Consider the following 69,371-nt stretch of genomic DNA (forward strand, 5'->3'; position numbering starts at 1 on the left):
AACAGACCTTTCCTGCTGACCTTTTAAATTGTCTTGGACTAGAAAATTGTTTCCCTTTGTCTTTTTGTGGGTTCTACTGCTCTAAATTTATTTAGAGCCATTTTTAAAAGTTATTTGGAGAGGTTTTGCACAAGTTCCTGCCTTTACTCTTCTATCTTTACTCCACCTATCTTAAAAAGCACAATAGTTTTCCATTACATTCATATGTTACAAGTTGTTCAGGTCTCTTCTCCCAATAATTTTTTGTTAGATCTACATGATAATTGTATTATTAGCATTTGTTGATTAAGAAAATATGGAATGACAGAAGATATTCTACACTTGTAATGCTTTTAAATGAATTCATATTTTATTAATCATAACATTATCTAAATACATTTGAATAATAGCAATATCCATTACAGCCAAAGATAAAAATTATAGTGCTTGGGATATATATTTGAGATATGTCTTTTTAGACCCTTTATAGTAACTCGTGTATTACATGGAGGGAAGGAGGATTGCATAGCCCTTCCTTTCCCCCTGCCCCAACCTGTGGTCTTCAGGAATCTGAACTCAACCAGCTGGGAATAACTGTTTAATGTCCTATGAGCTCATGCTTCAAGAACACTCCAATTTTAACATTCTTTGATTTTTAGGAATTATATTTTTAGAGCTCAGAGTTTTTACTCATTGCATGCCTTTTCCACCTCCAGGCCTTTGCCCACTGGCTATCCCTGTACTCCCCTCCATCTTGAGAATTTTGGGACTCCCTCTACATGGATATTCACCTTTCTACATTACCTTATTAATAAATTAGGCCTTTTTAGAGTCTTTTAAGTTTCATGTGCTCTCTGCTACATCTTCCTACCTCCCAGGGTTCTGTATATACAAGCAGTTGTTCCAAAGGAGAAAGGACTCACTGGGGTTTGGGGAGTTCAGAAACTTCATAAAGGAGGCAGTGTGAACTGGGACTTGAAGGATGAGTAAGATTTGGAGAGGCAGGAGATAGTGGGAGGAAAGAAGTCATGGGCACACATGGTACCTGCAGGATCCGTGAGGGGCCCATTGATATGAAAAGTTAGTGGTGAGCAGAAAGGAAAGATAAGGTTGGATTGTTGTTGTTTAGTCATTTTTCAATCATGTCATTTAGTTTTTTCTTGGCAAAGATAATAAAATAATAATAAAAATAAAAAGTTTGCCATTTCCTTCTTTAGCTCATTTTATAGATGAGGAAACTGAGGCATATAGGGTGAAGCAACTTGCCTAGGGTCACAGCAAATAAATGTGTGTCTTCAGATTTGAAGTTAGGTCTTGACTCCAGGCCAGTACTCTATCCAGTATATCACCTAGTTACCCATATGAGGTTGGATAGGTAGCGGCTAAAATCTCACCTTATATAAGAAGTCTTTCCCAACTCCCTGCAGTTTCATCACCTTTCCTCTGCTAATTTTCCCCAATTTATCCCATGAATAGGATTGTTTGCATGTTGACTCCTCCATTTGATTGTGAACTTCTTGAGAATATCAGTTCAGTTCTCTTCACACTGCCTAGCACATCATTAGTGTTTTAGTTTATCCTTTTTCCTGGAAGAGGACGAGGACATTAGGAAGGTGATATCAGGACATACAAATGGATTGGATTTAAGTGAGGAAGAACTATGCAAAGCCATCAGCCTCACTTTCTCCTCCAGAGCCATCTGGATTGGGTGGCTAGATATGGATCAAAAGAATTGAAGATGACCCTGGATTCAGTGGGAGACCTATGTCTTTTTGAACTAAGGTCTTTAATAGATCTCAGTTTGACTGAGGCAATGCCCATGCAGAGATTTAGGCTAGGTGAGAAATGAGGCAAACACTAGCCACTTTTACCTAGCCAAAAAACATTAAAACAAAACAAAGAGGGGTGGCTAGGTGGCATAGTGGATAAAGCACCCTCCCTGGAGTCAGGAGTACCTGGGTTCAAATTCTGTCTCAGACACTTAATAATTACCTTGCTGTGTGGCCTTGGGCAAGCCACTTAACCTCGTTTTGCCTTGCAAAAACCTAAAAAAAACCCAAAGCAAAACAAAATACTATTTGTTTGGGTCCTGATTGGTTCAGAATGAGTGTAAATAGCAATTATTTCTATTTTGGCCAGAAGCCTTGTGGATCTTCCCCTACCAAATTGATTGTTTTTACTAGAATAGTAGAAGCAGTTATATAATCAGTTATATACAGTTACAATCAGCTTATATAACAAAATAAATTAAATATAACTTCTATAAACTAGATATGTGGATATGTGTGTATAGTGAATTATGTTCTTTTTCCTATTTCCTCAGGAAAATACTACAGAGAAAGAGTAGCAGCTCCAGCATAAGTTTTTAGGAGATAGTCTTTGGTGCTTATTAAATGAATAACCCCAATATTGTATTAAGGAATTTAGATTTACCCTTGTAGACAAGAGAAGTCATTGAGGTTTCTAGATGAAGAAAAGAAGGTAAATTAAAGACTAGTAGAGGTGGGAGGAACATCAGAGATCATATATATAGTATAACTTCCTCATCTTACCAAGGAGAAAAAGGTTGTTACCAACTCAGCAGGTTGTTATTTGGTTAAGATACCTCAGCTAGCAAGTGTTTAGGCTGGGATCAGATATCAAATGAGTACAAAAACCAGTGACCTCTCTTTTCAAGAACCCCTAAGTTGTCAACCTCAGGAGGAACTCAATTTCCCCTAATGTTTCTGGTGATAATTCCTTTGTTCCCCAAAGTCTGCTTGGATTGCCCTCATCCCCCAGTCTTAGGCAACCAGGCTTCCAGGAATTCCTTTGGCTTTTCAGTTAATTTAGGCTTAAGTCAGGGTCAGCAGCACCACCAATATTCAAACTTTCCCTCCATGTTGATTTTGGATCTGGTTCTGCTTTTGAATTCTTGTCCAAAAAGTCATCTCTTTCTCCTTCAGTTTTATTCCCACCTTCTGTTCTAAGTCTAGCAGTAAGTACTTCTCTTCCTTTCCATAGAGTGGCCATTCCATCAGACCTTGGCTGTTGGGGTCCCTGAAGTGGAAGAGAACACCATCAAACATTAGGAAAGACCTTTTATGCTGGCCCCTAACCTTAAGGCTCACTTTGCACTCACCCTTTGCGGGCAAAATTGGCCCAGTATTTCATCATATTCCTGCTGAGTATTTTCTCTTCTTCTTTAACAAAACCTGAGGAAAGAGCCAAGAGAAGTGTTGAGAATGAGGGTTTGGTTGGAGGCAAGAGGAAGGAGCATGTCGCAGAGACGGTACTCTGAAGATGATGACCCAGTCAGATTCACAGGACACATATGTAGACAAAAGCAAGGCAGCTTGTAAAGTATAATTGAAAAGTATCTGCCAAGACATTTTCTCCTTCCATGAAATCTGCACACGCCCTCCTTCCTCCCACCCTCAAGTATGAAATCGTGCCTCTGGTTTAAAGCATTTGTCTCCAGAAAAGGTCCATGTTAATGGTCCATGAAAATGTGTTATGTGGGAGAGGAAATTGGTTAGAAGTAGAATTACAGACTCTCAGAATAGGGAGGGAGAGTTGGATCATAAATTTGGAGTTGGAAGAGACCTGGGAAGTCAAACTATACCCCCTCATTTTATAAATGGAGAAACTGAGGCATGGAGAGATAAAGGGACTTGCCCAGGGTTACATAGTTAGTAGCTGAGTCAGGATTTGTACCTAGATCTTACATGTTCACTTTATCCACTCTATTATGTTGTCTCTCTAGTCCAACTAACATTTGGAGCACATGAACCTGGGACTACAAGCTTGCCAGATGATTTTCTGGCCTCCTTTTAATGAAGCCCAGAGATGGGAAAATCTCTTACCTTTCTTTCTTTCTTTCTTTCTTTTTTTTTTGCAAAGGCAAACGGGGTTAAGTGGCTTGCCCAAGGCCACACAGCTAGGTAATTATTAAGTGTTTGAGATCAGATTTGAACCCAGGTACTCCTGACTCCAGGGCCAGTGCTTTATCCACTGCGCCACCTAGCCACCCCAATCTCCTATCCTTCAATAATAATATTTAGCATTTGAGGTTTGCAAAGTTCTTTACAAATATTACCTTAGTACTATTGCTTTAGTATCTGTATCAAGAAAAACTCAAATGGGGTTATGGAGATTTAGATAGGAATGAAAAGGACAACAAAGTTAAATATTATAACCCAATATTTTAATACAACCACCCAGAGTGGAAGGGGCTATTATTATTGTTTTACAGATGAGGAAACTGAGGCAGATAGCGGTTCATTGACTTTCCCAGGGTGACACAACTAAGTGTCTGAGGTTGGATTTGAGCTCAGGTCTCCTTCCCTCCAGGCCAGGGGCTCTATCCACTGAGCCAGTATTTGCAAGAAGCAGCTCATTTTGTTTTCTGCTAATTTTAATTGCTAGGTACAGAAATCTGTATCCCTCTGATTTTCATCCCTTCCACCTCTTGGTTCAAGCAGAAAAAATAAAACAAATTCCTTTCCCATCTGATTAAATCTTTTTATCTTTGAAGAAGTGACTGTGTCCTTCCCTAAATTATTTCTTCTCAAGACTAAACATTCCCAGTTGCTTAAACTGATTCTTGTGCAGTACATTCTCTAGACCTCTCTTTGGGCTGGAGGACTTTCCCACCCTCCCAATTCCCAATCCCCAGCTGTTAGTGCCTTCCTGCTGAGATCACCTCCCACTTCACATATATGTTAAAATACTGAACTTGGTTGTCTTTTTCAGTCCTGTCTGAATCTCCATGACCCCGATTAGGTTTTTCTTGGTACAGATACCAGAATAGTTTGCTATTTACTTCTCTAGCTCATTTTACAGGTGATGAAATTTAGACAAACCAGGTGAAATGACTTGCCCCCAGATCACACCACTAAGTGTCTGAGAGGCTGGATTTAAATTCCAGAAAATAAGTCTTCCTGACTCCCAGCCTGGTGCTCTATCCACTGTGCTACCCAGCTGTCCTCCCATTTGAATGTGATCTCCTTGAATGCAGGGACCTTGCTGTTTTGCCTTTGTATCCTTTGTAAATATTTGTTGACTGTCTGATGTTGACCATTATGATTACCTCCAGACTGTCCATATCCAACCTAAAATGTGACCCTCTGTCCTGGTGATAATGGTGTGACCAGGGCAGAGTTTAGTGAGATTGTCACTTCTCTTCCTCTGCTGCCTAAGATTATCTTGGCTTCACATTTCATTGATTCATTTCAGTACCCATTACTATTTTATCATGGAACAATTAATCCGACTGACTCTTCTTCTGAGGACTAGGGGGAGGAGAAGACAGATAGCCTGACCTTGAGGACTTTGGACCAGACTAGATAAAGGATGGATCTAGGACACAGGTGAGCCTGAGTGAGCAGACTAGGGATATGGTACCTTAAGCATCTGAGAGTGCAGTTATAAGGCAGAGTGGGTGAGAATATAAAAGAAAAACCTTGTCTAACTTGGGGAAGAAAGCACTGGACTTATAAGGAAACTGGAATTCCAGAGTAGCTATACCACTTAGAATTCTGTGAACTTGGGTCAGTCATTCACCTAGGATCATGGAACTGAGAATTAGAAGGATGACTTTAGAGATTACCTAGCCCACCTCATTTTACAGATTAAGGAAGTTAGAGGAGAAAGTCACACAGTTAATGACAGAGCTGGCTTTTCCGAATACCCTTCTCATCTCCTGCTTCCTGGTTTCCTTGACTTCCTTCATCTCCCAGTTCTGACTTTCTTTTATAAGAATTCTGTTCTGATCCCCTTTAGGACTACTTTCCTCTGAGATCACACCCAATTTAGCTTATAGCTCTATCTTAATTGGTATATAATAGTTCTCATGTTGTTTCCCCCATTAGATTATGAGCTGCAAGAGAATAGATTTCTGTCTTTTATCTTTCTTCTACCCCCAAGCACTTAGCACGATGTTTGGGACATAGTAAGCATTTAATAGATACTTACTGACTGTCCACTTAACTTCTCTATCTGGGCCTCAACTGCCTTATCTATTCAATGAAAGGGCTAAATTAAATAATTTCTAAGGCCCCTTCAAGGACAATCTATGTTCTAACATTCTCTCTAGCTCTGATTCTCTACTCTCAAGTTCCTCCCTCCTCTGACATTCTATACTCTATGATCCCTTCAGGGTTAACATTCAATGATTCAAGATGTCTGTTTTTGTTGGAGGATAAGTGGGAGAGCAAATTGCACCATGTACCTCCCTCCTTCCTTAGGATCATCTGGTAGGGCTACTTCCCTCTCTCTAACTTGGCTACCTCGCCAAACCACTTCCCAGCAGATAAGTCTATAGGGCCCTTGATTCATTGTCTTTTCTCTTGGGGGGCTTCATTTAAGTGTCTCCACTGACCTATGCCTTTCCTGACTTTACTGACACAGAAGCTATAACCCCGAAAGTAAGATGAAGCTCCCAGACCTTGGCATGGGGCACCCAACCTTCCTCTTCTTACCATGGTGCTTACTACTCAAATAAGCCCCCTTTGCTTCCACCCAAATGGCCAAAGGGCTTTATTACTTGAGGGATAACTCACGTTTTTCAAGTAGACTCCCAAAAATGAAGGGAATCTCATCACCATGGTCAGACACATCAGTTTTGGTTTTGATAATGATCCCAGAGGGAGCATGATGCTGGAACTCGTAAAAATAGACTGGAAGGCCAGCGTCTGTCAGGATATAAGACCAAATAAAAATCTCTTACCTCTTGTGACATTTTTAAAGCTTACAACATGTTTTCCCACAATGACCCTCTGAATAAGTACTAGTCTTTCCAGGAACTCAGGTCCAAAACCTCAAAATCATCCTTAAATCTCATTCACCTTTACCAACCACACGCAATCAGTTGCCAAGCATTGTTGATTATACCTGTAACTCATCGGACATACTTTCCTCCTTCTCTTCTCATGTAGCACCAGCCTTCAGCAGGATCCCCTCCCCATCCTCAACATTGATACTAAATTCATAACCCTCATACCCAGCTCTGATCATATCATTCTGCCCATCAAACATCAGAGACTCCTTAGTCCTTGTGAGCTAGCTCTCCAGTTTGGTACAAGTTCCTTATGATCTGGATCAAATCTATTTTTCAATTGGCTTCATTTTGCTTCCCCTCACACAGTCTATGTTCTGGTTAAAGTGGTCCAACATCCTGCTCCTCATTCATAAGATTCCATCTCCTGTCTCTGGGACTTTACATAGGTCTGGAATAGACTCCCTCCTTACCTCTGTAAGGGAGGTGTTGTTATTATTCCCAATTTACAGATGAGGAAACTGAGACAGACAGGTTAAATGACTTGCCCAAGGTCACACAGCTAGTAAGAGTCTGAGACTGGATTCCTGACTCCAGCCCAGTCAGCATGCTAACCAGTGAACCACCTCACTGCCTTTAGGGTCCTTAACTCCTTCAAAGTTTAGTCACCTTTTACAAGAGGCTTTTCCTGATCACCCCAGTTGTGGGTGCTCTCTCTGCCCATAGATTACTTTGTACATATTTTGTGGGCAAGGAGGTGGCATAGTGTATATAGTACGATGCCTGGAATTAGGAAGACCTGAATTCATATCCAGCCAATTACTAGTTATGTGACCCTTGAACAAGTCATTTTACTCTGTTTGCCTCAGTTTCCTTATTTGTAAAATAAGCAGGAGAAGGAAGGAGCAAGCTACTCCTGTATCTTTGTCAAGAAAACCCCAAGTGGGGGGGAGTCACAAAAAGTTGGACATGATGAAAAAAATGATTGAATAGCAACTATATATATATATATATATATATATATACAGATATATCTATATACATAAATATATATTATATTTACTTATCTATGTCCATATTATTTCTTCCCAGTAAAAGGTAAGCTCCTTAAGGATAGCTATTCTTTGATTTTTGTCTTTTAACACTTAGCAGAGTTCCTTGAAAATAGTAAGTATTTAATAAATATATATTGCATGAAGGAAGGAATATAAGTGGTATAAATATTATCCCCTTCTTAGAGAAGGAAACTTGAACTCACTAAGGTTAAGAGATGAAGCCACTTGATTTTCTAGGATCATATAGTGAATGCAGTTAGAATTAGGATTTGAACCATTTTCTGACTCCAAATAATCTAACACTCTCTTCACTATAATATAATGCCTCTTGAAGAAAGGGACTGTGGTATGGGCATATACCTACCTTATTGTAGGTTTTATGATCATTCCTAATCTGTGGTAACTATCATTCAAGACCCAGCTCAGGCACCTTTCTATGATTCTTACTATTTTGTCCTATAGTGATCTCTACTTACTTTTTTTTTTTGGTTTTTGCAAGGCAGGGGTAAGTGACTTTCCCAAGGTCACACAGTTAGGTAATTAGTAAGTGTCTGAGTCTGGATTTGAACTCAGGTACTCCTGACTCCAGGGCTGGTGCTCTATCCACTGTGCCATCTAGTTGCTCTCTACTTACATTTCTAATAAAACCTAACAAACCATTCATATGTAACATTGCATATTAAAGCTAAACCAGACCTTAAAATGCACAAAGTCAGAACATGGAAAACACATTGTTAGAATTGGAACAGATCTTTGATTATAGCATATTCTAGTGGGAGTGACTTTGAAATAAAGTTAGAGCTAGATATCCCTAGAATGTTAGAATTGGGAGGAACCTTAGCATAAACAGAGAGGGACCTTCAAACATAAAACCTTTAGTATGTAGAATGTTGGGAGAGATTGAGAATATAGACTATTAGAGCATAGATTATAAAATATAGAAGGGAATTTAAGACACAGAATGTTAGAGTTGGAGGTGACCCTATTTATAATCCAGTTCAATTGCCTCAGTTTATACTTCTTGAAATGGAGGCCTTGTCTTTTGCAATAGTATTTTGAATATGTCTTGTCTTCCTAGTTCCCTCTCTGAGAACAAGGACTCTTTCCATACGATTCTAACCCCCCCATCCTAACCAGTGCCAAAGACTGGGTATTGTATTCACTAAAGGTATCTGGTGACTAAATCTGAGCCTAATTTGAGTCAGGTCATTGTTTTGTTAAGGGGTCACCTCTGTGATGACGTGCTGCCTGAATAGATGATAGCACAAAAGTTCCATCTCCAGCCAGCTCCAGGACCTTGTTTCGAGTGAGAGTCAGTTGCCTCAAGTTTCCTTGTTGGAACATAAGGTCTCCTATATACTCTTTCATCACCAGAGGAATTTGGTCTCTGGTGATGTTCTGAAAGGGCAAATGAGAGGAACAAAGTTAAGACCACCTTGGACTAACTCCTTCTATCCCTCTTACAAGCCATGGTCTAAATGAATGCATAGTTAGAATCATCTCCCTCTGCATGGATGTTTATAACAGTGCTTTATTCAGACATAGTCACTGGCTCCCATTGCCAACTCAATAAAACTCAAACATCTTACCTGGCATTCAAGGCCCTCCAGAATGTGGCATTGCCCAACCTTTCCAGTAGGATCTAATAACATTCCTTTCTATATTATAGTGCAGTTGAACTGGATTACACTCTTTCCTCTAAATTTGCCCTGAATATCTCTACCTCCAATGCTTTCAAAATATTTTCTATATCTGCAATGCCTTCTTTCCCCCTCTTTATCCTCTGAATTTCTGGTTGGCTTTAAAAGTCCAACCAAAGGGTCACTTCTCCAGGAAGTTTCTCTCCATTTTTCTGATTGATAATGACATTTTCCTCATTCCATAGGACACCTCTTTAATCATGCATTCATCATATATTGCTGTTATCTCTCTCATGATGTAGAAGAGGAAGACTTAGACGAAGACTAGCATATTGGCTAAATTCTTTAAGAAAGATTTATTGAGGATCATGGACTGGGATTATACAATATGAGCAAGGAAAGAGGAGCTGAGATCTGTCTTTGAGGAGGGATTAACCACATTTATGAAATCATGGTTCCTCCAAACACTGATATCTATAGTTATCTGATGGGCACAGAAATCTGCAAAGCAGGGATTAATTTATCTAAATTTGTTATCTTCTCTAGCACTTTGTGCAGAACACAACACTAATAAACGTTCCCTGTGTCACAGATTTAGAGCCAGAAATGGTCAGCCATGGAGGTCATCCAGTCCAACCCCCTCATTTGACAGATGAGAAAATAGACTGAATGTCCTAGAGACTCAATGACCAAGGCCACAACAGATAGGAAGAAGATTTAAGGTCCAAACCAAGGCCCTCTTGACTCCAAATCCTGTGATTTTTCCTTTAGTTAGATCCTGATTGTTGCAAATAAGGAAGTGGTCACAAAATTCAAATTTGCATTTTTCTGTTAGACTGGCACCAATTTCCATATTTTACATAATTACAATTTTGAATACTGTGAATTCAAATATATGTAACCACTTCACAAACTAATACCTAGCTGTATATCATGCAGCATCTCCCATGGTTATTAATTTAGTTCTAATGACCAGAGGAGTAGCTTTACAGAAGTCAACAAACATTAATTAAGCATGTACAAGTACTGAATACTGAACTAAGCTGCTTTACAAATATCTCATTTGGTCCTAAAAAAGCAAAAGTGAAAGGAGAAGGGGCTGTCCCATTATGTTGGTACTGAAGTCATCTCTGCCCTTCTCCTCTTGCTCCATCACTTCCTTAGGCCAATGACTGCCTAAATCCAAATCTTCCTAATTAAGGAATTAGTAGCAACACTCAGCTTAAGTTCAGTCGTGACACAACCTAAGATTGGCTGGAAAGCCTGGGAGAAGACTCGTAACTCGAAAGAATATTAGACATCATCTAGTTCAATTTCCTTAATTTACAGGTGAGTAAACTGAGGTCTGGAGAGGAGAAGTGATTTGTCCAAAGCCCCTCAGTTCTCTGACTCCAAGGTTCCTTTCACTCTACCAAACAGAAGCAGGTGAACTTTTGTCAAATGAGGCCTCACTAGATAGAAGCACTCTGGACTCATCAAACTCAGTGCTCTAGAAGGAAAGTAATGTGACTCAAGTTTCCAGACAGTCTTATGTTCACAAGATTGTAGGTTGTGGAATGCTCATCACCAGGAGAAGTGACTCCCTGATTTCCTCCCCATTCCCCCCATCCCCATACCCCAATTTTGTCAGGATGTTCCCTGTCCCAGAACATCCCTTCTTACCAGGATCATGGTGAACTTCCCTAGTAGGTCAAAGATTTGGGGTGGCGTCATTATCTGAGGGTTGAGTGAAACATGCATGATCTGAGGATGAAATGAAATCTCTAAGATGACTGTTAAAAATAGTGCAAATGTAAGTGCATATAATGAGGGTGAAGACACATAAAGAGATTTAGGAGAGAGTCTGTTCTTTTTGAGAGGGACTAGATTCCACTTTTCTCGAACTGGAAGAGGTTTTGTAACCATAGGATAAGATCTGACTCTCTCATTTTACAGAAACAGAAAAGAAACCCAAGGGGGTAATGATTTACCTCTGGTCACATAAGTAGTGAGTAACACTGTCAATGTCCATCCCACTTCCATTACATAGACACAGAAAGCCCTAAGGACATACCTTGCCCTAAGAACAGAGGTGCTCTGGTGAACATTTAACAAGCACATCAAAAACATTTCAAAGTTTAAATTGTATTATTAACATTCTTCATTACTTTCATAAATCTAGACAATCAATGAAACGATAAATCAAGCACTAATTTGGAGCATTTGCCAATTGCAGAGATGCAACACCTCACACTGCAATTTTAACAATGAGCTTTGGTGCTGGCCTATCCTATTCCTTTCTAGAAGCACACATTCCAAGGGATTCCAAAGACAAAAACTAGAAACATCTGTCTTATAAAAGCTCACATTTCTTTCTTTCTTTTTTTTTAACAGGGTAATGGGGTTAAGTGACTTGCCCAAGGTCACATAACTAGGCAATTATTAAGTGTCTGAGGCCAGATTTGAGTCAGGTCCTCCTGACTGCAGGGTCAGAGCTCTATCCACTGATCCACCTAGCTGTCCCAAATGCTCACCTTTTGACACTTTTCCCTACCACAACTCTGAAAGGAATGCAGGGCAAAGATTTTACTGCCATTTTACAGATGACTTGGCCACATGTGACTAGAATTGAAGCCTCTGATTCTTTCTACTCTAATATGCTTTTAATCTATGGACTACTTTTGGAGAAGCATTGCAAGATTAACAGGAGGGAAATGGGCTTTGCTCTATTACCTGGAAGTAAAGGAAGGGGTTCCTGTAGATCCATATGATTTAAAAGAACTTCTCTTCATTGCTCATTGTTACCTAGAATTCTCCCTCTACATTTCACAGTAAGGGAGGATATTAGAAAAAGAGTTCCCTAAACACTAACAGAATGCCTTCTGTGGGGGGTGGGGGAAGGAGGAAAGAATGGGGGAAACCTTGTAAAAACACAAAATAAATAAAATCTTTCTAAAAAAAAAGAAAAAGAGTACTTGGAATACAGAGTATTGGCATGCCATCATCCTAAAATATAAATGGTAGGCAGTGGGAAGAATGCTAGACCAGGATCCAAGTCTTGGTTCTTTTAATCAGTTGTGTGACCTTGGATAAATCATTTCCTTTCTTTGAGGCTCTAGTTTTCTCATCTATAAAATGGACATAATAATGCATTATGTTAATGCTGCTGCATAGAGCCAAACAAATAATGTAAAGAGTTTTGCAAAAATCTACTATATTATGGAAGAGAAAACTGGGATTAATCAGGTTCTTCAGTCCTGAGAGGGGGAACAGAGATAGACCTTTCATTCTAGACGGGGAGTAAGACCCTGCCAACTTCACAATGCAGCCAGTAGCTGACCAGGTTGGATAGAACTAACATTAAGGAAAACTGCAGTCATGCTTTTTCCCCTCAGGAACTTCTGGTCCAGATTGTAGAATCTCAGGATATCAGAAATACGAGGGAGCTGACACAATTAGTAAACAGCCAACTAGAGAATTGAACTCAGACCTCCTGATGGTCAGTTTGCTTTCCACTGGACCATGGTACCTCCACCCATTTTCTTAATATTTCTTTTTATTTAATATCTCCTAATATACTTTATTTCTTTAGACTGTATAATTATTTTATATATTATTATATATACTACATACATATTTTTATAATATTTCTTAACATTTGTTTAATAATCCTCATTTATGTGTTATGAGGCATTGGGATTAAGCTTGGTTGTGCTGATTGAGGAACCTAGGAGTCCCCCTCCCTCTCTCCCTCTCTTTCCCCTCACACCTAACATCTCCTTCCCCCTTCATCCCTCTCTCCCTCCCCATCTCTTACATAAGGGAGAATCCAGTTGAATTCTATCCTGTTCACACCCAGGAGATAGGGGATCTGTTGGAGCTTCCCTTGAGCCAGAAGAGCTTCAGGGCTGTCAGTGAAAACGATGCCATCCACCACAGCAGGTACAAACCAGATGGGCTACAAGATAACTCAAGATTAGTCCTAAACTATGGCAGAGATGAGGTGCTACCTCAGTTTCCCCAAATCAACCTGGCCAAAGTGAGCAGTGGTCCGCAGACTGCCAGAGCCCTCTGGTGGCTTAGGCTACTCCAGCAGGTGGCTGGTGGAAGGACCCCTCCCCACAACCCTCCAGCATCCATTCTACCTCATCTGCTGAAAATGGCCAATATTGGACAGTGAGATCTAGAGCTTACGGTGCCTCATCTGGTCTGCCCTCCTCTCATTTTACAGAGGAAGAGATCCAGATCCAGAAAGGGCAGCACCGTAGAGCTGCCCTGTAGAGAGGTACAAGTTTGACCCACCCAAAGTCACACAGGGAGCCAGGGAGCAGGAGTAGACTGGTCTGCAAATGGGGGAGAAGTCCCTGAAGCATATGCCGATTTTCCCTTCCTAGTTTCAGCCCAGGCAACCATCTGGGAGCTTAGGGGCACACACAGTATCTGATTGAGACAGTGGGTTGTGGGTTGACAAAAAGTTATGGCACATTAGAAGAACTGATAAGGATTGTGGAGCCAGGACTAAATGGGCATAGAGAGGTGGGATGGTACCTGAGAAGTGGTTCTCTTTTTCTTGTGTCTCTATGGTAAGACTACTTCAATCTGCTCCTGAGAAGTCACTGAGGCCCAACAGCCTAATCTCCCATTGTGAGCACATTTCCCCCCTGTTCTCAAATAAGTGAATATTCTGCAAGGGAAGTTTCGAGGGGACCTTGTGAAGGTGGGACAGACAGGGGTTCCATCACTGGTTGAAACTGAATGAGATGGCAGTAGTGGCCACCAGAAGGCTTGAGATCAATGACAGTAAGCCTGACCATTGAGTCATCATGTCTTCCAACTATGCAGCCAATTAGAAAATGTTTTATCATTACACAGGAACAACTCCTCAGGAATGCATGGATAGAAAGGTCTTTTATGTAATCTCTTGGACTGAGACCAGGCAAGGAATGTCTGTGCTTCAAAGGCTAACCCTTCATAGGCCTGTTTACCATGCATACACACATGTGTGTATCATGTACGTCCAGATATGGATGCTAAGATGGGGCATCTATACACATAATATACATAAATGTGCATGAATAAGTGTATATCAAATATACAGGTATATATATATATGATTATGTTAACATGTAGATTTAGATATATATGTATGTATATTATACATGGTTATATATCCAAAATAAAGATATAGATGCATATATATATGCATGAACGTGTAAGCTTATGTGAATGTGTGTACTCCCACAAATGTGTCTCCCTAGAGAGGTAGAAAGAGGTAAATCTGCTGACCTCCAATTTTTCAACTCCAGTTGCCTCTCACATATCTTGACAGTATGTGTAGAAAGAGGTAGATATGCATGGATGTGTTTATATATGTGTGTAGAGCCATTTTATATGTGTGCACAGGGCAGCCAGGTAGAAGAGTAGATTGAGTGCCAGGCCTGGAATCAGGAATCAGGAATCAGGAAGACCTCAGCTCAAGTCTGCCCTTAGATATTGACTGGTTGTGTGACCCTGGGCAAATCATTTTACTCTGTCTCAGTTTAGTCATCTGTCCAGTGAGCTGGAGAAGGGAATGGCAAACCACAACCAGTATCTTGGTCAAGAAATTCCCAGATGAGGTTAAAAAAGAACTGGACAGCACTGAAAACAACCGAACAAAACACACACATACATGTATAATTATATATACACACACACATACACATATATATCTATCTATCTAGACATATAATCATACTCTAGTTAAGACAGCAGCCTTTTAATAGTAGAACCTCCCTGAACCACACCAAGGATCTGAATTGAACTTGCTCCCCCAGGCCTACCTAGGAATCTCTGTAAAGTGGTATTTTTGCATTTGTTCTCTGCCTCACCAGGAATCACTTTAAGGTTTGGAAATCACAGATAACGTACCTCCATGAGGTTATTTTTTAGGTTCGGTTTGAAGAATTTCTGTGGGTGAAGAGAAGACATGATTGAGGTGAGCATTGGGGACTAGCCTGAAATAAAGAAGCAGGAGAGTTTATCCTCTTTGGGAAGTCTAAGGGAGGAGGCTTGGGTTTTGGTTCATTCACTCTGGATGGGTTGTGTGCAATATGAATACTGGAGAATGGGTGGTTTATAGGAGTTGGGGATGTTTCTGAGCAATAAGAGATAAGAGAGGGGGAGGGAGAGGGAGAGAGAGAGAGAGAGAGAGAGAGAGAGAGAGAGAGAGAGAGAGAGAGAGAGAGAAGAAAGAAGAAAGAAGGAGGAAGAGATAGGTATAAAAAGTGGTAGATATGTAAACTGGAGAGGACACACACACACTAGGAGGCAGAGAGATAGACAAATAGGAAAGTGTACAGAGAGGTGAACAGACACACAAAAAATATGGAAAAAGGGATGCACGTTGAGGTAGACAGAGAGAGAGGGGCAGACTCAGAAAGACAAAGACCTTAGAGGTATCCTATAAATCTTAGATTCTAGGAAAACCAACAAAATTTAAAAGGAGGTAGGGAGAATAGTAGCAGAAAAGAAGGAAAAGGAAGGAGAAATTGATTGAAAATTCAACTCAAACACCAAATTACAAAGCCTCCTCCTGTGTTGAGGTCCCCCAGCCAAGGTTGGGGCTGGGATGAAATCAAAGTCAATCAGAAAGTGTTCTTTGATATTAGTAATCACAGCTATCCCCAGAAACCATTGGCCTTGCCTTCCTGTCCCTGAGATGAGGAACAGTGTGCCCTGTGGGAAGGAAACAGCAGGCAGAAACCATGTGCTACCAAGGGCAGGGACAGTGCTGCCTTTGGGAATTATATGGACAAGGGGATGAGTAACTTTGATGGGATTTGGAGTAGAAAGGGATTTTAAAGATCATCTAGTCCATTCCCCTCATAATAATGATGCTTCAAAGGTCAGGGATGGAAAGAGAATTACTATAGGCTACATAGCTTATATATAAACAGAATTGGAACACAGTCTAGGCCCTGGGGGAGAGGGATGATGCAGTTCCTCTCTGTAATGATGGGATCTGATCTCTAGGATACAAGGGGGTTTTGAGGAAGTTAGATTATGAGCCAACTTAGAATCACAGAATAGGGGTTGGAATAGAGTTTGGAGGACTTGATCAGATCCTCTCTATGCTTGCTACTTGAGTTATCTTGATCAAGTCATTTACCTTCACAGCCTCAGGATCCTGTAAAAATGAGGGATTTGATGTAAGTCATCTTTAGTAATCCTTTCTCAAAACAGGGAGTATCTCTTTGTACTCCCAGTATATGCAGCCTGTTGAATATTCAGTGTTTAATAAATAAATGCTCTAAATCTATGATCTAGGAAGGTCTTTGGTGGGAAAGGAATACAAAAACTATGTCCCTGAGAACCATGAGTTGTTGGTGATGACAGGAAACCTCTCACTGAATTGGCTAATCTGGGGGAATGGAGACAGGGTAAGGTTAATTAAGCCTTGGTGAGTTGCAGGACCAGAGCTGGGACGCCAGTTCAGAATCAGCCTTGCTTAACTAGAGAGATTATTTTTTTTCATGTTTCTGAGACCACCTACCATCTCTTCAGTCACCTTCAGAATCTCCTTCTCTGTCTTTGACCTGAGGCACTGCACCAGGACCTGGGTACTGTTAGTCTCACAATTGGCCTTTTTAGCAATTCTCTGTAGGTAGATGGAATAAAATGTCAGCAACATTTCCTTTTGGTTTTACCCACCTCCCCCTTGGGTCTATCTGGCACCAGTGGCTCTTTTTTTAGGGCAACTGGTTTGGCTATGTTCTTAATTTCTGTGGTCCTGGAAAGATCCCAGAGAAAGTTCTTTTCCTATAGAAGAGGTATCCCTGAATTTATGGAACAGTCTCATTCTCTTCATTCCCAACTACATCCCAATATTTTGGGATGGAAAACCTCAAATTTGATTGGTGGCAGGGTTGAGGTTCTGAGATCTTCCATCCTCCACTCCCTATCCCATACATGGAGCCAGGATGTCTTCTATGAAGCCAACAGTTTGCTCTCTAATGAATGGTTTAATGAAAAAGAATACTATGCAGTTAGGAGACCTGGATTAGAATCTTGCCTTAGATACAGTTATGTCTTGGGGTAGGTATCATTTCTTATGTAATCTTTATCTCTACCCAACTCCTGATCAAATAGCTAAATATTTACTATATTTCTATTAAAAACTTGTCACTTAAACTTTAGTCTGTTTCTTCATTTCTAAATAGGAATAGAAATACTAATAACACTTGCCTCACCAGATTTTAATGAACTGAACACTTAAAATGTGAGCTAATCATATAACTAATGAGGACATCTAGGTGGAAATGAATCCAGTAGCCCAAAGTAGGTCTGGGTTTGGCTTTTTAGGGAGCTCTCTGGAGTTAATCATCAAAATGTTGGGAGGAGTTTCCAATCTATTAGATTGTTGGGATTTAAACTAGTCTAGGGGCAGAAGCACCATCAACTATTCAATATGTACAAAATAGAACTAATCATCTTCCTTGTTAAACTTGCTACTCCCTATTCTCCCACCTCCTTCTCCTAATTATCCAGATTCCAAACTTCCTTGACTCAGTTAAAAATTCCATCCCATCCCAGGTACCACTTCCTCCATGAAACTTTCTTTGAGTTTGCAATTGAAACAATGTTCTCTTCCTCCTCATATTTTCCTAGGGTACTTTGTATCTCAATTTGTTCCTGTCACCATTCTACTTTGAATATTTATTTGTATATGTGTTGTATTCCTCCTATTACATTTTAATTAAGTTTTCTGAGAGTAGTAGTTTTCACTTTTCATCTTTGTAGCCCCAATGCTGAACCACAGAAACATCCATAGTGAGAGCCTCAATGGGGGTGGGACAAAACCCTGGATGCCCCATTTTAGTTAAGGATGGGTCAGATTTAGAAGGGTGCTCAAATTTAGTAAATGACCAACAGAAACATTCAAGTTTGTTCTTTCTTCCTCCAAGTGTGACCCTATTCACTTAATTTCATCCTCAGTGATGTTGATCTTAATTCTAGGGTGCATTTCCCCCTACCAGGATACCTCAGTTAGCTGAAAATAAGTCAGGGCTAATTTCCTTCCTTCTACTCCACACCTGTCCTATGACCACACCTTGGGAAGGTAAACTTCACCTCCTCTTCCTTCCCCCCGTCATTCCAGATGAAAAAAAATCTTAGTTATACTTATGAATATAGTTGTCACGTAAAAATATTTGCTGTAAATTTTTTTAACACGATCAAAATTTGGAAATTTGTTTTTCTTGATTATGCATATTTATTTTAAGGGCCTTCTTTTTCTTTTTCTTTTTCCCATGGGGAGAGATGGGAAGAAGAAAAAATGAATGCTTGAAAAATTAATTAAAAGTTTGTTGAATTGAATTAAAGAATCATATCTCAGCCAAGAAATCTAAGTTCTCCCAATTCTTCTTTGATACTGGGGGCCTGTCATCAAGTCTGTCTGTTGAGGATAACAATGGTGTTTTCCTTTAGGGGAAAGGATAATCTTTCTTGATCATTCTGGGGATTGAGGGTACTGACCTTGGCAATCTTCAGCGGATCATAAGACATGAAGATCTTTATGAGGGCTGTTCCACTCTCAGAGATGGCCCGGTGAAAGAGGCCCTTGGACAAGGGAGACAGAATCTATAGAAACCAAGAGGGAGAAGGCAATAGGTGAAGTGCAGGGGTGTGCATGGAGAGGAGGGTGTGTGCGGAAATTGCTGAATTTGGAGTCAGAGTCCTTGGGATTTATTCTGTTACTATGTGACCTCTGGTAACACTTCTCTGGTCTCTTCTTTATAAATTAGGGAGTTGGATTCTATGGTCCCTTCCAGCTGTACATCCTATGTAGGAGTTGGGAAATTGGAGCATGATAGAAGTGTGATTTCAGAAGGTTGACCATGCTATTTCTGCTGAAGCATTAGTGTGGAAATATAGTAGTATACATGAGTGTTCATATGAAGATATTCATGGTAGGGTATATCTGTGGAAAAGCTTGTTTCTCTGTGTTGATTTATTTCCTTGTACTGGTCTAATCCCATTTAGGCTGTTTTTATAAATACTTGTTCAGAAGGGCCTACCTGAATGAAGTCCATATGCACAACCATGTGTAAAACACAATCAGGAGGTCCCCTCCTGAACCCTTCCCTCAATTTGAAATCACAGGTTAGGTCTCTCTAGTTGGAGATGGGATTGCTAAATCAGATTCAGGGTGCTCTTTGGGTCTACACATTTACAATGATAACTCATGAGCCCCCATTGGTATGCTTACCTTTAATGGTCAGCCAAGAGACCCAATTATATACATCAAAGGAATTTACCCAGATATTTTGGTAAGAACAGTAGCTACAAAATATTCCCCCTTGATGCACACTCTACCACAAATACACACAGTATTAGTGGGAAGAGTGGGCACATATGTAGAGTAAAGGTAGAGAGTTATCCATTTAGGACATACATATGGGCCAAGGCAACTCGTGTCTCCAGTGCTACAGGTATTCCTTCTCAGAATGCCCACAAACTGATATCCCTGGGCATAGCTGTTTTGCTTGTTAGGTTGTGTCACTGGGCTTCTTGGGCCAGCTCCCTGCTGAATGGGATATCTCCTACTGGGGAAGGGGGAGAAGGAGAGAGAAATTCTCTTCCTCCTTCAGGAAAGGAATGATTCCTTCTCAGAAGCTGTATTCTTCTTATATACTTATATACTCCCAAAGCTCACTCTTTTCAGAACTCTTTCCTGCCTTTACTGTTTCTTGGAGTAGCTTTCTTTTGAAAAAATACCCACAGAGCTGAGGCCAATTCTTCGACCTGTCAATACTATCCTTCCTTCTAACTTGATTGGAGAACTTCACAATTTTTTTAAACAAAGCAATGGGGTTAAGTGATTTGCCCAAGGTCACACACAGCTAGGTTAATTATTAAGTGACTTAGACCAGATTTCAACTCAGATCCTCCTGACTCCAGGGCCAGTGCTCTATCCACTATGTCACCTAGCTACCTCAGAACTTCACAATTTAAAAAGAGTACAGATACATCTTTGTACTTTGCTGAAGACCTTAATACTTTATCACCTCTGTTATCTTCCCTTTATTTTTTATAATTTCATCAACTGGGCAAGGGATCTGGGGCATCTTGACCAACTTGCCCTTATTATAGATAATCAATTTACTTTTGAAAGGACCACAGAATTCTAGTCCAATTATTTCATTTTATAGATTCAGGAAAATGAGAACCATTGATTTTATGTGACTTGCCTAATGGCACACAGAGAAGAGGCATGGGAGTCAAGATTTGAAGTTGCTTTCCATTATTTCACTCTGGATTCAGGAGCTAGAAGAATGATTTAACTTCCTTATCCCCCTTTTGTGGCTTATTTCCCAGGACCCCACTCACCAGCCCTGAAATACTCATGGCTCCTGAGGACTGGCCAAACAGGGTCACAGAGCCGGGGTCCCCTCCAAAAACTGCGATATTCTCTTGAACCCAACGCAGAGCTGCTAACTGGTCCAGAAGTGCCCAGTTTCCTCGGGCATGGGTATCTCCAGTGCTAAGAGTCAAAATCCACTCAGAGTCTCAAGACCAGGCTCAGCTTCCAATACAACTTTACCACCATTCTCCAGCTCTGTTGGCCCTCAGGTCTTCACCCCTACTTGATCCCATCCTCACATGAAATGTGGCACCACCCATAATCCTAAACTGCCCATCTCCATTGGACCCGGCTCCACCCATCCCTTTTCCAAGTCCCTCTCAGGACCCCTCCCAACTCTTACCTGAGGAAGCCCAGGATGCCAAGTCGATTCTGGATAGCAATCACCACCACATCTTCATGAGCAGAGAGATGGGAGCCATCATAGGTAGAGGCTGCTCCCATAATGAAGGCACCACCAGGAAACCAGACCATCACCTACAGAGAGCCAAGCAGGCAATTGCCCCTACATACAAAATTGTTCTTTCACACAAACCATCTGGACTGACACCTATATCACCATATGATCTTTTTGACTGTCTAGTATAGATAAAAATGAAGGACTTTCCAGTTTTGTGTGTGTGTGTGTGTGTGTGTGTGTGTGTGTGTGTTATTTTACCCTATTTAATACTAAGTTCTCTGAGGGCAAGAACTTTCCTTATTTATATCCCCAGTGATTGGTGCAGTGCTTAGAACATAGTAGGCACTTAATAAATATTTGTTGAATTAAATTGAATTTTAAACTGAGGAAAGAGTACCAGTTCAAAAGTCAAGAGATATAGGTTGTAAACTAACTATGCTAATTTAATCCAACATTCACCTATTAAAGGTCAACCATGTGCAAAGCGCTGCTAGGTACTGGAAACACAAAGAAAAAATAGAAAATAGATTGTTCTCAGGGAGCTTATATTTTTTCTGAGTGTTTGCCTATTTCCTTCTCCTTTAAATTACATTTTCGTCCTGACAGAGTGAGTGCTTAAAATGCTTTGAAAATAATCTCACTGCATATAGAGATTGTTTCAATCTTCTTACTTCTAGCCATACCATCTATGTCTATTATGACATTCATCATTATCCCAACCAGCATTTATATAGATTTTTAAGGTTTGCAAAATATTTTACAAATTATTATCTCATTTAATCCACACAACAAATTGTGTCAGTATCATTCCTATTTTACAGATGAGGAAAACTGAGGCAAGTGGAGGATAAATGATTTTTACCAAGGTCACACGGTTAAACTGTTTTGGAGGGAAGATTTAACTCAGGTCTTCCTGACTCCCAGTCCAATGACAAATTCACTAATACTTTATTATTTATTTATTTGTTTTAGGATTTTGCAATGGGTTTAAGTGGCTTGCCCAAGGCCACACAGCTAGGTCATTATTAAGTGTCTGAGGTCTGATTTGAACTCAGGTCCTCCTGACTCCAGGGTCAGTACTCTATCCACTGTGCCACCTAGCTGCCCCTAAACACTTTATTTTTCCCAAATGCAATCAACAGCCATAGGCTATAGATTTAGAACTAGAAGAGTGATAGTTCTTCTGGAGTGACTCTTCAGGATATAGTCAGAGTGACTAGTTCTATGAGTTGTTCATTCAATTGCATTTTGTAATTTATTCAATTTGTCATCCATTTGGTTTTTCTTTTGTGGACTGCCAAACTTAACTCTTTTGAATAGGACTCATTTAGGAGTTTTTGCCAGTGCTCCAGGGCTTGCGACAACCAACAAAATGTCATCTATAGACATTTCTAGACCACTTCATCATCCCAAAATTGCATAGAAGTTAGCAAAAGATATCCAAGAAATGCAAAAAGTTAAAAGGAGGAGGGCTAATCAAACATAAAGCAAAAAAATAAAAAAAATAAACAGGTCATATGTCCCATTGGTATTCGCATAATGTCAAGAGATTAAGAGGAAATGCTCCCAGGCTTGTTATAGAGATCACCTTTGTGGAGTGTTTACAGGAAGACATGCATAAAAATGGAACAGGATGAGAAGACTTGACTGGGTTTCAATCTGCATTATTGGAGAGAGTACTTTCATCTATGAACTCCATTGAAGTATCAAAGCAATACAAGACAGTCAGCTAAGTGGCACAGTAGATAGACTTGGAGTCACGAAGATCTGAGTTCAAATCTAGCTTCAAACACTTACTAATTATACGTCCCCAAACAAGTCATTTAACTTGCATCTGTCTATTTCTTTAACTGTGAAATGGGAATGATAGGTTGTTGTCAGGATAAGGTAAGCTATTTGTAAAAAGCTTTGCAAACCACAAAGTATTATATAAATACAAGCATTTATTGTCATTATTATCATTATTATTACAATAAACTAGTGGAATTGTGATCGTATGAGGGAAGTCCACAATGTCCCCTGATTTTAGATCATAAACTATCCATGCCCTTTAAGTCTATGGTATTCTTGTTCATGTCCTTCATTGAGAAAAATAGCCAATTGACTGAAGGCTTTCCTAATTTCTTTCCATCTTTGGCAGAAAGGATCATTCCTTGCTTTTGTCATGTGACTGAACTATGTATTTTTCATATGTGCTCTTGAAAACACCTTTTCCATTACTTCTCATGCCCACATCATCACATGTAATCAGCTGTAGTCTTCTTATACCTAGTTGGCACTTTCCATTACCTGATCACCTGTCATCAGTTTTGATTCTTTGGAGATGATGATGTTCTATGATTGAAATCTATATAACATTCCTGGAAAGTATTGATGTTCAAAAAAATTGGGTCCCAGCTCATTGCCACTTGCAGTATCTACTCCTTAAAGATAGGATCTGTTCTTTTTTCCTTTATCCCCATCTTTTAGCACAATATCTTCATAGTAGATTCTTATTAAAGGTCGGTTGAATGCATGGAGTATGTGCACTGATGGATTAATTCAGTGGGTCACCCAGTCAGTCACGCAGTCCAGTATAGAATCTAGGCATTTTTGTGTCTTTTGGACTTCACAGCCTGTAGTGAGATGTTTTTGCTTATGATAGAGGCATCCATCAGCCCTCAATCAAAGTTCAATTCAACTCAAAAAACATTTACTTCAAGACGTGGGGAAAGTATCTGACCTTGGTTCCCAAGCAGGAACAGTAGACTGGAGAGCTGGAGGAAGATTTGAGAACAGAGAGCCTCAGTGGGGCAGTTAGGTGTTGCTGTGGCTAGACCACAGGCTCTGGAGTCAGGAGGACCTGAGTTCAAATGTGACACTTACTAGCTGTGTGACCATGGACAAGTCACTTAACCCCAATTGCCTCAGGAGAAAAAATTAGAAACTACAAGAAATCCTTGGAGATCTGAAATGATCTGGCACTGTGGTCCAGAGAGACCTAGAGAGGTTTGTGACCCCAGAACAATGAGAACCTGACTGAGATATGGAATTGTCCTGGGGAATCTCTTCTATTGCCTAATGAAACTGTACACCCTCACTTGGTTAGCTGGGGGTGGTAGCTTCTCTGTTTTTTAAATTGTTGTCTTTCATTTAGATTGCATTAACTTGCTGTAAAAATCCTATTGGCTTTAGACATGCATCAAAGGCCATCTTCAGTTGTCCTGATCCATATCTGTTCACTGGACCCAGGTGGTTCCAGAGAAGAAAATGAGGCTGGTGACTTTGCATAGTCACCCTCACTTAAATCCCTGATGTCATGGTCCTCTTCTAGAACACAGGATAAACAGCAACCTGTGTGAGTAGTTGGAGCTACAGTTGGCTGGCTGATCAATACATGCCTTTCTTTCTTTCTTTCTTTCTTTCTTTCTTTCTTTCTTTCTTTCTTTCTTTCTTTCTTTCTTTCTTTCTTTCTTCCTTTCTTCCTTCCTTCCTTCCTTCCTTCCTTCCTTCCTTTCCTTTCCTTTCTTTCTTTCTTTCTTTCTTTCTTTCTTTCTTTCTTTCTTTCTTTCTTTCTTTCTTTCCCTTCCTTTCTCTTTCTTTCTCTTTCTTTTCTTATTCTTTCTTTTCTTCCTTCCTTTCTTTCTTTTTTCTTCCTTCCCTCCCTCCCTCCTTCCTTCCGCCCTTCCTTCCTTCCTTCCTCCCTCCCTCCCTCCCTCCCTTCCTTCCTTCCTTCCTTCCTTCCTTCCTTCCTTCCTTCCTTCCTTCCTTCCTTCCTTCCTTCCTTCCTTCCTTCTTCCTCTTTTTTCTCTTTCTCCATTTCTTTTTTTCTCTTACTTCTGTTTGCTGAAACAAATACACAGAGAAGAGAAAGAGCATTGCTTATTCTAGAGACATGAAAGATTTGGTCAGCAGGAGACGATCTCAAGATATGGAGTTGCTAGGATAAAGCAGGAAAATGGTATTAGCCTGTACAAGACTGGCATGTGAATTCAGGATTTTGACATTCCTAGAGATAAATGAGGGCTAATTATCATTGGCTCACTTGCATTTTTCACTTTTGTCACCTACTGGATTGCCTCCTCTTTTCTAATAACAACAACAGACATTTCCTGAGTGACTATCAAGCAGTAGGCACATTTTACAGATGAGGAAACTGAGACTTAAGGAGATTAAGTGACTTCTTACTGGAGGTCTCTTTCCCTCTAGTTTGAACTAGAGTTTCTGACATCCTATGTTCCAAGGTCTCTTAAAGGTCGGAAGTTCTGTGTTCTAAGTCTTTTTCCTGCTTTAAAATACCATGTTCTAAGGTTCCTTACAGCTAAAACATTCTATGACCTGTGATTGATGAATGGCAGCTAAAACCTTATGGGAAGGCTACCTTATTTTCTTCCAGTATCCCTTTGTCCTCAAAGAAAAGTTAGCTAGGCAACTCAGTGGTGCAATGGATAGAGTTTGGGATATGGAATCAGAAAGATCTGAATTCAGGGCAGCTAGGTGGCGCACAGTGGATAAAACACTGGCCCAGGAGTCAGAAGGCAGAGGACCAGAGTTCAAATCCTACCTCAGATATGTCCTAGCTGTGTGACCCTGGGCAAGTCACTTAACCTCTTTGTATCTCATCTTCCCCATCTGCAAAATAAGGATAAAAATAATAACTACCTCAAAGAGTTGTAAAGTGACTTGTCCAGGGTCACACAGTTAGGAAGTATTTGAGGTAGGATTTGAACTCAGGTCTTCTTGACTCCAAGTCTAGGATACTTTCTGGGACATCAAGCTGTCTGCCTTGAAGGAGATGCCTGAACTGAAAGAGAGCTGGGGAAGTTTGGGAAGGGGTGAAGCATGACTTACGGGTAGCCGGCCTCCCTTCTGGGCATGGGCTGGTGTGTATATATTCAGATAAAGGCAATCCTCCTTGAATTTCAGCGATGGAGGGTATTTTTGGTTTGTAAAATACAGGTTTGCCAAATGGCCCATGTACTCTTGGAGGCACCTGAATGGTAGAAAGTGGACTCAAGTATTTGGTGGTCAAAGAATTCCTGTGTCCATATGACAGTTTGCAAAGTCCTATGCAAAGCAAAAATCACTTAGGATCCCCCGCCCCAATTTGATTTATTCTCAAGACTCAGTTCCTCCAAGAAAACCTTCTCTGATCACCCCAGCCCCCAGTATTATTTCTTGGCTCAGCACAGAGCCAGTGCAGAACTAGTATAGATAATTCAATCGCTAGGTCATCTGGGGAGGAGAGGTTTCAGGAAGGTTAATAGCCACTAGGAAAGGTCAGCGGGCCTCTGCCTTTGTCAGGCTTCCCTAATCAGCTCAAAGCCCAGGGGACTGGCAGCAGCTCGCCATGGAGGTGGGCACTTCCCCTGGTTTTTTCTCATTCCTCAACACCCCCCAAAAGCTAAAGATGAGAATCTCACGCAGGAGGGTAGGAGGTTGTTTCTCTTAGGTCATCCCAAGGCTCAGGAGGCTCTGGGGGAGCAAATCTCAGGTTACCCACAGGGGGCTTGGCAAAAGGGACCCCTAGGTAAATGTTGACAATTGTTTTTCCCACATGGGTCTGCATTCCACGGAGAACACCGTACTTTGTGACTGCCACAGGTCGACCTGAGTTACCTAGGGAGGCAAGGAGAAGAGTTTGGAGAGATAGATAAGTGCACTGTAGCAAATAGATCACTACTTAGAGTTGGGAGACCTGGGTTCAAATGCTACTTCAGACAATCACTAGTTGTTGGGTCATAGGCAAATTTTCTCTGAGCTTTAGTTTTCCCAGCTGTAAAATGAGAATAATACTACTATCGCATCTTCCTGAGTTCAAATCTGACCTCAGACATTTACCAGCCATGTTACCCTGGGCAAGTGATTCCATCCTACTTGCCTCAGTTTCCTCACCTGTAAAATGAGCTGGAACAGGAAATGGTAAACCATTCTAGTATCTCTGCCAAGAAAACCCCAAATGGAGTCATGGAGAGTTGGACACAACTGAAAAATGAAACCACCACATGTTTACTTTTGACGCTGTAATCCAGTGTTCTTTCAATGTAAAAGGCACACCCCCATTCAGATTAGCTCTCTGTCTCTCAGTCAAATTGAGAAATAGGTCAAGTGGACTTTCAATGGTTTCTACTCCTTCTCATGTTAGTATCTGGAATCAAAGACTTGGAATCTGAAAGATTCTTGGGTTCTGAGTCTACCTCTGGAATTTACCAGCAAAAGGATCATGGGCAAATCTCTTGACCTTTCTGAACCTCAGTTTCCCCTCCATAAAATGGGAATAGCAATACCTGTGTTATCTATCTCATAGGGTTGTTGTGAGATTCAAATGTAAACTGATTTTCAAATCTTAAAGTGCTTTATAAATCTCAGTGATGAGGACCATACCTGATCTATATCTAATGCATGCTTGTCCCTTTCATTCCATAGTCTTTGAATTATTCTTGGTTGCCCAAGGTGCAGCTGAAGCCCTGATGCTCTTCTCCCAGATGTACCCTTCTCAATAGTGACCCACATTTCTTTCTTTCTCTCCTTTGGATCAGAATTTACCTATACTTTAGGTATTGCTAGGCAACAGGGAGTTAAGCCCTGTTCAGGTGTTGTGGTGTCAAATGGGTTATATTCCCACTTGTAATAAGAACACACATTTCCCAAGTGGTCATCATTTGTGCAACCATGTCTCAGATACATTTTGAAAATGTAAAAACTGAGGTCCCAGGAAGCTATGTGACTTCTTCTCTGATGCCATATAGGGAGCAATAAACATCAGAGTTGGGATCTGAGTCCAGGTTCTCTGAGTCCATGGATGGCTTTTTCTAGCTCAAACTCCTACAAGTTCACTTTTGTCAACATCTTAAAATTAATTAACATATATGTGGGTGTTTAGAGTCTGCTAACTTCTTTACATTATCTCTTATAACAATCCTCTGAAGGAAATAAGAACCCAGGCATTATTATCCCCATTTTCCAAGGAAACATGAAAATAGCGGAAGCTCAAGCAGCAAGACCCAACACTCCCCAACTTGGCACCCCCACCACCCCCAGGCTTCTCTGCAATACCCTACCCCACCCACTGGCTAGAGCAATGGTGACTGTGAGTGTTCTGCCTCCCACAATCTCCGATGGCTTCCGAATTCTCACCACCTGTTACTCTCTCTCGGAGTTACTTCATTGCTCGCTGCCTAGGAGTAAATGACTCTCAACCTCCATTCTCTTAAGCCTTCCACCTCCCTGACCTTTCTCAACTCTGCCTATTCCCTTTACACTGGTCACTCTGGAATTACTCTTCTGTAAGGAAAACACTTCCCTTCATGACGGACCTCTTCTTCCCATAATCTTTCCATCTACTTGTAGTCACAGTGACCCGGCCTCCCTAGATGACTTTATCCCCATGGCCATCCTCCACAGCACTGGCTACACCTCCTTTCATAGTGCCTCTTCCCTCTGCCGCTTCATACTGGCCCTGGAGGGGAGATCAGAATACTCCTTGCTCCCTATTTCAACTCCTCCAGAACTTATGATTGGATTACTGCCATCATCTGCCTCCTCTTCTATTCATGCGGGAGGAAATCATACCAGTGAACTACCTGGGCACATTACAAATTTCTGTTATCTAATTTCAACTGGGCCCTTTCTGCAGCAAGACTATTCTTTCACTTCTCCACAATTCACCTATCGCATTTCCCATAGAAACTGTTCCAAACTTCAAGTTTCTCATACCTCTCCCTCCTTCAAGCCTTTCCATTGAAGACTTTATCTCTTTCTATACTGAAAGATGAAAGCTATTCCTCCCACTTTTCTTTTCTTCATCTCAAACCCCCTGACATCATCCTCTACTCTTTCCTTTCCTTTACTCTTTGACAAAGAGCTGGCCCTTCTCCAGGGATGTGCTGGTAAATGTTTAATAACTAGCTCTTGGGAGGAAAATGTTCCCCCAACACACTTTTAAGTTTCATCTACCTTTTTACCATTTTATCTATCTCTTTCTTAAGTCTCTGGACAATCAACAAAACAATATATTAAACCTTGATTTTTAGCATTTGCCAATTTCTGAGGTATTGAGTGCCTATACTGAACAGTTAACAATCAACTTTCATATACCCCCTCCTTTCTTCTTGCTAATTCCATAACTTCTATAGGTTACCTTGATCTCATCCCCTTCCATCTTCTTTGGCACATTGTCCCCTCAGTCATCATTCCTAGGTTTCAGTATTTATCTAATAATTCCTTCTTGACTATCTTCAAACATATTCATCTCCTACAGCCTAGCTAAAGGCAGCTAGGTGGTACAGTGAATAGAACACAGACTTTAGAGACAAGAGAAGAGGAGTTCGAATCCTGCTTCAGATGTTTGACACTTCTGTGTGACCTTGGGCAAGTCACTTAACTCTGATTGCCTCACATTCAGGGCCATCTCCAGTTGTCCTGATTCATAGCTGACCGCTGGACCCAGGTGGCTCCAGAGGAGAAAGCATTCACCCTCCCCCACCCAAATCCAATTCACCTACATGTCATGGCATCACTTCCCTGATGGCATGGTCTTCTTTAAGAACGAAGGGCAAACATCATCAAAAAACTGTCCATGAATCCTGCCATCCCTGCCATCCCCTATCTGTCTGCCATTTCTCAGTCAAACTCCCAGAACAACAAGAACAAAAAATGACTAACTCATTACCTCTGCTTCCTTTCCTTTTACCAACTCCTTTATCCTTTGCAGTCTGGCTTCGAACCTCTTCACTCAATGGAAACCGGTCTCTTCAAAGTTATCAATAATTTCAACTGACAAATTTCCTGTCCTTGGTTGTTCCACTTCTTGTCCTTCTCAACCTCTTTGGATGTTTCCTCTTTTCTTTGTTTTTATGAGACTACTCTGGTCCAGAAGCTAGAGATGCTCTAATGCTTACTAGCTGAATGAGACTAGGCAAGTCACTGAACATCTCTCAGTTTCCTTAACTGTAAGATGGGAAAATAATTATACTTGCTCCCAAGACTGTTATGATAAAGAAAACCCTTTGCAAAGCTTAAAGCACTATTATTATATTACTCTTTCCTGGTTCTTTTATCACTTGTCGGAACATTTTTGATTTATCCTCTATATCATATCCCCTAACTATGGGTGTCCCAAAGTTCTGTCCTAGGCCCCCTGGATTCTTTTCTCTCCAATGGAGTCAAACTGAAGTAGAAACCAATCCTTTTGGCCAGACATTTACTTAGAAAATCTCTGACAAATATTATCTATGTTGTAATGTGCTTTTATTTATGTTGTCAAACATTTCCCAAATTACATTCTAATCTTATTTGGTCCTCTGGAGTTTTGCTAACCATACAACTCCAGGGGACTGAAAATATGACAACTCGGTATGTTTTGTCTTGGTGATCTCATTCACTCCCATGGGTATAATTATCATCTGTAGGCAGATGACTCACAGATCTGTATACCCCAACCCCAGTCTCTCCCGAGCTTCAGATCTAATCAACGACAGCATGTTGTTCATTTCAAATAAAATGTTTTGTAGACAACTGAAACTCAACATGTCCAAAACAGAACTCATTATCTTTTGTCCAACCCCACCCCTGTGAAATTTCCCTCTACCCAACTTCCCAGTTACCATCCTTCTAGGTTCCCAGGGTCATAGCCTCTTTGGAATCCTTGAATATCCATTTTCCCTCATCCCATAAAGTTGATCAATTGTTAAATCTTGCCACTTCTACTACTACTACTACTACTGCTACTACTACTACTACTACTACTACTACTACTACTACTACTACTACATCTCTCACAATTGATTTCTTCTTTACTCATACAAGTAATGCCTTAGTTGATATGGTGGTTGGTTTTCTGAACTTCTCTTGGAATTCATTTTCACCTGATTTCCAATGGCAGGAGGAGAAATAACATCCTCATGGCAAAGAGGAAAGTTCTAGACTTGAATGCGGAGATGTGGCTTCTCATTTCTGCTTTGCTACTTCATGATAGGACATGACTTTGATAAGTCAGTGTCTCCCTCTGTGCCACAGTTTCTTTATCCATAAAAGGAAAGGGTTGGATCCTAGGATCTTTATTTGAATTCTGGTTTTCTATTGGCTATGTGACCCCAAGTAATTCCACTTCTCAATCTCAGTTTTCATTTGTAATATAGCAATAATTATACTTACACTACTTATCTCATAGGGTTGTCATAAGGAAAAGGATTTAGAAAGCTTAAAGTATTATACAAATTGGAGGACCTTATACATGGGAGAACTTTTAAGAAGCAGAGAGAATGGGAAGGATAAGAGCTATTATCAGGATGGTAGGGTAGCCAGAACAATGCTTGTACATCTAAATTACCCTTCTAGTTAAACAATTCAACATTCTGAGTTCTTTTTTTTTAGTTTTTTTTTTTTGCAAGACAATGGGGTTAAGTGGCTTGCCCAAGGCCACACAGTTAGGTAATTATTAAGTGTCTGAGGCTGGATTTGAACTCAGGTACTCCTGACTCCAGGGCTGGTGCTCTATCCACTGCACCACTTAGCCGCCCCCAACATTCTGAGTTTTATAGAAATATCAAATGCCAAAATCAAATAGAAACAGAGACCATTAAAGTATGTATAAGGATTCTTCAATCTGGTTTGGTCTGTCCTCAGGAATTTCTGGGCCTCATGAGCCCCTTGGGCCTTATGTTTGACATTTTTATTCTATAATCTATGATTCATAATTTTTTTTGTTTTTTTTGCAAGAGTATTAAGTGACTTGCCCAAGGTCACACAGGTAATTATTAAGTGTCTGAGACCAAATCTGAACTCAGGTTCTCCTGACTCCAGGACCTGTACTCTATCCACTTTGCCACCTAGCCACCCCTATGCTTCTTAATTTATATATTTCATTCTCTTTTCTTAGTTTTGTCCTCTTGTCTAATTGATAGAGGGAGATATGGAAGAATCTTACCCAAAGTTGGGAAGAAGATGACCAGGCTTATCCACACCAATTGCAACATTCTCCTATTGAGTGAAACAGGATTTGACCAAGCGTTGACGTTGGTAGAATACCAGGGAAGTGGATGATAGAGTCCGTCCAGGTAAAATCTGACTGGGGAGCTTGTCTTTTATCTGCCTTCTATTATTATTTTTAGATCTGGGAAGATCTCCTGAGTAAACTGAAAGACTCCACCCATAAGAATTTAAATCTCCTCCTCTTATGGTGATAGATGTTGACATATAGTTGTGATAACCAAAGACTTTTGAAAAGAAGCCACAGATGAAGTTGAACAGTCTTTTAATCATTATTGAGAAAACACTGCTTAATGGAGTATTTTTTTTTGTCTGAAAGTCATCTCCCCTTATTCCATTCCCTCAATATTCCAGTAATAACAGTTGAGACAATATGGGATTTTATGGTTTACATACATCACATCACCTGATCCTTCCAGCAACTCCATAAAACAATTACCAAGGGCATTATTCTAACCACTCTACAGAAGAGGAAATGAAGACTCAATTTGAGTAATTTGTCCATGGTCACACTCCTAATATCAGAGAAGGGATTAAACCCAGATTTCCATGGATTATAGATTTGTTTGTTTTTTTTTCTCACCATGTAGTCCCCAATCAGATTCTTAAGGTTGGAAGGGATCTTGCAAGGTCATCTAGGTTGGAAAGCCATCCATCCAAAATAAGAGCAGAATTTCTCTTGTTTTTAGTTAGACTTTCAAAGAAGGAAGACTGCAAGATCTCTTCTTGGTTTTCAGTTTGCTCTCTTAGTAAATCTTTCCTTAAGAATTCACCTAAGTATTTCATATTTGGGTATAACCCTACTTTCCTCTTGTCCTCAATAATAATAGCTCAAATTTATAAAATTTTATATGCAGATATATATCATGTTATTCAATCCTTATAATAACCCCATCAGATTGGTAACAATAATAATGGTAGCTAGTATGCAGATGATATTTAAGATTTACAAAGAACTTTACAAATATTATTGCATTTTATTCTCACAACAACCCAGAGAGGTAGGTATTATCTCCATTTTATAGATAAATAAACTGAGGCTGAGGAAGGTTAAGTGACTTATCAAGTTGTCTTACAACTAAGTGTATCTGAGGCAGAATTTGAACTCAAATTTTGCTAGTTCTGGATCTAACTGCTTCAAGATGGATAGATCCTGTTAGTGTCTCCATGTCACAAAAGATGAAACAAGTTCAGGGAGTTTGATTTGCCAAGAATTACAATAAGACTCTAGTCTTATTGACTTCAAGTCCAGTGCTCTTTCTCATCAGCCAACACATATTTATTAAGCATTATTGGTGTGCCAAATCTGCTCTATCACATGGTCTCAACAGAAATGGAAAACAAAGGGGACAGCTAGGTGGTGCAATGGATTAAAAAAAACCCAGCCCTGAAGTCAGGAGGACCTGAGTTCAAATCCGACCTGTGTGACCTAGGGCAAGTCACTTAACCCTAATGCCCCACAAACTCAAACAACAACAACAAAAATAAAAAGAATGTCCACTTCTTTCTTTGCCATAACCCTTCTTGGATAGAAGATGATGAGCTCAGCCTTCTGTTCTCCATCAGAAGTAATCCTGACCCTGTAGACAGGTTTAGAAGAAGATATTTTCCACTATATTTGGGAGTTTGTTAGCCAAGAGTTTATCATGTGTCTCTGGCCAGCCATGTCACCTCCACTCAGTTCTAAAATTCTATAAAACAAGTCAAAGATGCAAAGCCTTGAGATTACATAGGTAAGTGAACTGAGACCCAGAGAGGTTGAATATCTTGCATTGGTAAGTAGCAGGGCCACCTTTAGAACCAAAGTCTTTTGGGTGCCAAATTTCAGGTTCTTGTGGGGAGGGAAAGGAACATACAGGGAAATGGATCTCATATTTCACTCAATTTCCATCCTTGAGGTGGAGCCAAGATAGCAGAGTAAAAGCAGTGACTTTCCTGAGCTCTTGCCCAAATCCCTTCAAATCCCTTTAAATGACTCTAAACAAATTCTTGAGAGGCAGAACCCACACAAAGACAGAATAAGAAATATTCTCTACTGATGCAGACCACAGTCAGAGAGTTAGATCTGAAAGGGATCTTTAGAAGTCTTCAAGTCTAATTCCTTCAATTTATAGAAGAGGAACCTGAAGAATAGAGAAGTGAGGGTCTTGCTTAGGGGTTACATAGCCTGGAAGTATCAGAATCTCAATTTGAACTCAGGTCTTCCAGACTACAATGTAAGGCCAGTCTAGTCCCCTATCTTTTAGTCATCTCAGAATCTGCCCTGTAGATTCATAGAAGTTAATAAACTTGACTAGGGTCACTTACCCAGCATGTATCAGAATTTGAACCCAGGTCTTCTTGCCACAATACTCATTACCTTTCTTTTATTATTTCATGATTTACATTAAGAAGAGCACTGCAGGGGTGGCTAAGTGGCCTAGTGGATAAAGCACCAGCCCTGGAGTCAGTAGTACCTAGGTTCAAATCTGGTCTCAGACACTTCATAATTACTTAGCTGTGTGGCCTTGGGCAAGTCACTTAACCCCGTTTGCCCTACAAAAAAAACTAAAAAAAAAGAAGAGCACTGCATTTGCTTTTGATTTTGTAAGGGAAAAAGATGAAATCTATTTCTTTAATCCCTCAATCAATCAGGCTGGGGCTAAATTGGACTAAAAATAGAAACTAATGGAAGCATTTAAATATAAAAACAAATAGGTAGGACCAACTAGGTGGTACTGTGGATAGAGCATCAGCTCTGGGGTCAAGAGGACCTCAGTTCAAATCTAACCTTAGTCACTTACTAGTTGTGTGACCCCTGGGCAAGCCACTTAATCTCATTGCCTCAAAAAAACCCCAAACCAACACAAAAAAAACCCCACCACCAACAAAATACAATAACTTTATGAGGGAAGTACTAAGTAGGGAAGGAAAAAATAGGTTTTTGCAGGTTAAGGTTGGGCCCAATTGCATTCAGGGGTTATTTGCCTCTTCTAAAGAGAATACTGAGTTTAAAGTTGGAGGAGCAGTGATGATAGAATTGCACACATCTGTAATCCTTGCTATCAGGGGAGTCTAAGGCAGGTGGATTGCAGTCGTTCAGAAGTTCTGGGAGCAGAAGGGCTAAAAGTGGGCAAATAGGATATGGTTCTGGGGCTAGAAAGTTGTTAGGTCGCATAAGACAGTTTGCCTTAGTTCTGTTAGGTCTGTTTTCCAGGTAAACAGAGTAGGTAAAACTGAGCAGCTTTGGTCTTAAGCTCATGAATGGCTCCTACACATTTAATCTGGGAAAGATATTAGGGAGACCCACACACTCTCTCTCCTTCCCCCTCTTCCTCTCCCTCCGCCCTCCCTCTCTCTCTCCCTCTCTCCCTCTCCCTGTCCTTGTCCCTGTCCCCGTCCCTCATCCCTCTTCCTCTCCTTTTCCCTCTCCCTCTCTGTATCTGTCTCTCTCTCTCTCTCTCTCTCTCGCTCTCTCTCTCGCTCTCTCTCTCTCTCTCTCTGTCTCTCCCTCTCCCTGTCCCAGTCCCTCTCCTTCTCCTTCCTTCTCCTTCTTTTCCTTCTTCTCCTTCTTCTCCCCCTTCTCCCTCTCCCTCTCTTTTCCCCCTCTCCTTCTCTTGTCCTTTCTTTCTCTCCCTGTTCCTCTCTCTCTCTCTCTCTCTCTCTCTATCTATGTGTATATATATATATATGCATATATATATATATATATATATATATATATATGAAATAGATTTGAGTTCCACTTCATCTCTGTGATTTAACTTTCCAGGCCTTGGTTTCCTCATCTGCAAAATGAGAGTTGTTTCTATACTAGATGACATCTAAGATACCTTGGAATGCAAAATCCTAACTCTAAAGGAATCTGTTTTGAAAAGAAAAAGACTTTCTTTCACTAGAGTCCTTTTATAAAACCCCATCATGGCCCAGAGGTGATAGTGGGTTCTTGAAAATGATATCCATGAGTCATGAGTTTTGGGAGGTCCTGTCCAACTGCAGAAGTATGGAGTATGGCTAGAAACTGGCCATGTGTCTATTGGGATTCAATCTAGTTAAGTGGAGAGCTCCATCACTAAATGTAGCGGAGTATGGTCTAATTTGAGAATATAGAAACTCTGGCAGATCATCTACTAAATTGGAGATGGATTGCAGTCTGCAAGAGTGTTAAGAATATCCCCACCAACAAAGTATAATGTAATAAGAATCTTCTACTTGGGACTGAATTCTGGCTCTTAGAGTTAAGTTGACCCTAGTTCTAGTACTTCTTCAGCTAGAAATTTGCCAATAGGCAAGTCATTTTTCACTCTCTGAACCTCAGTTTCTTCCTCTCTCAAATGAGAGGGGTGGGGACCCCAGGCTTGCAACTTGAAGATTGGACTGTTTTGTATTTTTGAACAAAACATCTTGTCCCATAATATTCACTTCATACCCCATAGACTGACATGCAAGACCCTCCAAAATCTGGCCAAAGCCTGTGTTTGACCTCAATTCAACATATTGACTCTCTGTCCTGCCCCATTGTCTTCTCACCTGTCTATATCCCAACATACAGAGCTGGAGAAAACATCTCCTACCAGTTTAAAATTGTAATCTAGAAACTTCCTTCTCATCTATTTAAATCACTTAACCTATGCACACAGCTGGAAATCAGTAAAGAGTTATTGAATGCAGGGCTGAGTTATTACCAAATCTGATGGGGAAACTAAAAGTTCTGGTTTCCTGACTTCTCACTACATGACCCAGTTAGTTTCTAGAGAGAAGGAGAGGGAAAGGTGGCTTGTGACTATGATTTCTTGGTTATAATATTTCATGATGTTGCTATTTAAAATGTATCGACACCCATACTTTCAGTCAGGACGCCAAGGAGTACTGTAGATTAGTGCTTCATATTATCAGAGATTGTAGCGATTGTGGCAAGAATTCACTATTCAACAAAAACTGATGTGTCCAACAGAAACTAGGTATAGAACAACATCTCATACCATATACCAAGAGAAGTTGGAAACGGGTAAGAGATTTAAACGTAAAGGTTGATTATCATAACCAAATTGGGGAACCAGGAAGAAATTACCTATTAGACCAAAGATAAGGGAAAAGTTTACGACCAAATATGAAAAAGAGGATCACAGGAGATTAAAATGGACAATTTTAGCTGCATAAAATTGGAAAGTGTTTACATAAATTAAACCAATGCAACTAAAATGAGAAGAAACGGAAAACTTTGCAGCATATTTTTTCCTTTTCTTTTTTTGACAAGTTTCATTTCCCAGTTAGATAGGGAACTGATTCAAATGTATAGGAATAAGAATCATCCCCAATTGATAAATGGTCAGAGAGTATGAACAAGTAGTTTTCAGAGGAAGTTATCAATAGTTACATGAAAAATGCTCTAAATCACTAATAAGAACTCTGAAGTTCTACCTTACCTACCTTCAGATTAGTAAACTTGACAAAAAAGGGAAATGACAAATAGAGGAAGAATTATGAGAAAAACAGGTCCATAAATGCACTATTGGTGGAGCTATGAGATGGTTCAGCTATTCAGTTAAAGCAATTTGGAACAATGACTGAAAAGCTATTATTATAATTAATTATGTTCTTTGACCCAGTGATATTGCTACCAGCTCTATACTTCAAAGGGATCAAAGAAGGAAGTTATGTACAAAATACAAGCAAAAAATAATTTTCATAGCTCTTTTATGATGGCAAATATTTGAAAACTTATAGGGTGCCCATTATTTGAAGAACGGCTCAACAACTTATGATATGTAAAGGTTAGGGAATGCTATTGTTCAGTAAGAAATGATGAAGGGGATAGTTTCAGAGACACCTTGGAAGACTTGTACAAACTGAGCAGAATCAGAATGATTTATACAAAAACAATATTGTAAAGTCAAACAACTTTGAAAGAATTAGGAACTCAGATCAACACAATGACCAACCACAATTCCAGAGGATGATGAAACATACTATCCATCTAGGTGATGGACTCAGAGTACAAACTGAGTCATAGGTGCATGTGTAGATAAGGTAGAAAGATTGGCATGGCCACTGCAAGAATTTGTTTTGCTTGTTTGTATGTTTGTTTTCCTTGCTTTCTCAATGGGAGGAAGAGAGTAAGGAGATAATTCAGATCTGAAAATAAAAACAAATTTGAATTTTAAAAAGAGTGCCAGTGAGTGTGAATAAGAGTCTGCTCTCTTTCTTTAGAGGCTAGGCTCCTAGAGGAACAAACTCATATATGTTGGTTCAGAGTTAGGAGTTCCTTTAGAGGAAAACAGTGAGAGTACAGCTGCTCTGATGAATGGTTATTTTTGAAGATCAAATGGAATTATATTTATAAAAGAATTTGTAAAGGCCAGGCCTGTTGTGTGACCCTGGCTAAGTCACTTAACCTTGTTTCCCTCAGTTTCCTCATCTGTAAAATGAGTTGGAGAAGGAATAGTATTTTTGCCAAGAAAAATCCTAAATGGGATCACAAAGACTAAGCAACAACAGCTCTGTTTATCTTGAGAAAGTCACTTCATCTCACTCAATTCAGTTTTTTTCATTGGTACAAGGACAGTGTTAGTCTTAATGAAATGATAAATCTCAAAAGAGAGCCAAGATCTTTAGGAACAATTACTTGTCTCCCTCTGAGGAATACCGTGAGAGTCAGAAGTCTAGAAAACACTATTCAGAACATACCCTGGGAGGCAAATTCTGTTATCAATTCCCATTTTACAAATGACAAAACTGAGGCTGAGAGAGGTTAACCAACTTGCCTGGGGTTACACAGGATTCAAACCCACATCTCCCTGATTCTAAATCTGGCTCTCCATTTTATTATACAACATGTCTGGGAATGAGCTTAAGTTATTATTTATACCTCCGTAAATACTGTTGCTTTCCTTTCAAGCTGCTTACCATAAGTGCTCCTGAAGGAGTGGATTTTTTTTTTAGGTTTTTGCAAGGCAATAGGGTTAAGTGACTTGCCCAAGGCCACACAGCTAGGAAATTAAGTGTCTGAGGTCGAATTTGAACTCAGGTCCTCCTGACTCCAGGGCCAGTGCTCTATCCACTATGCCACCTAGCTGCCCCTTATTGAATTGTAACACTGCTAGGGTTCAATGCTAATCCAAGTGATATCACCCTATGTTTTCTTTCCTCTGCCCTTACATTTTATCAGTCAAATTAAAAGGAAATAAGAGGGCAAACTATGTTAGTGCAATATGTAAGGCTATCCTTTCTTGCTTTTTTTCCTTCTCTACTTTTTCCTTCTCTACTATTCAGGAAAGTAACTTGGAATTCTACCTCAAAATCACTAATCTATGCATATCCTTTGACCTAGTGATTCTCACAAACCCCAAAAAAGCTTAAAGTCATAGGGAAAGGGCATATATGCAAAAAATTATTTATAGAAGCTATTTTTTTGTGATAGCAAAGAATTAGAAATGAGGGAGGTACCTATTAATTGGAGAATGAATGAGTAAATTATGGTATTGTGTCTGACTCTGTTCAGTTGTGTCTGACTGTGACCCTATTTAGGGTTTTCTTGGTTAAGATAACTGGAGTTATTTGTCATTTCCTTCTCCAGTAGATTAAAGAAAACAGGGTAAAGTGACTTGCTTTCATATATATATATATATATATGTATGTATGTATGTATATAGTAAAAAGAGTTATATAACTATTGAATGTCTGAGGCTGAATTTGAATTAAGGTCTTCTCCCTCCAGACCTAACACTCTAGTTACTGTGTTATATGGCTACTTCTGTACATGAACATGATTTAGTATTATTGCAAAAAGAGATGAGGGGCAGCTAAGTGGCACAGAGCAGGAGGACATGAGTTCAAATCTGGCCTTGGACACTTAATGATTGCCTAGCTGTGTGACCTTGGGTAAGTCATTTAACCCCATTGCCTTAAATAAATAAAATTTAAAAAAAAGAAAAAGGAGGTCATAAAAGGGATATATATATATATATATATATATATATATATACATACATGCACACACATATATATTAGGAGAAAGCTAGGTAGACATATGAACTGATGCAGAATGAAGTGAAAACTAGAACAATGACTATAATAATATGGAAAACAATGTTAAAAAAACTCCGATTAACATAAATGATCAATGTGTGATCAGTGCATTCTGATCATGACCATAAAGTCATATTTCCTAACTCCCAGTCAGAGAGATGATGCTCTAGAGATGCAGAATGAGGCATAACATTTGCAGATATAGTGATTGTAAGAATTTGTTTTCCTTGATTATTCAGTTTTATTAAATTTTCAGGTCTGAATTTTTTTATTTCCTCTTCTTCCCATTAAGAAGGCTAGTAAAACAAAACCTGTTACAGCCAGGTATTGTAATTGTTAAAGGGGAGGGTTTTTATTTGGGGAAGGGTTTTTACAATAGTAAAAGAGGGATATGATAGTGATTTAAAAAAACACCAATAAAAGGATCAATGAATCAGATACACAGAAATGAGCAAAAAAAATTGAGAAGGGAACAAAGTAAAACAAGTCAGTGCTGGTACTATCTGTTAAATTTAATATATACGCTTAAAAAATAAGCTGCATGTAAAAGAGATTAATGATTTCATACACAAATCTCTTTCTCTGATTCTGTGGTTGTGCTGGTTGCTGCCCCTACCCCATAACCCTTAGAATCTTCCCTTCAGGATGCAGTCCAAGTACACCTCGAATATAAAACCTGATTCTCTCACTTTTTCTTGTTTTTCTTCCCTAATTATTATGTATTTCTTTCTTATTCTGTATATACAGTACTTGGTACAGAGTATTTAATAAAAACATTTCATCCATTTATTAATTCACATCAATCTTTATATGTACATGTTGTCTCCCCCAAAGCATGTGAACTTCTTCAGTCTTTTTTCATTTTCTCAGTGTTTAGTATTTTTGTTGTGTTCAATAATTTTAGTCAAGTCCAATTCTTTGTGACCCCATTTGAAGTTTTCTTGGCAAAGACACTGGAGTAGGTTTGCCATTTTCTTCTCCAACTCATTTCACAAATGAGGAAACTGAGGCAAACAAGGATAAATGACTTGTCCAGGGTCACCCAGCTAGCAATTTTTCTGAGGTTAGATTTGAACTCAGGTTATCCTAACTCTAGGCCCAGAGCTCTAACTACTTGTGCTACCTCATTACCCTTCCGATTAGCATGATGTCTGACAAATAATAGGCACTGGATCATCAAGTCTGACTTTTCATGACTGTTCCTGCCAGAACATGTCCACAGACAAAGTCTATGGACAGACATATAGACGGTGCTTAATAAATGTTTATTGATTGATTGATCAAATGCCTTAAGGTGATTCCAGTTCTGACTAGATGCAGCAGGTGTATGTCTATGGGGAAATACTTAGGACTGGGTAAGAGGTGGTGATTATTACAGATTAAAGCTGGGTCATTGACTAGCTTGCAGACTGAGAAGGAACAACGAGAATGTCATTGAGCATGATTTAAACCAGTTTACTACCAGAAGGGGAAAAAACAAAGTATACTTCAATTTATATTAGATGGTCCATAGGGTCCTTTCTGGCTCTGACAATCTGATTCTATATCACACTGACCTTCTCTATGGATAAATTTTTTCATCAGTAAAACAATGACAGTATTACCTGTTCTCCTGCCTCACAGGGTAGTTGTGAGGGAAGTGCTTTGTAAATCTTAAGCTATGATAGAAATGTGAACCAGTGTTATTAAGTTTATACCAATGTGTTTATACCAATGAGGCACGAATATTTTGCAAAAGAATATAGAATACAACTTTATCATTTGCATCACAGAACTTACTGTTCCTATTCAGATGATTTGTAAACAATGTATATACTGATCTGACAATTGTTCAGGGGTGGCATCCAGTTTCCCTTTAAAGTTCAACCAGTTCACAAAGCTTAAAACATTAACTTCGTTTGTAAGCTAACAGAAATAATCAAGACTCTTAACTGATTCTATAAAAGTATTAATACTCCAAAGTGGTCATCAGTCCTTATCTTAGACATCTATCAAGTCTTGATGATTTACATTTTTCTAGGTAGGGATGTACAGGGTTTGATTGCCCACATTGGTGTTCCCTTCCATGGTTCATCTGTGTTCTTCTTCCTAAAGCTATCAACTTTCAACTGCTAAGAGCAGCTTGCCATTGCTATCCTCTAGTGCTCTCCTCCCTGAAGCTCTCCTATGTTACCAGTCTAACTTTTAGGAACTACTGCTATGTCACCAAAGGAGTTGAGGGTACTCCCTATTTTGAATCCAGGTATTAATCAGGTTTGAACTGGACTCAAACCTGGGTAAACTTGCTCCTAATTAGAGGGATTAGGCTCCCTTTCCCCATACTTTTGTGGTCATTAGGTTCCCCCACCCTGGTGCCATTGGGATGATTTATTTATAGCTTAGATCATAGCTTACAAGTCTAGGGGATCCTCAAAAAAGGAGGAGTTTGGTGGTGCAGTGATAGAGCATTGGGCCTGGAGTCAGGAAGACCTGAGTTCAAATTCAGCCTCAGACACTTAGTAGCTGGGTGAACCTGGGTAAGTCTCATAAAACTGTTTGTCTCAGTTTCTTCATCTGTAAAATGAGCTAGAGAAGGACCTGACAAGTGCATTCGCCAAGAAAATCTACAAAAGGAGGTCACAAAGAATTGGTGATAACTGAAAAACTCCTAAACAACAATAAAAAGAGAAATCAAAAAGATTCAATTCAAAATATGAATCCAGTGGAAGACTGATAATTTATTCCTATTCCCAAAAGAACTGTTAAACATAAATGAAAGCCCACATTAACTAGACAACTTACAGATAGAATTTAGTCACTTATAACTATTGTTACAATCTTCTGGGAGGCTGATACCCAGAATTTATCAGAACATAAAGGAATTGGTAGGATTGTTGATGACACATTTTATATTTCAACTCAATTCTGTATCTACACTCTAAATCTAAACCTTCTCTGAACAATATGCTCAGCTGCTCCAATAGTTAATTGTTCCTGCATTTGCTGCAATCAAACCTTTCAGCATTTGTCACAACTATTCCCTTAGCTGTCACAACTTTCCAATGGACCTAGGACCTTCATATATGTCAACACATTCACCTTTATAGCTATATTCAGTCACCTACTCAGGAAAACACAAAGTAGAATAGGCAGCCAGGACCTCAGGTGCAAACTCATCTAATTGAGGCCATGCTTAACCAAGGGGAACAGGGGCAAGGTGGAGGGATGAGTACTGTTTATCTCTGATCAGACTCTAAAAGAATATATATACAAGTATACTACTTGCTACCCTGAAGGATCACAAAGGAGTTCTGTTCTCTCTCTCTCTCTCTCTGTCTGTCTGTCTCACACACACACACACACACACACACACACACACATACACACACACACAGAATGTGGGACTGGGTGGGCAGAGGACCAAGGTTTGTCTTGTCATACTAAGAACAGTTCTTTCGCTATTGGGCTACCACATGGCTGAAATTAACTGGGAAGTCTGTCATCCCTAAGGGCCCAAGCATTGAGTCTTCATGTCCTTGCTTGGAGGTCCTGGAAGCTTCTAGGATCTGTCTGGGTACATTCTCTTTGGAATGGCCCCTAATGCCAAGTCATTCTCTTTGACATAACTTGACTTTTACAATTCAGTCATTTCCTCCAGCATCCAGACAATGCACATGGTGCTTTCTGAGAGGAACAGAATCCAAAGCAGAGAATCCCATTCAGAAAGTAATTAAATTGGGAATCATAACTACTAAATCTTGACATAGATGTCCTGTTTACTTATACAACCAACTGGTCAAATAAGAAGTTACCCACTCAAATGCTAAGATTTCTGGTTGTATTTTTAGTTAGTCAAAGAAATCAAAAGTAGATTCCCTAAGGTTCTAGTAATCTATACTTCTTCATATCAGTCTCCTATCATTGCTACAATACTTTTGAAACATGCTCCATTCAGAATTTAAAGAGTTCTCATAATAGGTGGGGAATTTCCTTTAAAAAAATAGCTTTCCATATAGTTGTGGAAAAAGAGGTATATAAATTCCCTGTTAGTGAAGCTATGAACTGATCTAGCCATTCTGCAAAGCAAGTTCCTTCTTTCTTCCTTTGCTTTTTCATTCTTTCTATTTTTTTTGATATGGTTAATATGGGGATTGTTTTTCTTGACTATACACTTTTATAATTTTTTTTTGCCTTCTCAGTGAGTGGGGAGAGAGAGGTCAGAATTTAAAATAAAATAAAATTGAATTTTAAAACATCAAGAAAAGTAAAGATACATCCTTCTTTCAAGAAGTTCACACACAGTTCAATGGGGGAGATGACAAACAAACTATATTCAAATCATCCATATCCAGGATAAATTGAAAAGAATCAATAGAAGGAAGATACTAGTATTAAGGGAGATTGATAAAGGTTTCCTTAAGAAGATAAGATTTGAAGGAAGTCTGGGAAGTCGGGAGGAGGAGATGTGGATTGAGACCACTACAGGCCCTAGACACTCAAGGGCCACATATCTAATAAATGTTTAAGATGAGATTTGAACTCAGGATGCCACCCACTCACCACAAAACAGTTCTTACCCTCAGGGAATTTCTATGTTAATGGGGGAGAACAACACATATACAGGTGAGTAAACAAACGCAAGAAATATACATAATAAATGCAAAGTAATTTTTCTGAGTATGGGGTAATTTGTTGTTATTGAATTGTTTCCCCCTCTCTGTGGCCCCATTTTGGGATTTTCTTGGCAAAGCTACTGGAATGGGGGCAGCTAGGTGGTGTAGTGGATAGAGTACCAGCCTTGGAATCAGGAGGACCTGAGTTCAAATCTGCCTCAGATGCTTAATAATAATAACCTAGTTGTGTTGGGCAAGTCACTTAATCCCATTGCCTTGCCAAAATCCACCCCAAAAAAGATACTGGAATGGTTTGCCATTTCCTTCTCCAGCTCCTTTTACAAATGTAGAATTGAGGCAAACAGAATCACACACAGTTAGTAGATGTCTGAGTCAGGGTTTGAACTCATGAAGATGAGTCTTCCTGGTTCAAGGTCTGGTACTCCATGCACTGTGCCACCAAACGGTCCAAATGAGCAGTTGATGGCTGTCCTTCATTTTTGAAGAAGACCAACATGACATTACTATGTCAGTGTCATACAGTGTTTCTGACTGTGGCTGGCCAGACCTATATGGCTAGAAATGCTCTGCTATGGTTGGCCACAGCTGAACACCTGGGGTGGATTCTCTAAACTTCCCTCTCCAATTCTGCTTTGCTCATAGAGCAAAGTAACTTTTTTTAATGTGGGTTGACCAATGCTGAGTGGTCCTGTGCCAATGTCTCCCATGTCATACAATCAATTCCAAAGTTCTTAAGGGAGACCTTGAGAGTGACCTGTATTACTTTTTTTGACTGCCCTCTGGGCCCTTGCCCTGGGTGAGTTCTCCATAAAATGGTCTTTTTAGCAAGCATACATTTAGCATTCGAACAACATGGCCAACCCATCAGAATTGTGTTCTCTTTAGTAGAATTTGGATGCTTGGCAGTTTAGCTCAAGAAAAGACCTCAGTGTCTGGTATCTTCTCCTGCCAGGTGATCTTCAGAATCTTCCCAAGACAACTGAAATGGAAGTGATTCAGTTTCCTGGCATGGCACTGGTAGACTGTCCAGGTTTCACAGGCATATAGCAATGAGGTCAGCACAAAACCTCTGTAGACCTTCATTTTGGTAGTCTAATACCTCTTCTCTCCCACACTTTCCTTTGGAATCTGCCAAACATTGAGCTAACTCTGGCAATGTGGGTCAACCTCATTATCAGTGTATATATCTCTGGAATGTATACTGCTAAGGTAAATGAACTTATCCACAGTATTCTAACTTCTCCAATAGTTCCACATATGGATGATGTGGTGCTGACTGATGGAGCACATGTGTTTTCTTGGTGTTAATTGTTAGGCCAAAATTAACACAAGTAGCATGCTTTGTTCAAGGAAGACTAGTATCTCTGATGTGAGGGCTGCCGAACCCTTTTCAGGACTGCTTTTCACCATGGGTGTCAACTTAATTCACCTTATTCTCACCTGTGGCTCCAAGAAGCTGTAGAATGCACAGAGGCCATATCTTGGTAAACTCTTTTGGTAGATGGGTTAAACCAGGCTGAGGATAATTGAGGGGTCTAAAACTTATCTGTGAGTTAGGGAGAGCCTACTCCAAGCATGTGATGGGATGGGCGGATGAGAACGATTTGTTCCAATGGTCATGAAAACAGCTGAGGCAGGCTCTGTAGAGTGCTTAGAGATTGGTTAGACCCATATGTGGGGTAAGCATTATGGTAATAACTAAATATTATTAAAGGAGGTGGGGAGTAAGCAGAGCCTCAAAGAGAGTGAGATGTTCTGGGAAGCGGCAGAAGAAGCTAGCTGTGAGAGAATTTCTGGCACAGGAGTAGTCATACGAGGGCACAAAGGAAGCAAATAGGATGTTGTATTCAGGGAATAGCATGTGGACCAGTTGTCTGGAGGCTCAAGTAATAGCATGAGGACTGGTAATATGTATCCAGTCTGCAAAGACCCTGGTTACTGGTATATGTGTAGACACTAGATTGCTCATTGATGAGAGCTGTCACTGAACCATGAGCATGCCACTTGATTGTCTTCTAAGAACAGCATTATCCCCCAGCTCCCCAGCAAGCCTCTATTGATAGAGCACCAGCTCTGGAGCCAAGGAGAACCTGAGTTCAAATCTGGACTCAGACACTTAATTCTTACTTAGGCAGGTGACCTTGGGCAAGTCACTTAACCACATTGCCTTGCAAAAATTATTTTAAAAAACCCAATAGCGGGGTGGCTAGGTGGCGCAGTGGATAAAGCACCAGCCCTGGAGTCAGGAGTACCTGGGTTCAAATCCAGTCTCAAACACTTAATAATTACCTAGCTGTGTGGCCTTGGGCAAGCCACTTAACCCCATTTGCCTTGCAAAATAAAAAAAACCTAAAAAAACCCCCAATAGCTCTATTAACAGTTATGTCTGGGGAGGCTGGTATATACTGCTGTTTAATAAAAAACAGCAATCCAACAACTTATATCCTCCAGTATTTTCCTAATGCCTGTATCCTGTAAGTTCCACAAAGTAGCTAGGATGCTCACAATATTGAAAGACAGTGAGGTACTGAGAATTTTGCAATTGGAAGACCTTCTCTCCCTAAAGTCACTTAACATCCTCAGGGTCCTGGTTTGCTTATCTGTAAAATGAAGAAAGAGGCTGAACCAGATGACTACTGAGGTCCCTGCAGCTCTGAATCTTGGAGAATATGATTCTTTATCAACACTTTAGTTAATACATACTTTCCAAACTAACAGTCTTCAATGAAGGTCAAGTTCCATCATTGCTAATAACTGAATAATCACAGTGGCTATTCAGCCAAGTATTCAAATGTACAATGGACAATCATGATTTCACAAGGTCATGTTGAGAACAAATAACAGGACCTTTGACATGCAACAGTATAGTAATTATTTCAGCTGATTTGTTTGACCTTTTGAAGTTTCCAGTAGGAAATTTTACTGTCAAATTATACTAGATAGAAAGTAAAAAGAAAAAAAAAACTTTAAGGGATGCTTGCAATAGGCAAGTAACTCTAGATGGGCCCAGTACTCAAAATAGCCTCACTCAAAAATCCCCCCTTCCTAAAAATACATTCTGGCTAAGCTCCCACTACTGAAGCATTTCCTCTCTGGGGTACCCACAAGACTTTGAGATCTTTTGTTACTTTCCATATTCAGAGTGTAATTCTGAGTCAGCTTCTTTTCACATTCATAGCTCCAAGCCCCCACTCAGTGATATTTATCAGACCAAGACAGATGATATCAGAGCAAAAGACATTTAAATGTTCTTAGTATATTTGTGTCTTCTGGGAATTTTAGCCATATCCCCTAATTTACCATTTAAAAGACAATGGAAAGTGTGCAGTATTTAGAGGAGGCTACTTACTATCAGTATGATCTTGAGTAATCATTTGTAAAAAGGAAGGGCTGGTAATCTGTGATTCCCTAAATAATTTTATTTTCCAGCTTTTAATTTCTGCTCTGAAGAGTCATTCAGTCTCTCTGACAGAGTAGGAAAGAAAAACTTCAGTTTACTCATTGAAATGTATCATGAAAATTTGCCACAGACCTTGGGAGGCCTGAATTATTGGCAAGGGACTACTATAGGCTAGGGAGTGTTGGCTGATGTATACAAAGCTCTGGTTTCTCTCCTGCTCCTATATACCTCCTTTCTCTTTTTGGCTGCATCATAGTTCTTTAATCTCACCCCCTTAATATTCTTGTCCCGTTTGTTTTTATTTTTTTTTTGCAAGGCAGTGGGGGGGGGGGTTAAGTGACTTGCTCAAGATCACACAAGCTAGGTAATTATTAAATGTCTGAGGTCCGATTTGAACTCAGATCCTCTTGACTCCAGGGCTGGTGCCGTATCCACTGCATCCCCTAGCTGCCCTGTTCTTGTCCCTTTTAAAACTGCATGCACTAGAAAAATCAATCAAGTCAACAAACATTTATTAAGCAATCACTGTTTGCCAGGCCATCCCATCTGGGATACAAAGGAAGGCAAAAAATAATCCCCAACTTCTTTGAGTTCCCAGGCTAATGGGGAGACAATAGGCAAAAGAACAATGTACTATAAACAAGGATAAATAGGAAATAATCACCAGAGGGAAGGCATTAGAATTAGAAATGAAAGGCCTCTAGTCTAGAAGTTGAAATTTTATTGAGACCTGAAGAAAGCCAAAAATCAAGGGTAGGAGACTCTGCTAAGCAAAGCTGACATCTAGATTTCTGAAGGATCTAATTTTAAAGACAATATTGGGACCATGTTGGCATTGTCTCCTCCGTTTCATGTAGCTGTAAGCTTGCCAGAGAATGCAAGCTCTTTGAGATCAAGGATGGTTTGGTTGTTTGTCTCTTTATCTTCGATGACCAATGCAATGCTTTGCACAAAGCTAACCCCTAAAAAGTGGAGAAGCAAATTGACTTAAATGAGACACGGTTCTGCCCTTATGATGCTCACTGTCTGGTGAGCTGATCAGATAGAAATACAGATAATTATAAAACAAAATATTAAGTGATAAACCTATCACAAGCTTGTAAAGACAAACAGTTCTACAGAGAGAAGGAAATAATTAAAATCCAGGGTTGTGAAATCAGGAAACACATTTTGGAGGAAGTGCCTTTAGTCTTAACAGATGAAGAAAGAAAGGGGGTCATTTCAGGAGTTAGGGACAGCATGTGAAAAAGTGGAAAGGTACAGGTTGAAGGGGCATAGGTTGCCTAGTTTATTCAAAATATAGGTTGTACACAGGAGGGTTGATAGGAGATAAGGCTGGAGAAATAAGCTGGTGCTAGACTGGGAAGGTTATTGAATGTCAGGCAAAGGATCCAATGAGGCTTTAGAGCAGAGGAGTGAAAGTACCAGATTTATGTTTAACAAAGATCAATCTAGCTGATGGTTCAAGGATACAAAACAAAGGCAACAAAGATGGGTTCGGAGGTTATTGCAACTGAAACCCAGAGCCTCCCAGCCCGCCATGCTGTATAGATCAACCAACACTCCTTAGCCTATAGTAGTCCCTTGTCAATAATTCAGTGCTCCCAAGGTCTGTGGCAAGTTTTTATGATACATTTCTTTTTTTTCTTTTTTTTTTTGCTTTTAGGCAATGGAGTTAAGTGACTTGCCCAAGGTCACACAGCTAGACAATTATTAAGTATTTTTGGCTGGTTTTGAACTCAGGTCCTCCTGACTCCAGGGCCAGTGCTCTATCCACCGTGCCACCTAGCTACCCCATGATACATTTCAATGATGTTTTTCTTTCCCGTTGTGTCTGAGAGACTGAATGGCTCATCAGATCAGAAATTAAAAGCTGGAAGATAATTTAGGGATCATAGCTGGTAGTGATGGAATATATTAGCATAATTTAAATGAGGAGGAGGAGGAGGAGGAGGGAGAAGAGAGTGTGTTTACAAGAAATGTGGAGGAATTGGGGCTGCTGGGTGGTACAGTGGATAGAGCATTGACCCTGGAGTCAGGAGTACCTGAGTTCAAATCCAGCCTCAGACACTTAATAATTACCTAGCTGTGTGGCCTTGGGCAAGCCATTTAGCCCCATTGCCTTGCAAAAAAAAAAAAACCCTAAAAAGAAAAAAGAAATGTGGAGGCAGAACCAACAGGATTAGACATAGACAACTTTTTCATGAAATTTAATATGAAAAGGAGAAAGATGGAATGACTGATAGACAGGCTAGATGGGCTAGAAGCAGTGTAAGCTGGTAAATGTTTAACAACCGGTTCTCCAAAATGCATGAGTTTCTAGTTTAATATGCATCAGTATTTTCTCCATCACATTTTTAAGACTAGACAACTCAGAAAAATAAGAAATTGAGCCCTGATTTGTAATATTTACTGATTTCCAATGTGTAAATGCACTATAACTATTGACTTTTGGGAGCTGACTCCAGCATACCCCTGGTTAGAAGAATTCCAGGAAAATTTTTTAGGTTGAGAAGACCTGAGCATGTTGGTAGACAGATGATAGGAAGGAACTAGTAAAGAGAGAGAGAATGAAAAAGCATATATATGTTCTTAACATCATGGCTTGGGTTGGGCTGCCTTGGGAAGTGGTCCACATTGCTAAAACCATAGGAATTATATTTCTTTTCAGTGTGAGAAGATACAAAATTATTATGAAATTAGAATAGGAAGGAAAAATTTTCTATTACAGTGGCAATTTGAAAAAAAAAACCTCAGAAGACAATGGTAGCAGGAATAGCAAGCAGTATATGAACTCAAAAGACCTGTGGAACTTGGAGACTTTTTTGCTGTCTTGTTAATAGAATTCAGCAGGGAATGATTGAATTATGGCTATTCAGTAGAAACTTCGGGAATAATGGTGAATTTATTTCATTTTCTGTTTCTCCTGTTTTAATTGCTGTATACAATGGATGAAATGTTTCTATGTTGTTCTTAATTTTGTTGTTGTTCAGTCCTTATGCAAGCCTTTGTGACCCTATTTTGGGGTTTTCTTGGCAAAGATCCTAGGGTAGTTTGTCATTTCCTTCTCCAATTTTATTTTATAGATAAGGAAACTGAGGCAAACAGAGGCCCCATAGCAAGTAAATCTCTGAGACTGGATTTGAACTCAGGTCTTCCTGACTCCAGGCCAAGAGCTATAACCCACTGTGCCACCTCTCTGCCACTTGGAAAATAAAGTTATTTTAATTAAAATGTTATTTTAAACTGTAACGTATTGTTGAATATGTGTGATTATGCATTATTTTATTTAATTTGAAATGTTTTATTAATATATCAATAACAAATCATATTATATTAATGATATTAATATGGTAATATTACATGACAAATAGCACCAATACAGTAATATTATAATGATAATATTAAGTGAATAAACTAATATAAATTAACATCCATTTACATTTAAAATATGATAAATGGCACTATATAATCCACATAAGCAAAACTTCTTTGGGAGTCTCAGTAATTTTTAGAAAAAAAAAAGAAATCCTGATACCAAAAAAATTTGAGAACATTGAGCTAATCTCATCATTTCCAAAGAGACAAATCATTTATCACCTTGAACCATTGAGTTTTTCTTCAAGAAACCTCAGGAGAAGGTTGATCCCTGAGCCAGCCTCTAGTGAGTGGAGATAAACATGGTCAAGGAAAAGCAATTGTTCCTACTTTCCCTGAAGGGAATGAGTTGTGAGTGATCTGAGTTGGGCAACAACTAAAAAATTAGAGGTGATGATTGCTGGAGCTAGGTTAGGAAACCATGGGACCAAAAGTGTGGGTAATGGGAATTTCTCATTTTCTAGAACTACAGGGAAAGGGAAGACAATGGATGGCAAAACTGAAAAGATTTCGAGATGGAGGAAGGATTTCGAGAAAGATTACATCAGAAGACTCCTTTCTCTGTGGAATAAGAGGCTAGATTATTTGCTATAAGTGTGGGGTTTGGGGAAATTTGGGGAGAAGTTTGGATTGGATGGAAAGTGAACAAGATAAGGAGTGAACAAAATCAGAATAGGAGTGTCAAGAGTCCAGAAGAGTTTGTAAACTATACTTCATAAACCATAAATGTATATTTCTTTGAGTCTGGAAAAATCACTTAACTTCTCAGTTATTGGTTATCATAACACCTGTGAAGAAGGCAGGAAGATGCTATTATCCTTACTTTACATAGATCAATGAATTGACAAATCCAGTATCACACACACACACATATACAGTAAATTGAAGAGCTGGGATTTGGATCTAAATTTGACTCTAAATCCAATGTTCTTTTCTTGCATGTCCCCTTAATTGTTTTATTTTTTCTTTGTGAGGTCTCAATTTCATCCATTTCTACTAAGGATAGGCAAAGTCTGACTAGGGATAAAAGAAATCAAATGAAAAACTATCTTTGCCTTCAAGGAGTCTGTGTTTTCTTGGGGGTTTTCTTCCTTCTAAGACTATGGGCTCTGTGAGAGTAGAGAGGGATGTCTGAAGCAAATGTCACCTCTCTGATCCAAAGCTTAATTTCCTATTTTTCTCAATCACAACTGTTTGATTTGGAAGATTTCATTGCCCTCTAGTGGACAAATCAGATCCCAACCACAAGGTTGACCGTGAAGTTTGATCTGGGTATTGCTTACCAAGCTTTGCAGTTTAAGGACCCTATTGGGGGGTGGGGTGGGGTATGATCCATGTGCACTCAAAAAACTGTCATTTTGGCTTCAACAAATTGCTCAGTTTGAATATTGGCTTTGTGTCTGTGGTTTTATGTGACTGATATTTCATTTGTGCCCAAATGAAAATGCTCTTTTTTTTTTTTTTTTCTGAACTTACTTTTGGTCCTTCCTGGATATTTACTCTCTGGGTTTTTATGGGTTATTTAGTCACAGGTTTTGTGAGGGGTCAGATTTGCTTTCTCATTGATCAATTACAAATCCACTTTGTTGAACTCATAGAAACTTTTAGACTGTTTTGTGTTTTCTCTGTCAACAAATATTCTCTATCTCATGAATGATTTGGGAAATTTTTGTTGCTAAAAGGGATACTTGAAAAAGGTTATGAATCCTTGATCTAGGATCAGAGACCATAGGGCTGAAGGAAAATTCTTTTATTCAATCCCTTCACATTCCAGAGGAGAAAATTGAAGACATGGTTTCTTCTAGAAAGAAAAAAATAGTTTGCCCAAGATCACACAAAATCTAAGTGTAAGAAGTAAGACTAGAAATCAGGTCTTCTGACTCTAAATAGCATGATCTTTCCATAACAACCATACCAATTCCCCTGTTGAAAAGTCTCATCTTCAGAGGCAGGTAGGTGGCATCATGGATATAGTGCTAGGCTTGGAGTCTAGAAAATGGGAGTTCAAATCCAGTCTCAGGCTAGCTGTGTGACCCTGGGAAAATTATTTGTCCTTTAACTGCCTCAGTTGCTCAATTTTAAAATGGGGATGATAGTGCCTATGTCACAGAGTTGTTGTGAGAATCAAATGAGATAATATTTGTAAAATGCTTAGTACAGTGCCTAGCAAACAGGTGCTATATAATTGCTTATTCCCTTCCTATATCTGGGACTTAAGACTGGGAGCATTTAATAGAAATGTGGCAATAGACTGAAAGAAGAAGATAGTGCCACATGCTTTTGAGTCAGAGAATTTAGGTTCAAATTCTGGCACTACTTCTTATTTCCCTGCCTTGTGTAACCTTGGACTAGTCATTTCCTCTCTAGAAGCCTCATTTTTTTCCTTCTGTAAGATGAGAAGCTCAGGATTAAATGATTTTGGAAGCCTTCTCCAGCTCTAAGTGCCATTAATCAATGACCTTTGGAAGAGGTATGTAAGTTTAGTTTCTACCCTCAGCCTTCTGGAAGCTCTAACCCAAATAGATATGTACATTCTGGCAAGGGGTCAAGAAGTTAATGCAAAAGGTTGTTGATCAGGGACAAGGGTTCCTGTCAGGTAGAGGCTGTAGGGTAATCATTGAGGATGGCTAATTGTAGGGAGATAAACTGGAGAAACCATAATAGTTTGCTGTGGTGGACAAAGGTTAATTGACCAGAAGTTGACTGTTGTTGTTCAATTGTGTCTGACTCTTCATGACTCCATCTGAAATTTTCTTGTCAGGGATACAGGAGTGGTTTGCTGTTTCCTTCTCCAATGCATTTGACAGGTGAGGAAACTGAGGCAAATAGGGTTAAGTGATTTGTCCAGGGTCACATAGTTAATAAGTGTCTGAGGTCAGATTTGAACTCAGGAAGGCTCATCTTCCTGACTCCAAGCCTGGTACTCTATCCACTATGCTACGTAGCTGCCCTAGACCTTGACTCCTCCTTACAAATTGGGAATAGCTACTTCTCCCAAACCATGTATCTGCTTTCCCACTGGGAAAGCTCAGGGCAAAACATTTCATTTGGTCCCTCCCTCCTCTTCACTATGGAAGTTGCCTGCCCTTGTCTTCCCCCCACCCCCAACAAAAGTCATCTGGTAAACCATGAGCTCATGGTTTTAGTGAACTTGAGATCCAGGTGGATTCCTTCCCCTGCTATTTTAAAGAGTTTATTAATTCAGGTTATTAATAAGAATCATCACTAAAAGCACAGATAGCTATCTCCACCAGGTTTAAAATCTATGTATTCAAGCAAACTACTGGCGACCCCTCAATTTGTACTTATTATACATAATGAAAAGTCTGAGTAATTAAAGTAATTCAGAAGTAATCAAAGTAATTAAGATGCAATAAGTAATAAAATAATTAAGATGATCTTATCTTTATTTTGAGAAAGCTGTCTACAAAGCACCATTAAAAACAGCAAGGGAATAGCTTAAAAAAACAGAGCATTTATTATTTAAGTATCTATTCTTTCAGATGGGAAGGGAGGAGAAATAGAAAGAGGAAAAAGAGAAAGAAAAAAATCCTTAAACATTTTCATAGCTCTCTTCCATCCTTAAAGGATCACGTCCAACAAGTTCCCCAAACAGCAAATAAAGAAGTATCCTAGGTAAGAAGGGGAAATTATTCAAAGACTACCTTGAAAAGAGCAGTGAACTGAGAGTCAGAAAACTTGGGCTCAAAACTAGTTGAGTCGGAGTGGCTAGGTGGCGTAATGGATAGAACACCAGCCCTGGAGTCAGGAGGACCTAAGTTCAAATCCGGCCTCAGACACTTAATAATTACCTAGCTGTGTGGCCTTGGGCAAGCCACTTAACCCCATTTGCCTGGCAAAAACCTAAAAAAGAAAAAAGAGAGGGAGAGAAAAAACTAATTGAGTAACTTTGGGTAAGTACATAACCATTCTGGTCTCTAATCAGTCAGTCATTAAACATTTATTTTTGTTTTTTCAGTTGTGTCAGACTCTTTGTGACTCCATTCACAAATTGGAGTATTTGACATTTCCTTCTCCCATTTATTTTACAGATGAGGTTACTGAGGAAATAGGGCTAAGTGACATGCCCAAGGTCACACAGCTAGTCAGTATCTGAGGCCAAATTTGGACTCAGAAAGATGAATCTTCCTGATTTCAGACTTGGTGTTCTATCCACTGTGCCACTTAGCTGACTCTACATTTAATAAGCATCTATTAGGTCTCATCTTACATGTTGGAGATACAAAGAAAGGCAAAAGAGAATCCCTGCCCTCAAGGAGCTTGAGATCTAATGGAAAAGACAATAAGCAAACAAATAGGGATAATCTATATGCAATATAAATTAGAGATCATCCAAAGAGGGAAGAAAATAAAATTAAGAGGGATTGGGAAAAGCCTCCAGTAGAAGGTTTAGCTGGTGCTTAAAAGAAGTCCTGATACAGAGATGAGGAGGAAGAAAACTCCAACCATGGGGGAAATAGTCATTTCCTCCATTTCATCATCTGTAAAATGATGGGAGCCTCTTCCAGATCAAAATTCTAAGGTCTTATGATATGGAACTTGAGCATCTGGTATTCTATCTGTATATTGTATATGACTGTTGTCGTCCCCCCCCCCCCCCCCCCGCCGCCCTTTGTTTATATCCCAGGACTTAGCACAGAGCCTGGTACAGAGTAGTCACTTGATAAATGCTTATAGATTGATTGATACTCCTCAATGGGTGCAGCTCTCCACACACTAATAAGGGTCAAAACATGAACAGTTTTATTGACAGGTTTATAGGATCATAGATTTAGAGTTGGAAGATAATTCAGAAACCATCTATTCCAAATGTCTTATTTTACATCTGGGGAAACATGAGTCCCAAAGACTTTAAATGACTTGCCCAAACTCACTCTAGTAGAAAGGGACAGAGTCAAAATCTGCAATCAAGTCGTATGACCCCAAGTTCAGTGCTCTAAGTTCATTGTTTTGTTTCCCTACTGTTAATCGAAAATGCCCATAGAAAATGTCACTACTATACTGAGCATGACTTTTGATTTCATTAGGATTGGTAAGGGGAAGAGGGAGCTTTTTCCATTTTTCATTATGAGAGAGAGATAGGCAGACAGACAGACACAGACTCAGAGGGAGGGAGGGAGGGAGGGAGAGAGAGAGAGAGAGAGAGAGAGAGAGAGAGAGAGAGAGAGAGAGAGAGAGAGAGAGAGGACTAGAGAGGAGAAAAAGTGGACAGAGGAGGGAAGGAGAGAATGAGAATGACCTTCAAGGGAAATGAGCCTGATAGGGAGAGAGTTTTAATTCTCTGCTCAGGTAAAGAACTATTTTGGCTCCACCTCTTGCAAGTCAGGTCTCCAGAGCTGGGTTAGCTACATCTCCTCCTTAGGGTTTCCAATAATTCACAACTTCCTATCCAATATGTTCTTCCATTATCAATGAATAATGAAGTTAATCTCTTTTTGGTATCAATTAATCAGTGAATATCAATTAGTTTTTACAAAGGGATATTTACTAAGAAGATATAGCAAGAGCTCCTCTTAATAAATCAGGGATCAAGGATAATCCTGAGAGACCTGTTATGGAAAATGCCATCTGTATCCAGAGAAAAAACTTTGGAGGCTGAATGCAGAGCAAAGGACATTATGTTCATGTTTTTTTCTTTCTTTCCCTTTGTTTTTCTCCCTTAGTTCTAATTCTTCATTCACAACATGACTAATATGGAAATATGTTAAACACAACTGTACATGCACAACCTATATCAGATTGCTTATTGTCATTGGGAGGGGAAAAGAAAAGGTAGAGAAATAGAAGAATGTGGAACTTGTTGAAAACTATCCTTGCAGATAACTGGAAAAATAAATAAAAGAGAAAAGAAAGCTATAGCAAGACCCAAAGTGCAGACAGCGCATACTAATAGACTCTGCTAAGGCTTGAGTTTCTATGCTTCTTGCTGTTTTTCTAATATTTTGAAGTCTATAAGATCATAGCTTGGTCTGTTCTGTCCTTGATACTCAAGTAATCTAAGATCAGAAAAGAAGAAACACATCAGATACAGAAACAAGAGCCCCATTTATTCACAAATGCCTCTACAATGTCTTGGTTGGGAAGTTTAAAAGCAACCGCATAACTCTCTTTCCATCTAGAGGCTTATAATATTTCTCATTCCTTCTTCTCAAAAGCTGCTAGGGAAGAGAGAGGGGAAATTTTCATCTGCCTGAGCACTTTTTATATACTATCATTTCCAGTTCAATAGCCAATTAAAAAACTTTTCATTCTGCAAATTAAAACAAGCCTGAAGCTCTAACTGTCACCTATCAGATTGGCTAATATGATAAAAAGGGAAACAGATAAATTTTTTTTTTTAGGTTTTTGCAAGGCAATGGGGTTAAGTGACTTGCCCAAGTCCACACAGTTGGGTCATTATTAAGTGTCTGAGGCTGGATTTGAACTCAGGTCCTCCTGACTCCAGGGCCAGTGCTCTATTCACTGCACCACCTTGCCACCCCGAAAAAAGATAAATGTTGACAAGGATGTGGGAAAAATGGGACACTAAAGCATTATTGGTGGAATTGTGAACTGATTTGACCATTTGGGAGAACAATTTAGAACTGTGCCCAAAGTGCAACCAAACGAAAGTGTAACTTTTTTTGATCCAATAATACCTCTAATGAGGTCTAAAAACCCAAAGAAATCATTAAAATGAGAAAATGACCTATGTGTACAAAAATATTTGTAGTAGCTGTTTTTCTGGTGGCAAAATAATTAGAAATTGAGGGAATGCTCATCAATTGGGGAATGACTGAACAAGCTGTGGTATGTAATGGAACATAATAGATACTATTATGCATTGAGAAATTATGAGCAGGTAGAGTTCAGAAAACCTAGAAAAACTTGTCTGAACTGATACAAAATGAAATGAGCAGAATCAGGAAAACATTGTGCACAATGTCAGAACACTGTATGATGATCAACTATGAATGCTTAGCTCCTTTCAGTAATACAATAATGCTAGGTAAGTACCAAGGATTCATGATAGAAAATGCCAACCACATTCAGAGAAAGAACTGATAGATTCTCTTTTTTAAAGAAAGATTTTATTTATTTTGAGTTTTACAATTTCCCCCCCATTCTTGCTTCCCCCCCGCCCCCGCCACAGAAGGCACTCTGTTAGTGTTTACATTGGTTCCATGGTATACATTGATCTCAGTTGAATGTGATGACAGAGAAATAATATCCTTAAGGAAGAAAACTAAAGTATTAGTAAAATTACCTAATAATATAATGCTTCTTTTTTCTAATTTGACAGTCTTTGGTCTTTGTTCAAAGTCCATAATTCTTTCTCTGAATACAGCTGGTATTCTCCATTGCAGATAGCTCAAAATTGTCCCTGGTTGTTGCACTGAAGGGATGAGCAAGTCCATCAGGGTTGATCATCGCCCCCATGTTGCTGTTAGGGTGTACAATGTTTTTCTGGTTCTGCTCATCTCACTCAGCATCAGTTGATGTAAATCTTTCCAGGCTTCCTTGAATTCCCACCCCTCCTGGTTTCTAATAGAACAATAGTAGAACTGATAGAGTCTTAATGTAGAATGAAGAATACTTTTTTTTCACTTTATTTTTTGTTTTTTTTCCCTTTTGATCTTTCTTTTTTTGCAATTGTGACTAATATGAAAATAGGTTTTACATATTTGCACATATATAACCTATATCAAATTGCCTAACCTTCTAGAAAGAGGGAAGGGAGAGGGAAGGGGATGGAGAAAAGTATGGAACTCAAAATTTTGTAAAAATAAACTCTAAAAATTGTCTTGTAGGTAATTAGGGAAAAAAATAAAATGCTATTTTTAAAAAAGCTTTTCATAGGGGCGGCTAGATGGCACAGTGGATAGAGCACCAACCCTGGAGTCAGGAGTACCTGAGTTCGAATCCGGCCTCAGACACTTAATAATTACCTAGCTATGTGGCCTTGGGCAAGCCACTTAACCCATTGCCTTGAAAAATCTAAAAAAGAAAAAGCTTTTCATTCTCATAAAGTAACTGTATAGGACACAGTTAGAGGACACCCCATCATGTTCTGAATTGGGGAAAAGGGCATCTCCAGCATGCATTTATGGAAGCAGTTTCACCAAATCTCTATGCAGGTTGCTATCAGGCAAATCATATTGAACTTGCTCTAGAAGTGGACCCTCAATGAAGGTCCCTAATTACATGCCTATTTTTCCTTTTAATTTTATTCTCTGTATAAATATAGTCCAAATGCAATTCACTTTCCCATGCATAGAAATCCTAGGATTGCATAGCAACAGATATGTGGGGAAAACTCTGAAGGCTATATACATGATGAGGATGATGTTTATCTTTCCTTTTTCAAATTTTATTTATTTAAGGCAATAGGGTTAAGTGACTTGCCCAAGGTCACACAGCTAGGTAATTATTACATGTCTGAGGCCGGATCTGAGCTCAGGTCCTTCTGACTCTAGGGTTGATGCTCTACCCACTGTACCACCTAGCTGCCCCTTGATGTTTATCTTTCATTCTCAAAGAAGTCATCAGGAAGGTGATGCCATGGCTAATACTTGACTTGGATTTGAGTGAAGGGGGTGTTATGCTAAGTTACCAGGCTCATGTTTTCCTCTGGAGCCACCTGGGTCCAGTGGCCAGATATGAATCAGGATGACTGGAGATGGCCCTGGATGCGAGGCAATCAGGATTTAGTAATTTACCTAAGGTCACATAACTAGCTAGTCAGTGTTGAGTGTCTGATACTGAGATTTGAACTCAGATCCTCCTGATTCCAGGGCTGATGCTTGATCCATTGGACCACCTAGCTGCCCTATATGCACGATACATGACTGGGATTGGTATGGGAAGAATTCAAGGAAGAGAATAGGAGGGAAGCAGAATTCCATCTTGAAGAAGAGGATCGTATCTGTTGAAGAAATTGTTTCCTCCCCAGCACTTGCACTTAGAGGGACTATTTTGAGAATGTTGATGAAATTATGGATTGTATTCAGCTGAGTGAGATAACCCTCTTACAGGTACAATTCCTCCTCTTCCCCTCCATTGTCATTCTCAGAAGAAAGTAAAGTTGAATTGACCCTCTCCAGTATCTTATGCAATAAGCTTGTATTCCCTTCAGTCAGATAAATCCTTGGCAATCATGCTTTTATTGTACTGATCATCTCCTGTCTTCAATGAGTGTTTTGTTTACTCCTACATCCCCCTCCAATCTTTTATCAAACCAACAAGTTAACAAATATTTCTTTTTTCTTTTTGCAAGGCAGTGGGGTTAAGTGACTTGCCCAAGGTCACATAGCTAGGCAATTATTAAGTGTCTGAGGTCAAATTTGAACTCAGGTCCTCTGATTCCAGGGCTGGTGCTCTATCCACTCTACCACCTCATTGCCCCTCAACAGATATTTCTTAAGCACTTACTGTGATTTAGGCACAGTATTAGGGACACAAAGAAAGATAAAAACAGCACTTGCTCTCAAGGATCATGTTGTCAGGGAGACAACATGAAAAGAACTACAGGCAAACTTGATTTGATTCTAGATCATTGCAATAAAGCAAGTCATATGAACTTTTTGGTTTCCCAGCACATGATGATGTTGAAGTATATTCTTTATCCTTTTTTTAATTTTGAAGATTTTATTTATTTTGAGTTTTATAATTTTTACCCTAATCTTCCTTCCCTCCCCCACCCCCCTGAGAAGGCATTCTGTTAGTCTTTACATTGTATCCATGGTATACATTGATCTAAGTTGAATGTGATGAGAGAGAAATCATATCCTTAAGGAAGAAATATAAAGTATAAGAGATAGCAAAATTACATAATAAAACAACAGGTTTTTTTTTTCTAAATTAAAGGTAATAGTTTTTGGTCTTTGTTTAAACTCCACAATTCAGATGGTATTTTCCATTGCAGACAACCCAAAATTGTCCCCGATTGTTGCACTAATGGAATGAGCAAGTGCATCAAGGTTGATCATCACCCCCATGTTGCTGTTAGGGTGTAAAGTGTTTTTCTGGTTCTTCTCATCTCACTCAGCATCAGTTCATGCAAATCCCTTCAGGCTTCCCTGAATTCCCATCCCTCCTGGTTTCTAACAGAACAATAGTGTTCCATGATGTACATATACCAGTTTGTTAAGCCATTTCCCAACTGAAGGACATTTACTTAATTTCCAATTCTTTGCTACCACAAACAGGGCTGCTATGAATGTTTTTGTACAATATTTTGATATTTTTACCCTTTTTCATAATCTCTTCAGTGTATAGACCCAGTAGTGGTATTGCTGGATCAAAGGGTATGTACATTTTTGTTGCCCTTTGGGTGTAATTCCAAATTGCTCTCCAGAAAGGTTGGAGGAGTTCACAGCTCCACCAACCATGTATTAGTGTCCCAGATTTCCCACAATCCTTCCAATATTGATCATTATCCTTTCTGGTCATATTGGCCAGTCTGAGAGGTTTGAGGTGGTACCTCAGAAATGCTTTGATTTGCATTTCTCTAATAAGTAATGATTTAGAGCAATTTTTGATATGACTATGGATTGCTTTGATTTCCTCATCTGTAAATTGCCTTTGCAAATCCTTTAACCATTTGTCAATTGGGGAATGGCTTTTTTTTGAAAATTTCACTCAGGTCTCTGTATATTTTAGAAATGAATCTTTTGTCAGAAATAGCTGCTTTATCTGAGATAAGGATTACAACCCCTGCTTTTTTTACTTCAGCTGAAGCAAAATATATTTTGCTCCAAACTTTTACTTTTATTCTATATGCATCTCTCTGCTTCAAATGAGTTTCTTGTAAGCAGCATATTGTAGGATTTTGGTTTTTAATGCACTCCGCTATTTGCTTATGTTTTAAGGGAGAGTTCATCCCATTCACATTCAAAGTTATAATTACTAACTCTTTATTGCCCTCCATGCTATCTTCCCTCTGTTTTATATTTCCCCCCTTTTCCCCCCTTTGTCTATATCCCCCAGTATTTTGTTTGTGAATGCAACCATCCTCAGTGTGTTTGCCCTCCTATATCAACCCCCTCCCCTTTCTTTCCCCTTTTCCCTTTTCTCCTTCCTCCTTCCCTTCTGTTAGTTCCCCCTTTTCTCCCCCTTCCTGTCCCCCTTTCCTTTTTCCCTTTCCCCCTCTTCCCCTTTCAATACTTGAAAGGTAAGATAAGTTTCTTAACTGTGTGTAAATTAACTTTAAGCCAAGTCTGATGAGAAGAAGATCCAGGTGGTTCTAACCTCTTCCTTTCTTCCCCTCTATTGTAATAGGTCTTTTGTACCTCTTAATGTAATGTGATTTACCCCCATTCAAGCTCCTCCATCCTGTCCCCCTTTTTAAGGAGGTATTGCTTTTAAATCATTCAATCTGAATCACAGAAAAATCATGAGTGTCCATCACTTCCAGATAAGTATATTTTCTCTAATAGAGTTACAATTTTCAAGAGTTATGAGAATCTTTCTCCCAAGTGGGGATATTGCCAGTTTCACTTTATTGGATAGCAGTTCTTTTTTTCTTTACCCCGCCTTTTTTTTACCTTTTCATATGTCTCTTGAACCTCCTGTTTGATGTCCAAATATTTTATTTAGCTCTGGTCTTTTCATTAGGAAATGTTGGAAGTCTCACAGTTTGTTAAATGTCCATCTTTCCCTGGGAAGAGAAGACTCAGCTTTGAGGGATAGTGGATTATTGACTACATTCCAAGCTCCCTTGCTCTTTGGAATATCTCATTCCAGGCCCTTTGATCCCTTAACATTGATGCATCCAGGTCCTGTGTAATCCTTACTTGTGGCTTCTTGGTATTTAAATTGTTTCTTTCTGGCTGCTTACAGGATTTTCTCTTTTATCTGATAGTTCTGGAATTTGGCCACAACATTTCTTGGTATTTCCATTTTAGAATCTCTTTCCAGAGGGGATAGATGTATTCTTTTAATAACTATTCTGCCCTCTTGTTCCATGATATCAAGGCAGTTTTCCATCACTAAATCCTGTAATATTAAGTCCAGGCTTTTTTTTCTCTCTTCAGTGTTTTCAGGAAGTCCTGCAATTCTCAGGTTGTTCCTTCTCAATTGGTTCTCAAGGTCAGTGGTTTTGCTGATGAGATATTTTACATTTTCTTCTATTTTTTTGATCTTTTAGTTTTGTTTACCAGAATCTTGTTGTCTCATTAAGTCATTAGTTTCCACAGATGCCATTCTTTTTTTTTTTTTAGAGAAGAATTTTCATCATTTACCTTTTGCAACTCCTTTTCCAATTGGCCAATTCTATTTTTGAAGGAGTTTTCCATTTGCCCTAGTGTAGTTTTGAGAGAAATACTTTCTTTTTGCATTTGCCCAATTGAGGATCTGAGGGAATTATTCTCATTTTGTATTTGTCCAATTGTATTTTCCAATGTTTTATTTTCTTGTTGTGAGATGTTAATTTTCTCTTGAGTTTCTTTTCCTAACTTTTCCAATTGATTTTTAAAGTCCTTCCTGATTTCTTCAAGGAAGTCTTTCTGGGCTGAAGACCAATTCATATTCGCCTCAGAAGTCCTAGATCTCTCTGGGTTAGAACCTGGTCCTTCTAAATATTTCTCCATGGATCCCCCTTTTATGCTGGTTTTTCTTCATTTTTCTAGGATCTTGCGTTGGGGTGGGGGTTGGCTCTCAGAGGTTTGCTTTTGAAGATCCTAGAGGCTTTGTTCACTTGGCTTAGTAATTCCAAGGGTGGGCCAGCAGGGGGTGCTGGTTGTTTTCTCTGGAGTGATTGAAGTCCTCTCCCAATCCTGGAGGGAGTGAGGAAAGAGGGAGGAGGGGCAGCAGGGTCTGAGTTGACCTTGAACAATGGGCTAGAAGTCAATCTCCCTTTCAGTGTGCTCCTTAGTCCACACCTGTACTTGAGGAGATTGGGGTGTGTGGGGGGAGCAGGGTGCCTACCATTTGTTTCTAGAAGAATGCTCCAAAAGTATGGAGCTCAGGTCCTGCACTGAGCTGGATGATTTCCAGGTGTGCAGACCTCCCCATCCCTGGCCAAAGACAACAGCTAAAGTTGGTTCTCTCACCAAAGTTTCTGAGGCTAATGCCTCTCACCAAAGTCTCGGCAGCTAACACTGGTCCTTTGGCTTCCCCCAGCTGCTGTCCCTGTGCTGACCCTCTGGTCTACTCTTTTTTTTTTTTAGGTTTTTTTTTTTTTTTGCAAGGCAAATGGGGCTAAGTGGCTTGTCCAAAGCCACATAGCTAGGTAATTATTAAGTGTCTGAGACCAGATTTGAACCCAGGTACTCCTGACTCCAAGGCTGATGCTTTATCCACTGCGCGACCTAGCCCCCCTTGGTCTACTCTTCTGATTCACCCATGTTCCCCCGAGACAGACCTTGTTGTTAGGTGTTCTTTACCTAGCTTCTTTTTCTGGGTTTTGTTGATAGAGTTTCTGTCAAGACGTTTCTTTCATGTTATTTTTGAGGGGACACAGGGAGCGCTTAATGCAGTGCCTGTCTTCTTTCCACTATCTTGGTCGGAAGTACTGTTCTTTATTCTTTTTTTTTTTTTTTTAGGTTTTTGTAAGGCGAATGGGGTTAAGTGGCTTGCCCAAGGCCACACAGCTAAGTAATTATTAAGTATCTGAGACTGGATTTGAACCCAGGTACTCCTGACTCCAGGGCTGGTGCTCTATCCACTACGCCACCTAGCTGCCCCTTTGTTCTTTGTTCTTGAAGAAGACAATGATGGCAGGGAGGTGATGCCATGACAAGCACCTGAATTGGATTTGAGTGGGGGTGCTGTGTTAAGTCACCAGCCTCACTTTCTCCTCCAGAGCATCTGGGTCCAGTGGTCAGATATGGATCAGGATGACTGGAGATGGCCCTGGATTCGAGGCAATCAGGATTAAATGTCTTGTCCAACTAGTAAGTATCTGAGGCCAGATTTAAAATCAGGTCCAAGAAAATTATACTTACCTTATACTGTAGTCCATTAAATGTGCAATAGTATTATATCTAAAAAAGTTTAAAATATTTCATTGCTAAAAAATTCTATCCATCATCTACGTCATCAGCAAGTCATGGAGGACCTTGCCTCAATATTGCTGACTGATCAGAGCAGTTGTTGCTGAATGATGGGGTGACTGCAACAATTTCTTAAAATAAGACAGCAATGAAGTTTATCCCATCCATGGACTCTTTCTTGCACTTGAACACTTGGAGATCATGATAGGGTTATTAATTGGTCTATGTTCAATATTGTTGTGTCTCAGGGAATAGGGAAGTCTGAGGAGAGGGAGAGAAAATGTTGGTAGAACAGTCAGAACCCACTTATTTATTGTTTGCCATTTTATATGGGCATGGTTAGTGGCTCCCCAAAACAATTCCTATAACAACCTTAAAGATCACTGATCACAAATCACCATAACAGATAGAATAATAATGAAAAAATTGAAATGTAAGAAATATAAAAATAGGAAAAATATTGGAAAATGTTGGGAAAATGGTACAGATAGACATTCTAGTTGCAGAATTGCCATGAAACTTCAAATTATAAAAAATGCAATATTTGCAAAGCACAATGATGTAGAGCACAACAAAATGAAGTATTCTAATCTCCAAAGCATATACTGGATGAACTGGATGAACTGGATGAACAGAGGAAAGGCATTGGCAAGTATTAAAAGGTTGAAGGAAGACTTCTGGTAGAGGTAGGATTTTCAAATAGGACTACAAGGAAGCCCAGAGGTGGAAATAAAGAAGAGAATGCCAGGCTTGGAGGGCTGTGGGTAAAAATGGATGGAGTTGGGAAATAGAGAACTTCATCCATGGTTTAGCAGGGTAACTGAATGTTCTAATTAACCTCCTTGCCTTGAAGCCTAAAAACTATTTTTAGCCTATTAGCTTGGATTTTGTGTACAATTGGAGAGTGCTGGAGCCAAGGAGGTAGACTTAGTCTAGAATGAACATAATAGATTCACTCATTGCTCAGATTCAAAATCAGATACTAAAGTTTTTGGAAGAACAGTGAGCCCTTCTTCTATAATGCCAGCACACATTACGTCTTAAGGAAGTCCAATATAATAAACAGTAGAAGGAAACAAAGATTTGCAGAAAGCATTATAGTCAAATCTGCAGTCACCCTCCATGCATAAATTCAACTTTATAAGCCCAAGCTTATAAGGAGTAAGAGAGAGACAAAACCAGGAGGGGAACAAGTTGGCCTGACCTCCCCTCCCATCCCTCTATCTGTGGCATGTGAGCTCTGTCCACAAGGGAGCCACTTAAGCTTCAAGGATACTGAGCTCCTTTTTAATATTATAGGCCAACTGTCCAACTCAACAGGCATGAGACCTAAGAGAAAGAATGGGTGGAAGTAAGATGCAAAATAATAACTTTCATCATCTAATACTTCATTTAATCCCCGAGTTCAAGACTCAGAACATCAAAGAGTCAGAATGCTTCTTTTGATTGAAAAAACCAAAATAGAGTCATTCACTGACTGAGAATGCTTCCCAAGAAATGGAAATGGGAACTCAATCTCAGACTGCCATCTGGTGGCTAGACCATATATTGCATTTAGTTCATTTAGACCCCACAAAACAAACCTGGCACATATTGATTTAATTATGGCTTGCTGATTATGCACTTGCTATGGACAAGTCGCTGAGCTAAGCACTTAGGACGTAAATATGAATTAAACACAATCTTTGACTATGAAGAGCTTATATTGTATTTAAGGCACTCTAGCACAGGCTAACATTCAATAGGCTAAAGTCTTATCTAGTTCTGAAATTCAATATTTTAAGGTTTCTTCATTCTAGAACATTTGATGATTTTATGATTTCATTTGGCCTAAAGTACTGGTCTCTCAGAGACAGGACTAGGCTGAGGTTGGAGTAGGACCAAAACTGTTACTAAGTGGTGAGCACTATGTCCTGCTCAAAAGAGAGGATGTCTCATTATAATATCATCAATCAAAAGGCAGATATTAAGTGCCCATGTATATATGATATTTCACTGAATGTTTAACATTTTAATTACCTTTATGTAATCCTTGTCCATTAGGCTAAGTTTAGAAAGGGTAACTGTAGAAATTTAGAGCTATAAGTTTTTAGGTTTTTAAAAAAATACTATTTTTTTTCAATTGGATGTAAAAACAATTTTAATATTCATTAAAAATTTTCATGGTTAAAGGACATGCAAAGGCAATTTACAGATGAGGAAATCAAGGTGATTCATAGTCATATGAAAAATTGCTCCAAATCATTACTTATTAAAGAAATGCAAATTAACGCATCTCTGAGGTACCACCTCACACCCCTCACACTGGCCAACATGACCAGAAAGGACAATCATCATTTGAAGGGATGTGGGAAATCTGGGACACTAATGCCTTGTTGGTGGAGCTGTGAACTCATTCAACCTTTCTGGAGAGCAATTTGGAATTATGCCCAAAGGGCAACAAAAATGTGCATACCCTTTGATCTAGCAATACCACTACTAGGTCTATACCCTGAAGAGATGATGAAAAAGGGTAAAAACAGCACTTGTACAACAATGTTTATAGGAGCCCTGTTTGTGGTGGCAAAGAATTAGAAATTAAGTGAATGTCTTTCAATTATGGAATGGCTTAACTCTGGTATATGTATGCCATGGAACACTACTGTTCTATTAGAAACTAGGAGGGATGGGAATTCAGGGAAGCCCCGGAAGGATTTGCATGAACTGATGCTGGGTAAGATGAGCAGAACCAGAAGAACATTGTACATCCTAACATGGGAATGATGAGCAACCTTAATGGTCTTGCTCATTCCATCAGTGCAACAATCAAGGACAATTTTGGGCTATCTGCGATGGAGACTGTCATTTGTATCCAGAGAAAGAATTGTTGAGGTTTGAACAAAGACCAAAGACCAAAGACCTTCAATTTAGGGAGGAAAACTGTTATCTTATTATGTGATTTTGCTATCTTAAGGATACTATTTCTTTCTTATCACATTCAACTTAGATCAATGTATACCATGGAAGCAATGTAAAGATTAACAGACTGCCTTCTGGAGGGAGGGAAGCAAGAATAGGAGAAAAATTATAAACTCAAAATAAATAAAATCTTTCTTAAAAAAATAATTTTATGTTCCAAATTTTCTTCCACACTCTCTTACCTCTCTCCTCTCTAAGCAATTTGATATAGTACATATATATATATATATATATGCAACTATGTAAAACAATTCCATATTAGCCATGTTTTGGAAGGAAAAAGAGTCCAAAAAAATAATAAAAAAGTAAAGAAAATGAAAATAGTATCTTTTGAACTGAATCCAGACTCCACTAGTTTTTTCCTCTGGATCTGGATAGCACTTCTCATGAGTCTAGTATGGTAAAGAAAATAAAAAAGTTTAATTTAGATTTGAAGCCAGCTAAGCTGGGTCATTTTAGTCAAATCTCTTTCTGTGCCTCAATTTTCCCATCAGCAAACTGAAGGGGGGTAGACTCTTTATGTGACTATAAATGCTCCACTAGTCATCAAATTTTTGCTTGAAGACCTTCAGGGAAGAGCAATCTAATACCCATAAGTGACCTGTTCTCTTTCTGAGGAAATAACTCTTAGGACATTTTTCTTACATCAAACTTAAATCCCCTTTTCTGTCAAGTTGACCTGTTATTTCTGTTCTTTACTCAGGAATCAGGAGTCATATTCCTCTTACCAAAATAGCTCTTCAAAAATGCAGTAATTATTAAAGATCATTTTCATTTCCCCCAAGAAGTTAACATTGAACCCCTGCTGTTTCCTACCTGTGTGGCATTGAGCTAATAAG

The 69,371-nt window shown here is 39.4% G+C and overlaps 1 protein-coding gene across 1 annotated transcript; it reads right to left on the bottom strand.

Moving 5' to 3' along the window:
- Positions 1-481: 481 nt before the first annotated feature.
- On the bottom strand, positions 482-46,280 carry CES4A (carboxylesterase 4A). Its single transcript, XM_074214568.1, has 15 exons — positions 46,243-46,280; positions 32,121-32,257; positions 26,617-26,812; positions 26,045-26,186; positions 21,158-21,291; positions 20,781-20,934; positions 18,927-19,031; positions 16,945-17,049; positions 15,321-15,359; positions 13,228-13,368; positions 11,094-11,174; positions 9,021-9,189; positions 6,522-6,653; positions 3,101-3,173; positions 482-3,018 (listed from the first exon to the last, which is right to left on the bottom strand). Exons 1-15 carry the CDS (start codon positions 46,278-46,280, stop codon positions 2,844-2,846), a joined length of 1,821 nt encoding a protein of 606 aa, XP_074070669.1. The 3' UTR covers positions 482-2,843.
- Between the last annotated feature and the right edge of the window lie 23,091 nt (positions 46,281-69,371).

Source organism: Macrotis lagotis, chromosome 1 (genome assembly GCF_037893015.1).
Source record: "Macrotis lagotis isolate mMagLag1 chromosome 1, bilby.v1.9.chrom.fasta, whole genome shotgun sequence".
Classification (NCBI taxonomy): domain Eukaryota; kingdom Metazoa; phylum Chordata; class Mammalia; order Peramelemorphia; family Peramelidae; genus Macrotis; species Macrotis lagotis.

Coding starts and splice junctions, on each gene's coding strand:
- CES4A (XM_074214568.1), bottom strand. CDS start 46,280: ATGGCCTCTGTGCATTCTACAGCTTCTTGGAGCCACAG. Junction 20,935..21,157: donor GGCATCCTGGGCTTCCTCAG/GTAAGAGTTGGG, acceptor TTTGACTCTTAG/CACTGGAGATACCCATGCCC. Junction 19,032..20,780: donor CCATGAGTATTTCAGGGCTG/GTGAGTGGGGTC, acceptor TGGTTTCTATAG/ATTCTGTCTCCCTTGTCCAA.